Source organism: Paramormyrops kingsleyae, chromosome 4, assembly GCF_048594095.1.
Source record: "Paramormyrops kingsleyae isolate MSU_618 chromosome 4, PKINGS_0.4, whole genome shotgun sequence".
Lineage (NCBI taxonomy): Eukaryota > Metazoa > Chordata > Actinopteri > Osteoglossiformes > Mormyridae > Paramormyrops > Paramormyrops kingsleyae.
Window position 1 is genome coordinate 7,932,967 of NC_132800.1, and position 57,213 is coordinate 7,990,179.

General features: G+C 45.0%; 1 protein-coding gene and 1 long non-coding RNA gene across 2 annotated transcripts; both read left to right on the top strand.

Annotated features, from left to right (window-relative positions):
* The first annotated feature begins 22,656 nt into the window (after positions 1–22,656).
* LOC140588973 (polymeric immunoglobulin receptor-like) lies at positions 22,657–37,461 on the top strand. Its single transcript, XM_072711630.1, has 10 exons — positions 22,657–22,955; positions 25,773–26,096; positions 26,449–26,748; positions 35,280–35,313; positions 35,711–35,805; positions 36,453–36,499; positions 36,687–36,755; positions 36,993–37,061; positions 37,299–37,367; positions 37,444–37,461. Exons 1-10 carry the CDS (start codon positions 22,853–22,855, stop codon positions 37,459–37,461), a joined length of 1,128 nt encoding a protein of 375 aa, XP_072567731.1. The 5' UTR covers positions 22,657–22,852.
* A 144-nt stretch (positions 37,462–37,605) lies between these two features.
* Positions 37,606–39,649, top strand: LOC140589014 (uncharacterized). Its single transcript, XR_011990190.1, has 4 exons — positions 37,606–37,674; positions 37,912–37,980; positions 38,216–38,284; positions 38,905–39,649. It is a non-coding gene; the product is annotated as an uncharacterized lncRNA (long non-coding RNA).
* Positions 39,650–57,213: the final 17,564 nt, after the last annotated feature.

The following is a 57,213-nucleotide window of genomic DNA, read 5'->3' on the forward strand; positions in this document are numbered from 1 at the left end:
CATCATATTGGGATTACAGTTTTCCCCATAGAAATGAATGGAGAGTCCCCACAAAGATATAATTACAAACCTGTGTGTGTGTGAACAGACTCACATTGTATGAATTCTGCTCTGGGCACTAATACCGGTAAGATGGTGTTTCTAGTAACTAGGAGATAGAGAGAAACAGGGATGGACTTCATTCACTGTGGAGCCACCAGCAGGGGAGTATTATCATTATGAGGGACAATGACAGGAATTTGAACAAACTGCTAATTATTCTAAGTTCGGCATTCCAACTTGTATGGCTGAGAGATTTACACCCTATGAATAACAGCCTGGGCCTTGATTTAAGATCCAGACTAGAGCAAGTTGGTACCCCTAGTCTAGGAGGGGATGCACACTTATGATCTGATAGGAGTGAAACACAGTGCTGGTGTTTTAAGAATCCAACATGCACCCCCTCCTTCCTCACACACAGTACCTCAAAGAGAGAAGCCTGTTGTGTATCTTCTCTAAGTGTTTACCTTTTTGTCATTATAAATGTCTAAATGTTACACCTGTACAATCCTTCAAATGATCTTAATAATTTTGTTACCCTCACAAAGGTAACTCACATATTGTGATCTATTCTATCTTTCCCACATAAAGAATGAAATACATAAATATATATTCTTTAGTTTTTCTCAGAATCAAAAAAACAATGTAACTTTATTCCACTAATAAGCTGTCAAGTTGTTTCACTGCCAGCACTGCCGTTATTAGACTATATCTGTTATGGATTGGATTTTCCAGGTATACGGGAGGTTTGAACGCCTTAGCCCATCTGACTTTCGCTGACATTAGAGTACCACCTTTTCTTTGGTGCCGTGCTGGAGCTGTTTTTTTCTGGCCCAGTGCGATTTCTTTGTGGTGGAAACGAGGCTTTAGAAACTTGCTGTGCAGTGTAACCTGCCAGCAGAACCAGGATAAAGCCAGGATTTACAAATGCAGATTTTAATCTCAATTTTTTCCAGAGCTGTATACAGATGAGCCCAGATAAAACTTTTAAGTAGCAATTAACCAACCATTACAAAGACTACAAGTGTGAAGACAGGTGGTTTGTATAAATTTTACTGTGTTCAGACTTAAGAAAGCAGCACAAAGCCACTATTCTGGGCCAATGAACTGACTGCAGTCCCCTTTGTGTCCACTGTGTGGCAGCAGTATACTTTAACTATTCTGTCTCGGTGGCTGGCGTGTGTATAAGTCACATAGCATGGAATTCAGCCGTCAACTTTGTATCAGGGATCTGGGCAGGAGTGAATTACATACTAACAACGGTATGACAGAATTACATTATACATAATGTTTTGACCAGGAAGTTAGTCATAAAAAAAAAACTATCTCATCTCATCTGCACTGCCCTTTCGCACATTACATCTATCCATTATCTATTTTTTTATTTTTATTTTTTTATATTGTCCACATGCTTGACTCAGCATTGCACATCTCCTGTAAAAAAAATCCTTGTACCTTTACTTTTAGATGTTTATTCGTATGTGTGTTTTATTTATGTGATGAAACCACCGGCACCAAAAGAAATTCCTTGTACTTTTCTGTACTTGGCGAATAAAAAGATTCTGATAAATTAAGATTTGTGGATGTAGGTATGCATTGTTAAAGTAACAGGAAATCCAACACGGGTGGGTTCCTAAGACGAGGCTGAAGTTGACTCCTTGGACCTGGTCTGGGCTGACTTCCTGTCCTGAGAAGCTGGGGGGTCAGTGCTGGCAGTGGATCAGTGTTATCCTCACAGTCTTGTTGCAGCTTTTGGCAGTTTTCTTAGGAACAGCAGGCTGAAGTTGGGCTCTCATTCGCAGCTCCTTATTGGATTTTCTGGTTCTTCTTAAATGCTGTGCAATCGATTGCAATGACACGATCGCGCCTGTGGGGGGACTTATTTACCGAGGCTCACCTTTAGAACTTCATTTGGCTTTCAGTTGGTGTATCTTATTAAATGCTCGTGAAGTCGGCGGAAGTTGAGTGCAGAGGTCCGTTGTCCAAATATTTCACCCGATAACCGCCAAATACAGCATATATGGACAATCTCACTGTAACTACAAGATCAGTGCCCAGATGCAGGTGGCTTCTCCAAGGCCTTGGACGGCTCATTGCATGGGCAAGAATGAGCTTCAAGCCCGCAAAGTCCAGGTCCTAAGTCTTGAGTAAAGGAAAAGTGACTGATTCCATCAGTGTCAGAAAAGTCAGTGAAGAGCCTGGGCAAGCTCTTCACTGGCAATCTGAGGGACACCGCTGCACGCCAAGGTACCAGCGATGACCGTGAAACATGGCTCTTGGCTGTGGACAAATCTGGGCTTCCTGGAAAGCTTAAGGCCTGGATCTACCAACATAGCATCCTGCCTTGTCTCCTCTGGCCACTGCTAGTCTATGAAGTCCAAGCAGGGGACCTGGACCAAGTGGGAGCATTCAGCTGGCCGTAAGATCACCTGGGCAGAACTCTGGAAGGTGGAGCCACACCACTTCAAGTTCTTAGTCCAGTCAGTGTATGACGTCCTCCCGAGCCCTGCTAACCTGTTCACCTGGGGCCTGGTGGACTCACCTGCTTGCTAACTCTGCCAGAAAAGGGGATCTTTAGAACACATCCTCAGCTGCTGCTCAAAGTTCTTGGGAGATGATCAGTAACATTGGCGCCACGACCAGGTTCTGCGGGCAGTAGCAGACACCATCTGCACTGGCATCAACAACAGCAAGCGGTAACACCCCTCCAAGTGTACCATCACCTTCATTCAAGCAGGCGAGAAGCCCCAGCCCCCAAAGAAGACCCAGGGGGGCCTGCCTGCTACTGCATGGGACTGGCAACTACTGGTTGACCTGGGGAGACAGTTGAGATTCCCAGACATCATTGCAGTAACAACACTCCCGCCAGACAGCAAGCAAGCAGGTGGTGCTACTGGAGTTAACTGTCCCCTGGAAAGAGTGGATGGAGGAAGCTCAAGAACAGAAGAAGGCAAAGTATGCTGACCTGGTGGCTGAGTGGCAGAGGAATGGGTGGAAGGCCCGCTGTGAGCCCTTTGAAGTGGGTTGCAGGGGCTTCGCAAAAATCAGCAGTTGGAAATATCTGCGGGCCAAGTGCATTTTTAATTCTTCTTCTTAAGTTCGAATGTGTTATTAATAGTGTCTGCTGTGTGTGTGAGAGAGAGTTAGAGCAATCAGTATCAGCATGATAGAGGACACGCGACCAGGGAAACGCACACGTGCATTTCACTGAAAGCAGTTCAAATTCACATTGTGTGTGTGTGATCATGCAGTATTGTGAGGTAGGATGTACAGTCTGCATGTCATTTAGTAAGACAAAATGATGATTACTATCTGTAAAGATATTCCCAAAACAGTAACCTACTATAGTGTCTGTAGTAAAGATAACTGTAAGAAACATGTTAAATATAAGTGTAGGCTAGGCTACTCCGACCATGTTAAAGGTTGGGTTTCTTTCATGTTACGCCTATGGGCTAGATTAGGCTAACTAATGTTTCACATAATGTCATTAAAAAAATAATAATAAACTAGTTATGAAGGAGATGGTATCAGTAATTGTGTCCATAGAAACATATAAAAGCAAAATTTGGATATCAAAACAAGTTTATTTGATGTTAGCTTGTAATGGTGTGTTAATATCAGGCATTTTTCTTTCATTTTTATGTTTATATATGGTTACAAGTATCTTTAAATTACATGCTTCATACCCATATTATCTTACTGCTGTGTAATGTTGTTATGGCATAGACATAAATTTATTTAGTAAGGCACATGTGTTGTGACAAAGACTGGGGAAACGGGAGCAGGGAGTCAAGGAATCGGGGAACGAGGGGTTTATTTCGCCGCAGGTGGAAGCGAAGGCGACCGCCGAGCCGAAGCCAGGGGGACCGCAAGTGACCCCCAAACCGGAGCTGGATGACCAGCAGGCGACCGCTGTGCTGAAGCCACGGGGACTGAAGGCGAGCCAGGGGGCAGGGTGGGCGAGACCTGACCCCGGCGCAGGTCTCTTCTCCCTTTCCGGGACACCGAAAGGCGGGGACCTGGCTGGGATCTGCCATACTGGGGTGGTGGTGGAGTAGGAGTCACTGGGAAAATCGGGGTAATCCCAGAGGGGTCCCAATCGAGCTCCTCCTCCATCTCCACTAAGGAGGGAGGAGCGGTGGTCTGGCAATCAGGAACCTCTTTGGGGATGGGGGCCGGGGGCATGGGAGTCGGGTCCGGGGAATCAGGGGCAGGGACTGGAGCAAGATCCTCAGGGGGCGGAGCAGGAACTGGAGCTGGAACCTCGGGGGGCAGAGCAGGAACCAGAGCAGGGGGTTACGCCTCAGGGAAGGTGGCTGCAGCCAGGGGTTGCTCCTCGGTAGCGGGCGCCGCCTGTTTACAGAACTTGGGGACTCGCGGGATGGCATCCCCAATGGACCTAGCCCCTTTAACGGCCAGGCGCTTCTCCAGAAACGGGCGAGCTGCCAGCACTGGCAGTGAAGCGGCAGGCGGATGAGCTTCGGGCATCTACTCAGGCGAGGCGGCAGTGACGTCAGGCATCCAGAATCAGGATTCATCCCAACATGCAGCACTTCTGTCTGCGGCACTTCTGGTAGCTCAGACAGCGGACCATAGGGAAGTCCACTGTCTAGGGCTACCTGACGCACTTCAGCCACCTCACTCCTGAGCCGCCATCAGTTTACTTGCACCTCTTCCAGAGCAAGCGGCCAGGGCGTAGGGTCTTCCTGGACCTCGGGCTGTTACAGCCAGTAGATCACCTCATTAACTAATCCGAGGTATTCAGCCTCGGTTAGCTGAGGCATCTTCTCTTGGAGTCTGGTCATTCTGTTGTGGCAAAGACCAGGGAAGCAGGAGCAGGGAGTCAAGGAATCGGGGAACAAAGAGTTTATTGGAGGAAACAGTATGAAAACACAAGGCAAAGCAAAAGACAGACATCACACAACGTTAATGACTAGACTAGGGAAACATACTTAAACGCGGATTTAAATACATAGGACTAATGAAAGCAACAAGAAACTGCTGGTAAATGCGGGGATTCCACATGAGGTTAATGAGGGGGCGTGGTAGACGGCAGGATTGGATGAGTGGGGGATGACAACATGCATATAATATACCTATACCTCACTATTTTTTTCCTGTTTGAGGCCCTGAAGGGGTGCTGTGGGGAGCATGGTCACAGCACAGGGGGAGCACCAGTCCAGCAGGTAGACGTGGAGGGTGAGGACAGCTCACTTAATAATCAGTCACTGTATCTCAGTGCTGCTATACTTTATCTCTCTTGCAAAGTTTATTATCTTGCAGACGATTTCCTGCTGATGTAGAGCCCTGCCTATACATGCCACAGACAGCCATTACCGTAAGTGATGATGTTAATCAGGTGGGTTGTGCAAAAGCAGCATGACGATAAAGTTTGTGGTCAGTTGGTGAGAAGGGGCCGACACCCCATGCAAACCGAACAGGAGACTGCAGAACCTGTATAAACCAAGCAGAGGGGAGAAAGTGGGTTTTTATTGGACTCCAGGAGTCCTGGGTCACAGACAGAGACAGAGAAACAGCGACTATATGGAGAATCAGGAAGTGAGTGTCAGTCTCCACAGACCTGAGGTCAGGGAGACACATATAAGTTTATTTTATCTGTAAGAATCTCTGTAATGAAACAGGCTGTGAACTTGGGCGTCTGTGTCTGCGTGTGTCTGTCGGGGGCTGAGAGACACACAAACAGCACTCAGTCTGATAGGACTGCTGATAAGATCCAGGTGAAGTGAATCAATGTGCTCATCACCTGACTGTGCCCCCCCTGGGACACCCCCACCCCTGTCTTACAGAGACACCTTCCTAATAGGCCTCTTGTTTCCTACTGATCCACAGAGATTAAAAGGACCTACTGCAGTGTCACTATAGAAAACTGTATAACACAGCGGTCACTAACAGGCGGACCGCGGTCCGGGTCCGGCCCCAGAAACTGTCCCATACGGACCCGGACCGACAGCCAAAACATATTTAGTTATTATTTAAAACCTGACGGGGCGCTTTTATTATAACCGGCGCAGCGTTTGTAGTCTTTTCGGTAGAGGTTTAGCAGTAGAACCTGAAATCTTAAAGCTGAAAAGTTTTCAAATACAATATGTATTATATAACACGTTGGATAAATAGACGTAGTTTATTGTTGATTTCATGTTCGTTGAAGTTTCTGCATTTTAACATATGTATAAAGTAATGTTATCTGTTATATAAATAAACTCATGTGAAACAAAAAATGTACGTTTTCAGGGTTGCCAAATCTCAAGCATCTGGCATGACGCTTTCAGACTCATGCTGGAAATCTTACGGCAAATTATTCCAGTATAAAACCTAAAATTAGCTACATCAAAAGTGTATTTACACGGTTAAATACAAAAGCAGACTATTTATAAGGGTAAGAACTGTTATACGTGTGCAGACATCTCGAATTGAAAATCTCACTCCAGCCAGCTGGCCGAAGTTCTATGTCACGTGACAATAAATAATGTCAAAACGTTTTTGAATTGTACTGAATTAATTTGACAGTCAGGTACTGATTACATGCAATGTTGATGCAACTAATAGGCTACTTAAATATATATCACACTATTAAATAATTAGACATTATGATCTTCTGGACCTTTGCATCAAGATTTTTTCTCTAACTGGACCTCTTTTAATTTTAGTTGAATACCCCTGGTATAACACATAATAAAGGCTGAACCAAAGGCCTGAGGACAGACCCTCTGTATGCAGCACACAGTGTTTCTGCACAGTCTCACCCTCACATCCTGTATGATGACATTTCTGCTGAAAATATTTTCTGCATCATTTTAATGATTTAGCTGCTTTCTTCTCATGCACAAGAGAAAAAAATGAGGAAGTTATACAGTTCAGAAAGATATATTTACATATATTTACTTCACTTGCATGTCTTTTTAATCTCTGAGTTACAAGGATTCTTTATAAAGATCAATTATTAATTGTTTTATTTTGACGTTATGTTTCTAAAGTAAGATTCCAGATGTTATTAAACTGTTTATTCCTGTAATCAGCAGGACAAAATGATAAATGCACAGAAATACATCAGTACACAAACAAACTCTCTCAATGTAAAGGTTATATAACTTTTGACAGTATGTACTGACCCTCACTGTTTTCTACAGCGTTTCTCCCTCTGTTTATTCTTTAGTCATTTCAATTGTGAAGCTGAAGAAAATAGCCATGAGTCACATGTATAACACAGGAAAGCAGACAAGCTGAAGGGTTTTTTAAATGTTGCACTTTGGCTGCACTTGCAGTTCAGAGCAACTAGATATTGAAAGTAAACTGTTGGATTTTGAGGCCTTACTGTCAGGAGCCCATGTCTTCTGTTGGTCTTGCTGTGGTTCCTCAAAGCCCATCTCTGTCTTTAGCTCATCATGATGTTATATATCTGACTGATACACCTGCTATCTCAGCACTCCTGAGTGTTGGCTTTGAATGTGACCATGACTGTGTCTGTGTGCAGTTTGCAGGCTTCCTCTGATCACATGGCATTTCTCCAGGTTCCAGTGCCCTGCAATGGACTGACATGCTGTTGAAAGTTTACCTCCCTTTACTCTGCGTCATTCCAGCATTAAGATCCAGATTATTAGACTAATGATAAATGACTATGATAAAACAGAGATGAATCTTTGAGTCATCAGGGAGATCCAACTAAATTGTAGGTCTTATTAGAACATTATATAAATACAAACTAACTCTCACGAAGTCTTCTTTATTCATGCAGATGTTTTTTTTTGTTCATGGAGTCTATGCATCGATAGTTTATTTTATTCTCTACAGAAATTCACAATTCATTCTCTCTAATAATAATGGTTTGAATTTCTGAAGAGAAAACATTCAGCCTTGTGGTTTTGTCACTTGTTTAATGTGTCCACTCCTCCTTCATTCTGCCTGCTGTGTGTGAGAATAGAAACGACAGAGACAGTGAAGGTACAGAGGATGAGGAAGTGAGTATCAGTCTCCAAAGATCTGGGATCAGCAACAGACACACGTATGGATCCTCTGATGCTCCTGTTTCTTCTCATTGCTGGGCTCACAGGTGAGTGTCACTCATTATAGTGGAACTGAGTAGAGATCTCTCTCCTGCTCCTCCACACACTGTCAGGTACAGTTTGGAGATCAGGATGGAGATCTGGTCAGGAGAAATCGCAAAATGTCAGTTGTGAAAAGATTCAGCTGCTTTGTGAAACGTTGTCTTGAAAATTGTGAATATTTTTTGGATTCTTACGAGTGTTTGCATGGGCGTCGTTAGGCCAGATCAGTTGGGGCTGTAGCCCCAAGTATTTTACACCTGATGCCAATCTTCCTTCAAAAAAGAAAAAAGTCAAGTCCCTGGTAACTTGAATTAGTCCCTGATCTTTTCAATTTCTATAAACTCCCCTGGGTGTTTGTATCAAAGCATTTGTAATTGCTATGATAATATTTTAAACAATGTTGCATGTAACAGGTTATTGATAATATAGATTTAATATCTAAATACTCAGTGTAATACTGTCATGTCTTTCTTTAGTAATTGAACAGTACAAAGAGTGTTAGTGCAGATAAAATGCCCTTGTCTTTTACATCCTTTGATGTTCTCTGAGGTGTAGGATTATCTTCCTGGGGTCATTTCAGCAGCACATGTGGTTATGTGAGCAGACAGCCGGGATGCCATCAGTCATTTCTGTGTGTAAAGTCAGAGGGGTCTAAACACCCAGCTTCATGTGCTACTGGGGCAGGTCTCTGTTTATCAGGGTCAAGATCAGCCTCAAGCCCAGTTCATACTTCCCTTTCCTATGTGCACTTTCAGCCTGCAGACGGTCATGCGCACAGCAGCTTGTGTTCCTGCTGCATTTATTGCTGGATGCAGATTGTCATGGTCAGTGCCTGCATGCAGCAGTGATATCCCACCAGACCCAGAGAGAGCAGATATGTTGCAACAAACACAAAAGCAGTGTAGTGAAATGGGCAAACTTTTTATGAATAGTTTTAAAGTTTTTAGTAGAGACTTCGGCAGAATAGAATGCTTTTGAAAAGACCATATATAGCTGTATAATGTCTGGACAGTATAAATTATCTGGACAGTAAAAATGTAAAAATAGATACGCGGATACCTCCTCACCTCTTACAACAATTCTTCTTCCTCTGCTATTTTTTGTTTGCCCTGTGAAAGTCAGTGCTGCCACCTACTGGACAGACCTAGTCAGTTATCTTGCACAAGCGCAGTCGACGTGCACCAATGTGCATGATCTCCACCGAACAAAAAATCCGGGCTAAACATGCATCATCCACAGCCATCTGGCGTAAACCCTTGATGACGAAATTTATGTCACCTTACCCTGTTTGTTACTGAAAGTATGAATTGGCCTTCAGGGGTGGAGATTAGACCTGGTTGTCTTTCACTCTGCAGCAGGTTTGGATATCTAGTTAACCTCTAGCTGGTAGAGACTAGGGGCAGCGTGGGGGCCTCACACCTCCAGGCTTGTGGTTTTGCTATCTGGCCTAGCTCTCTGTGTAGAGTTTGCATGTTCTTCCTGTATCTATACTGGTTTCCTATGAGCTCTCTGGTTTCACAACTAAAGATACATGGTCCAGGTGAAGTGGTGCCTCTAAAAGTGCCCATAGTGACTGTGTGTGAGTGTTTGTTCTGTGACAGACTGGCATCCTGTCCTGGTTGTTCCCCTGCCTTGTGCCCTGTGACAGACTGGCATCCTGTCCTGGGTGTTCCCCTGCCTTGTGCCCTGTGACAGACTGGCATCCTGTCCTGGTTGTTCCCCTGCCTTGTGCACTGTGACAAACTGGCACCCTGTCCTGGTTGTTCCCCTGCCTTGTGCCTTGTGACAAACTGGCATCCTGTCCTGGCTGTTCCCCTGCCTTGTGCCCTGTGACAGACTGGCATCCTGTCCTGGCTGTTCCCCTGCCTTGTGCCCTGTGACAGACTGGCATCCTGTCCTGGCTGTTCCCCTGCCTTGTGCCCTGTGACAGACTGGCATCCTGTCCTGGCTGTTCCCCTGCCCTGTGCCCTGTGCTGCCTCAGATCAGCTCCACACTCCCTATATTATACTGACCCTGTACTGGATAAGCATGTGAAAGAAAGGACCTGCTTCCCTCTAAGACCCTAAAACAGGGCTGCCCAAAGGGCAAATTATGGACTGAAAGACAATTCAGTTCCCCCCCCCCATCCCTGGTCAGTAAATGATGTGGACCTTGGCTCTGTGCCCCTGATGGGAATGATAGCTGAGTGTCCTGGCCAGCCCCTAGAACACACCTGCTTTGTTTTCCTGTGTCTTTCCCTTGTTCATATGGCAAAATGACAGTCTTGCTGTTTTACCTCCTCACTGTCCTCTTAAACCCATCTCTCTGTGCCATGACTCCTGGTACAAGTGTTACACAAACTGGATAGAGATACTGTGATGCTGAAAATGTGAATTCAGTTGATTGTTTTCCCCACAGGTGCTACCAGTGTGTCCTCAATGTGATGGGTGTCTGTACAGAGAGGAGGATCTGTCACCATCCCATGTTCCTATGAAGACAGTTATAAAACACATGTGAAATATTGGTGCAGAGGGAGTAACTGTTTAGAGATACTGTGATGCCAAAAATTCAGTTGGTTGTTTTGCCCACAGGTGCTACCAGTGTGTCCTCAGTGGGACGGATGGCTGTACAGAGAGGAGGATCTGTCACCATCCCATGTTTCTATGAAGAGAGATATAAAACACATGTGAAATACTGGTGCAGAGGGAGTGACTGGAGTTCATGTACTGCCATAGTACGCACTGACTCTCCACAGAAGAAGGGTGAAGTGTCAATCAGAGATGATCCTGACCAGCGAGTCTTCACTGTGACCATGAACAATCTGGCAGCTGGGGACTCTGGTTACTACTGGTGTGGTGTGGAGATCAGCAGAGGTTCAGCTGTGGGAACACAGGTTTCCCTGTCAGTCACTTGGGGTAAGATGTCTGTACTGCAGACTGTAGCCAATGAGATGCACAGTATGTAACATGTCATTCAGGCAGAAAGGAAGGACATTAACACAGAAACAGGAGAAAATGTTTTAACCCCCTTTAGTAGCACATTAGGGTTTGGAGGAGTTTCATCCCTGATGAAGCTCCTGCAGAGCTGGTCAGCCAGCTCCTGGCTATGCCTCCATCTCCATCGGCTGAGTCCCTCTGATGTGGGTAGATCACCTGAGGAAGGGCTGAATCTGGCCGCCCCATCAGGAGAGTATTGGGTAGCACCTCCTCTGTTCTGCAAAACCATGCTCTGGCCCTCAAAGACGCAGCTATTCATCATAATAATTAATCAGCAGCAAGGTGCTCCTATGGATCGGATCTAGCACTAGTCCTCTCCCCGGACCCAGGCCTGGGGGCAGCAGGCAAATGAGCTCCTAGTGGTCGGGTCTCTATCCATGGGGCCTGGCCAGGTACAGCCCAAAAGAGTTACATGGGTCTGCCAGCCTGTGGGCCCTTTACCTGCAGGGGGGGCCATGGGGGTCCAGTGCTGTATGAGTCAGGCAGCAGTCAAAGGCAGGGGCCTCGGCGGACCAATCCTCAGTTACTGAATATTCATACATTTAACTTATAGTTAATTACACAAAACTAAAAACAATAAAAGAAAATACAAACATACACATCACATTTAAATGTTTAAATGCAGACAGATAATGTGGGGATGGGGGCAAAAAATATTGTCTATTGTCTCCCTAGAACACACCTGCTTTGTTTTCCTGTGTCTTTCCCTTGTTCTTATGGCAAAATGACAGTCTTGCTGTTTTACCTCCTCACTGTCCTCTTAAACCCATCTCTCTGTGCCATGACACCTGGTACAAGTGTTACACAATCTGATAATATATAATATTAACCAGAGATACTGTGATGCTGAAAATGTGAATTCAGTTGGTTGTTTTCCCCACAGGTGCTGACAGTGTGTCCTCAGTGGGACGAGTGTCTGTACAGAGTGGAGGATCTGTCACCATCCCATGTTTCTATGAAGAGAGATATAAAACACATGTGAAATTCTGGTGCAGAGGGAGTGACTGGAGTTCATGTACTGCCATAGTACGCACTGACTCTCCACAGAAGAAGGGTGAAGTGTCAATCAGAGATGATCCTGACCAGCGAGTCTTCACTGTGACCATGAACAATCTGGCAGCTGGGGACTCTGGTTACTACTGGTGTGGTGTGGAGATCAGCAGAGGTTCAGCTGTGGGAACACAGGTTTCCCTGTCAGTCACTTGGGGTAAGTTGTCTGTACTGCAGACTGTAGCCAATGAGATGCACAGTATGTAACATGTCATTCAGGCAGAAAGGAAGGACATTAACACAGAAACAGGAGAAAATGTTTTAACCCCCTTTAGTAGCACATTAGGGTTTGGAGGAGTTTCATCCCTGATGAAGCTCCTGCAGAGCTGGTCAGCCAGCTCCTGGCTATGCCTCCATCTCCTTTGGCTGAGTCCCTCTTATGTGGGTAGATCACCTGAGGAAGGGCTGAATCTGGCCGCCCCATCAGGAGAGTATTGGGTAGCACCTCCTCTGTTCCGCAAAAACATGCTCTGGCCCTCAAAGACGCAGCTATTCATCATAACACTTAATCAGCAGCAAGGTGCTCCTATGGATCGGATCTAGCACTAGTCCTCTCCCCGGACCCAGGCCTGGGGGCAGCAGGCAAATGAGCTCCTGGTGGTTGGGTCTCTGTCCATGGGGCCTGGCCAGGTACAGCCCAAAAGAGTTACATGGGTCTGCCAGCCTGTGGGCCCTTTACCTGCAGGGGGGGCCGTGGGGGTCCAGTGCTGTATGAGTCAGGCAGCAGTCGAAGGCAGGGGCCTCGGCAGACCGATCCTCAGTTACTGAATATTCATACATTTAACTTATAGTTAATTACACAAAACTAAAAACAATAAAAGAAAATACAAACATACACATCACATTTAAATGTTTATATGTAAACAGATAATGTGGGGATGGGGGCAAAAAATATTGTCTCCTTAGTGTTATTTGATGACTTAATCTGGCCCTGGGTATTACCAACAAGCACCAGGCTGAATAAAGTGATGCCACAGCAAAGACAAAGACTCTGAATTTAAATATTATTATGAGCCTTTTTAAATATCTCAATAAATCTCTTGTAAATTCTTTAAACTCCCCAATATTTCAGCTGTTGTTGAATAGGGTAATTCATTGAGACAATATTTTGTATGATGGTGGCCCAGTGGCCCAGTAGATGGTGCTGCTGCTTCACACCTCCATGTTTAGGGGTTTGAATCTCACTAATTCTCTGCCTTTATGGAGTTTGCATGTTCTCCATGTGCTGTGTGGGTTTCCTCCCTCAGTCCAAAGACATGCAGTCAGGCTAATTGGTGTCTCTAATAGAGAGTGTGTGTCTATGTGCCCCACTGGCGTGCACAGATAGAGACGAGGTGGTGCTGAAGCACTTGCCCTTTTGCCCTCAGTCCAAAAAAGTGCCCTTTTGAAAGACGTGATTTATTTTTTTTTTTAAAGCTGCGCGATTTAAAAAGGTGTGAAAATAATGGCTTGATTTGTGCCCCTTCTTCAAAGACACCCGAACCCTGTCGCTTTTTCACTGTCACCGTGTCACGTGAACACGCTTGCAGTTCATTTGTTGTGAGGCGTGTAGCAGCGGCATGACATAGGACTACTTGGAGTAGGCATAGTAGGCTAACTATAGCGACTGGGAGCCACGGCGGACAACACGGCAGCTCTTTCCCTTCCCAACCAGTCAGGTAACCCATGAATCGAGTGAAATTATTCTGTTTGCCCTCTACGACCAACCTGCAATTGTTTTGTTGTGAAGTAGCCTGTCAGAAACTGCACATGACAAACTTTGCCAGCTTGCCCCCTCCATCCATCCATATGGATAAACAAAAAAACGACACATTTAAAATGTAACCTAAACCATTTAGGCAACCCCACTCTCCATCAATTCCGACCTTTTTGCATACACTATTGAAAATATCACGTTATGCTATAGGCTACATGCTGTTAGGCAGAGGGCTCTTTTGAGCCCATTTTTCGTTACAAATTTTAGGATGATCTCACGGAAGTCTGTGAATAAATACAAAGTTTTCAAACTGAAGTCAGTGACGGGAAGACATCACACTTTTTAGAGATTTTTGATTTTTAGAGAATGTTTTGAAATAAAAGTCAAATTGCATTTAACCTGTGCGTTTTTTTTATTATAAAAAGAAAAGGTTTTCCACATATGCAAAAAGTGCCCTTTTTTCCCCCTGGAGCACTTGCCCCCCAAAATGTCTGTGCACGCCACTGATGTGCCCTGTGACTGACTGGCATCCTGTCCAGGATAAGACATAAGAACTATATAAAGAAGAGGAGGCCATTCGGCCCATCGAGCTCGCTTGGGGAGAACTTAACTAATAGCTCAGAGTTGTTAAAATCTTATCTAGCTCTGATTTAAAGGAACCCAAGGATTCAGCTTGCACTACTTTATCAGGAAGACTATTCCATACTCTGACTACACGCTGTGTGAAGAAGTGCTTCCTTAAGTCCAGTTTGAAATGTTCTCCCGCTGATTTCCACCTATGGCCACGAGTTCTTGTATTTGAACTACTGCTGAAGTAACTATTTGGTTGAACAGCATCCAAACCTGTTAGAATCTTATAGACCTGGATCATGTCCCCCCTCAGTCTCCTTTGCTTGAGGCTGAACAGATTTAGCTCAACTAACCTTTCCTCGTATGACATTCCTCTAAGACCAGGAATCATTCTTGTGGCCCTACGCTGCACCTTTTCTAAGGCTGCAATGTCCTTTTTAAGATATGGTGACCAAACCTGCACACAATATTCTAGGTGAGGTCTCACCAAGGAATTGTATAATCTTAGCATTACCTCCCTTGATTAAACTTCACAAACCTGGAGATATACCCCAACATCCTATTGGCCTTTTTTATTACTTCCCCACACTGGCGAGAATGAGACATGGAAGCATCAACATACACACCAAGGTCTTTCTCATAATCAGCTACCTTTATTTCAGTAGGTCCCATAAAATACCTGTACTTTATATTTCTGCTCCCTACATGGAGTACCTTACATTTGTCTATGTTAAATTTCATCTGCCAGGTGTCAGCCCCGTCACTAATTAAATCAAGATCCCGCTGTAGCTGCTGAGCCGCTAGTTCAGTATCTGCTACACCACCCACCTTGGTGTCATCTGCAAATTTCACCAGTTTACTGTATATATTGGTGTCTATATCATTTATGTAAATTAGGAACAATAGTGGTCCTAAAATTAAACCCCTGTGGTACCCCACTATGAACGCAGGCCCACTGTGACACAGGGATGTACTCCATCCCTATGCCTTGTCCTGCCTGGGATCGGCTCCAGGCCCCACATCCCTGACCAGGAGGAGCAGATAGAAGATAGATGGATGGATGGCTGTAGTTTTATGTATCTGTATGAATGTACTGAAAGATTAACTTACATATCAGCATTACCTCTAAGGTAGGTATTCCATAAATAGGCCTGATGACCTCATCAGTTACAGGTCCTGCTCTTTATACATGTTTCACCTGGGACCTGCACATACAGTAGGCCTCGGGATTCTCTTGCTTCTAGTCTATGATCTATCTTTGTAAAATAACAAATATCACAAGATTTTGCCACAGACAGACACCAATGTTACAGCCATGTGTTGTGTGTGTATATATAAGTCCATGTAGTTTGCAAAATGTAAAATGTGGGTTTTACTGTGAAATATTAAATACTATTTCAAGTTTTATTCTGCCATGTAGGGATTGTTAGTACAGGTGTGCAGAATGGGTGATTATAAATGGTTAATAATTACAGCAAATTCTTACAGATTTAGAAAGGACTTTGACAGGGAGGAGAAAGGCAGGGTATATTAAATATGGATACTCTATGTAAACGTAGAAAATGAAAATGTCTGCCTTCTCACTGTGAAACAATGCAAACCACTACTGCAGTCAGTCCATGAAAATGGAAATAGTGAAGATCATTGTATATGTGTGGTACGAAACGTAACATAAAATCATGACAAGAGACTATACTTGATGACTGGTGCCCTGACCAGAATAAGCAGCTGGAGGAAGGATGGATGGATGGATGGATGAAGAATGAATGAATGACCCAAACTGTAATATCAAATCTTCTTTATATTCATTATATTCATATACACTGATACCATGGAATTCTGCATCCAACTTTGTCTCCAGGACTTATGAAGGAGTGAATAACATACTAACAACAGTATGACAGAATTATATTATACACAATGTTTAGACCAGACAGTTAATCATAAAAATATTCAGATTTGCAGATATAGCCATGCATAGTTAAAGGAACTAGAATTTTGACAGGAATGGGTTCCTAAGAGAACTTTGTGACAGACTGGCATCCTGTCCTGGGTGTTCCCCTGCCTTGTGCCCTGTGCAGCCTCAGATCAAATTCTGGACTGAAACACAATTCACCCGCTCACACCCCCCCCCCCCCCCATCCCTGGTCAGTAAATGATGTGGACCTTGGCTCTGTGCCCCAGATGGGAATGATAGCTGAGTGCCCCTCCCCTAGAACACACCTGCTTTGCTTTCCTGTGTCTTTCCCTTGTTCTTATGGCAAAATGACAGTCTTGCTGTTTTACCTCCTCACTGTCCTCTTAAACCCATCTCTCTGTGCCATGACTCCTGGTACAAGTGTTACACAAACTGATAATATATAATATTAACCAGAGATACTGTGATGCTGAAAATGTGAATTCAGTTGGTTGTTTTCCCCACAGGTGCTACCAGTGTGTCCTCAATAGGATGGGTGTCTGTACAGAGAGGAGGATCTGTCACCATTCCATGTTTCTATGAAGAGAGATATAAAACACATGTGAAATACTGGTGCAGAGGGAGTGACTGGAGTTCATGTACTGCCATAGTACGCACTGACTCTCCCAAGATAACTGGTGAAGCATCAATCAGAGATGATCCTGACCAGCGAGTCTTCATTGTGACCATGAGCAATCTGACAGCTGGGGACTCTGGTTGCTACTGGTGTCGTGTGGAGAACAGCAGAGGTCCACCTGTGGTAACCTTGGTTTACCTGTCAGTCACTGACGGTAAGATGTCTGTACTGCAGACTGTAGCCAATGAGATGCACAGTATGTAACGTCTCATTCAGGCAGAACGGAAGGACATTAACACAGAAACAGGAGAAAATGCTTTAATATATAAGGACCAAATTTTATTTTTGATCAACACCTGTGTGAAAAAACAGTTAATGTGCTACTTCAGGGGGTTAAATATGTGAAGTAACATCCTTTGGTTTATTTTTAAGTGAATTTTAATAAATTCATAAAAGCATAAATATAATGATCAACACCATAAATTAGACTTGGGAGAAGTAACAGTGTCAGTTTTAATGGGCCACTGCAGGGGGTTAAATATGATAATATGTTAATAAATGTCCTTTGGTTTAACTTCATATGGGTATGAAATATATGTGTATAATTAACATAACTGGCTCATATTCATGACTATTTTATTGTAATGTAAATATCACAGTGTTTGTTCCTAAACTGTGTTCAGGTTCCCCATGGCTGTCTGTGGACAAACAGGAGGTGACGAATGTGGAAGGAGACAGTGTCAGTGTTCAGTGTCGCTATACAGACAGTGACAGTCAGAAGCGGTGGTGTAAGGTCAGGCGCTCCTGTGTATCAAGTTATTCAGGTTTGGATGGGAGGCCTGTCCTGATCAGGGATGACACAGTAAATAAAGTCTTCATTGTGACAATGAGGAGACTGGAGAGGAAGGACACAGGCTGGTATTGGTGTGATAATGGATACCAGCAGATCCCAGTTCATATTACTGTCAGTCTGAGAACTGCAAACACAACCAGCACTGAACGTAAGTATTGACCTAAAATCTGACTATAAATCATTTATGCTTAAATATGTTTAGATAAATACTAAATGAGCCCAACAGTTTTCTTCCAGGGTATTACCAGGGCAGATCCAACTACTGTTCGGCACCCAATCAGCACAAAGCTCTATATAATACAGCTCTGGAAAAAATTAAGATATCCCTCTATATTTTTAAACCAATCATCCATCCATCCATTATCTTCCGCTGGATCCGGGAGACCCCAGCCACCCTGCGGAGAAAACTCATTTCGGCTGCTTGTACTCGCGATCTCGTTCTTTCAGTCACTACCCATAGCTCATGACCATAGGTGAGGGTAGCCTTTTGGCTCAGCTCCTTCTTCACCACGACAGACCGATGCAGGGCCCGCATCACTGCTGACGCCGCACCGATCCGCCTGTCGATCTCCCCCTCCATCCTTCCCTCACTCGTGAACAAGACCCCGAGATACTTAAACTCCTCCACTTGGGGAAGGACCTCCTCCCTGACCCGGAGAGAGCACTCCACCATTTTCTGGTTGAGGACCATGGTCTTGGATTTGGAGGTGCTGATTTTCATCCCAGCCGCTTCACACTCGGCTGCGAACTGCTCCAGTGAGAGCCGAAGGTCACGGTCTGATGAGGCCAACAGAACCACATCATCTGCAAAAAGCAGAGACCTAATCCTGAGGTCACCAAACCAGACACCCTCAACGCCCTGGCTGCGCCTAGAAATTCTGTCCATAAAAGTTACAAAGGGCAGCCCTGGTGGAGACCAACACTCACCGGGAACGAGTCCGACTTACTGCCGACAATGCGGACCAAGCTCTGGCACCGGTTGTACAGGGACCGAACAGCCCTTATGAGGCAGCCCGGTACCCCATTCTCCCGGAGCAACCCCCACAGGACTCCTCGAGGGACGCGGTCGAATGCCTTCTCCAAGTCCACAAAACACATGTAGACTGGTTGGGCAAACTCCCACGCACCCTCCAGGACCCTGCTGAGAGTATAGAGCTGGTCCACTGTTCCACAGCCAGGGCGAAAACCACACTGCTCCTCCTGAATCTAAGGTTCGACAATCCGATGAACCCTCCTCTCTAGGACCCTCGAATAGACCTTACCAGGGTGGCTGAGGAGTGTGATCCCCCTATAGTTGGAACACACTCTCCGGTTCCCCTTCTTGAAGAGGGGGACCACCACCCCGGTCTGCCAATCCAGAGGCACTGCCCCCGATGTCCATGTGATGCCGCAGATGTGTGTCAACCAAGACAGCCCTGCAACATCCAGAGCCTTGAGGAACTCCGGGCGGATCTCAACCACCCCCGGGGCCCGGCCACCAAGGAGCTTTTTAACCACCTCAGCGACCTCTACCCCAGAGATAGGTGAGTCCACCCCCAAGTCCCCAGACTCTGCTTCCTCATTGTAAGGCGTGTCGGTGGGATTGAGGAGGTCTTCGAAGTACTCCATCCACCGACCCACAACATCCCGAGCTGAGGTCAGCAGCGCACCATCCCCACCATAAACAGTGTTGATGCTGCACTGCCTTCTCGCCCTGAGATGCCAGATGGTAGACCAGAATCTCCTCGAAGCTATCCGGAAGTCGTTCTCCATGGCCTCGCCAAACTCCTCCCATACCCGAGTTTTTGCCTCAGCGACCACCGAAGCCGCATTCCGCTTGGTCCGCCGGTACTTATCAGCTGCCTCCGGAGTCCCACAGGCTAAAACAGCCTGATAGGACTCCTTCTTCAGCTTGACGGCATCCCTCACTGCCGGTGTCCACCAGCGGGTTCGGGGATTGCCACCGTGACAGGCACCGACCACCTAACGGCCACAGCTCCGGTCAGCCGCCTCCACAATGGAGGCGCGGAACATGGCCCATTTGGACTCAATGTCCCCCACCTCCCCCGGAACATAGGCGAAGTTCTGCCGGAGGTAGGAGTTGAAGCTCCTCTTGACAGGGGATTCCGGCAGGCATTCCCAGCAGATCCTCACTATACGTTTAAGTCTGCTTCCTCCCCCACCATCGGAGTCAACCCACCACCAGGTGGTGATCGGTTGACAGCTCCGCCCCTCTCCTCACCCGAGTGTCTAATACATGCGACTGCAAGTCCGATGACACGACCACAAAGTCGATCATCGAACTGCGGCCTAGGGTGTCCTGGTGCCAAGTGCACATATGAACACCCTTATGCTTGAACATGGTGTTCATTATGGACAATCCATGACAAGCACAGAAGTCCAATAACAAAACATCACTCGGGTTCAGATCGGGGGGGCTGTTCCTCCCAATCACACCCCTCCAGGTTTCACTGTCATTGCCCATGTGAGCATTGAACAAGCAGAACAAGAGAGTCCCCAGGAGGAGCGCTCTCAAACAACCCTTCCACAGACTTCAAAAAGGGTGGGTATTCTGAACTGCTGTTTGGCGCATAAGTGCAAACAACAGTCAGGACCTGTCCCCCCACCCGAAGGCGAAGGGAGGCTACCCTCTCGTCCACCGCGGTAAACCCCAATGTACATGCGCCCAGCCAGGGGGCGGTAAGTATGCCCACCTCTGCCCGACGCCTCTCCCCGTGAGCAACTCCAGAGTGGAAGAATGTCCAACCTCCTTCGAGGAGACTGGTTCCAGAGCCCAAGCATGTGCGTCGAGGTGAGCCCGAGTACATCTAGTCAGAACCTCGCGGCCTCGCGCACCAGCTCAGGCTCCTTCCCCACCTGAGAGGTGACATTCCATGTCCCTAGAGCTAGCTTCTGTAGCCGGGGAACGGACCGCCAAGGTCCCCTCCTTCAGCCACTACCCAACTTGCACTGCACCCAACCCCTTTGGCCCCTCCTACAGGTGGTGAGCCCATTGGAGAGGGTCCCACGTGCCTTCTTCGGGCTATGCCCGACCAGGCCCCATGGATGTAGGCCTGGCCACCAGGCGTTCGCCATCGAGCCCCACCCCCAGGCCTGGCTCCGGGGGGGGGGCCCGGTGACCCGCATCCAGGCAAGGAAAAATGTAGATCAGTGTTTTTACTCGTCATAAGGGGTCTTTTTGAGCCGCACTTTGTCTGGTTCCTCTCCCAGGACCTGTTTGCCTTGGGTGACCCTACCAGGGGCATAAAGCCCCAGGCAACTTAGCTCCTGGGATTGTTGGAACACCCAAACCCCTCCACCACGATAAGGTCTTGGCTCCAGGATCATCTTTTGATCAATCATCTTTTTTTAAATCCTGGTTTAATCCTGGTTCTGCTGGCAGAAGGCTACACTGTGTGGCAGGCTGCTTCCAGGCTCAAAGTTTCTAAGACAGCAGTATACAAGAACAAAATAAAGCAGGAGACACTGGGAACATCCAGAAACAGCCATGTAGAGGGCAGAAGCAACTTTTTAATGCCAGAGATGACTGTCAATATGTATGTGTCACGCCCCGATCATCCAGTCCTCCTGTATGCCACGCCCCCTGGCTGTGCCTCATAAATCAGAGAATGACCTCATGTGACCTTAAAGAACATTAATCGGTGTGAAGTGCACTGCTAGAACAATTCGTAACACGGTCCTAGAAGCAGGACTGAAGCGAGGAATAAAGCAAGTAAGAAGCCTTTCATTAATGAGAAACAGGGAAGAGCCAGATTGGAGATTGCAAAAAAATATATTAAACACAGACACATTCCCATGAACTGAGAAATAAGTAAAGAGGGGAGAAGGATTTAGATATTGGAGATGCTAATTTATTCTCAGAGATGATCTCAGCAGAGCCCTGATTAGAGCACACAGGTGGATGTTAACCATGTTAACCACACTGACCTTGGTGCTTCAGGGTCCACAATCATGACCGCAGTCCTATTCGTCAGTTTAGCTGCGTCCATCTGCCACTTCTGCCTGGTCTGGAGGGTTAATGGATAATCCCTGATGAAGCTCCTCCAGAGCTGGTCAGCCAGGTCCTGGCTATGCCTCCATCTCCTTTGGCTGAGTCCCTCTGATGTGGGGTAGATCACCTGAGGAAGGGCTGAATCTGGTCGCCCCATCAGGAGAGTATTGGGTAGCACCTCCTCTGTTCCGCAAAAACATGCTCTGGCCCTCAAAGACGCAGCTATTCATCATAACACTTAATCAGCAGCAAGGTGCTCCTATGGTTCGGATCTAGCACTAGTCCTCTCCCCGGACCCAGGCCTGGGGGCAGCAGGCAAATGAGCTGGTGGTGGTCGGGTCTCTATCCATGGGGCCTGGCCAGGCACAGCCCAAAAGAGTTACATGGGTCTGCCAGCCTGTGGGCCCTTTACCTGCAGGGGGGGGCGTGGGGGTCCAGTGCTGTATGAGTCAGGCAGCAGTCGAAGGCAGGGGCCTCGGCGGACCGATCCTCAGTTACTGAATATTCATACATTTAACTTATAGTTAATTACACAAAACTAAAAACAATAAAAGAAAATACAAACATACACATCACATTTAAATGTTTATACAGTATGCAGACATATAATGTGGGGATGCGGGCAAAAAATATTGTCTATTGTCTCCCTAGAACACACCTGCTTTGTTTTCCTGTGTCTTTCCCTTGTTCTTATGGCAAAATGACAGTCTTGCTGTTTTACCTCCTCACTGTCCTCTTAAACCCATCTCTCTGTGCCATGACACCTGGTACAAGTGTTACACAATCTGATAATATATAATATTAACCAGAGATACTGTGATGCTGAAAATGTGAATTCAGTTGGTTGTTTTCCCCACAGGTGCTGACAGTGTGTCCTCAGTGGGACGAGTGTCTGTACAGAGAGGAGGGTCTGTCACCATCCCATGTTTCTATGCAGAGAGATATAAAACACATGTGAAATACTGGTGCAGAGGGAGTGACTGGAGTTCATGTACTGCCATAGTACGCACTGACTCTCCACAGAAGAAGGGTGAAGTGTCAATCAGAGATGATCCTGACCAGCGAGTCTTCACTGTGACCATGAACAATCTGGCAGCTGGGGACTCTGGTTACTACTGGTGTGGTGTGGAGATCAGCAGAGGTTCAGCTGTGGGAACACAGGTTTCCCTGTCAGTCACTTGGGGTAAGTTGTCTGTACTGCAGACTGTAGCCAATGAGATGCACAGTATGTAACATGTCATTCAGTCAGAAAGGAAGGACATTAACACAGAAACAGGAGAAAATGTTTTAACCCCCTTTAGTAGCACATTACGGTTTGGAGGAGTTTCATCCCTGATGAAGCTCCTGCAGAGCTGGTCAGCCAGCTCCTGGCTATGCCTCCATCTCCTTTGGCTGAGTCCCTCTTATGTGGGTAGATCACCTGAGGAAGGGCTGAATCTGGCCGCCCCATCAGGAGAGTATTGGGTAGCACCTCCTCTGTTCCGCAAAAACATGCTCTGGCCCTCAAAGACGCAGCTATTCATCATAACACTTAATCAGCAGCAAGGTGCTCCTATGGATCGGATCTAGCACTAGTCCTCTCCCCGGACCCAGGCCTGGGGGCAGCAGGCAAATGAGCTCCTGGTGGTTGGGTCTCTGTCCATGGGGCCTGGCCAGGTACAGCCCAAAAGAGTTACATGGGTCTGCCAGCCTGTGGGCCCTTTACCTGCAGGGGGGGCCATGGGGGTCCAGTGCTGTATGAGTCAGGCAGCAGTCGAAGGCAGGGGCCTCGGCAGACCGATCCTCAGTTACTGAATATTCATACATTTAACTTATAGTTAATTACACAAAACTAAAAACAATAAAAGAAAATACAAACATACACATCACATTTAAATGTTTATATGTAAACAGATAATGTGGGGATGGGGGCAAAAAATATTGTCTCCTTAGTGTTATTTGATGACTTAATCTGGCCCTGGGTATTACCAACAAGCACCAGGCTGAATAAAGTGATGCCACAGCAAAGACAAAGACTCTGAATTTAAATATTATTATGAGCCTTTTTAAATATCTCAATAAATCTCTTGTAAATTCTTTTAACTCGCCTATTTTTCAGCTGTTGTTGAATAGGGTAATTCATTGAGAAAATAGTTTCTATGTGGGTGGCCCAGTTGCCCAGTAGATGGTGCTGCTGCTTCACACCTCCATGTTTAGGGGTTTGAATCTCACTAATTCCCTGCCTTTATGGAGTTTGCATGTTCTCCATGTGCTGTGTGGGTTTCCTCCCTCAGTCCAAAGACATGCAGTCAGGCTAATTGGTGTCTCTAATAGAGAGAGTGTGTCTATGTGCCCTGTGACTGACTGGCATCCCGTCCAGGATGTCCTCCATCCCTGTGCCCTGTCCTGCCTGGGATCGGCACCAGGCCCCACATCCCTGATCAGGAGGAGCAGATAGAAGATAGATGGATGGATGGCTGTAGTTTTATGTATCTGTATGAATGTACTGAAAGATTAACTTACATATCAGCATTACCTCTAAGGGAGACATCCCATAATACAGGCCTGATGACCTCATCAGTTACAGGTCCTGTTCTTTATACATGTTACACCTGGGACCTGCACATACAGTAGGCCTCGGGATTCTCTTGCTTCTAGTCTATGATCTATCTTTGTAAAATAACAAATATCACAAGATTTTGCCACAGACAGACACCAATGTTACAGCCATGTGTTGTGTGTGTGTATATATAAGTCCATGTAGTTTGCAAAATGTAAAATGTGGGTTTTACTGTGAAATATTAAATACTATTTCAAGTTTTATTCTGCTATGTAGGAATTGTTAGTACAGGTGTGCAGAATGGGTGATTATAGACGGTTAATAATTACAGCAGAGGCCAGTGTTACAGTTGTATTCTGAATTAACTGATCCACTTCCATCATAAATTCATTATGATATATTAATAAAATAATTAATCTCAGCTTGACCCTGAGTGACCTGGTATACGAACACTTTTGTCATAACCCTAATTTATTATTATCTATTGAACCAGCTACTCTATTAAATATTTTCACAATTTTTATTACAGTTTTAGAATGGACTTTGACAGGGAGGAGAAAGGCAGGGTATATTAAATATGGATACTCTATGTAAACGTAGAAAATGAAAATGTCTGCCTTCTCACTGTGAAACAATGCAAACCACTACTGCAGTCAGTCCATGAAAATGGAAATAGTGAAGATCATTGTATATGTGTGTTACGAAATGTAACATAAAATCATGACAAGAGACTATACTTGATGACTGGTGCCCTGACCAGAATAAGCAGCTGGAGGAAGGATGGATGGATGGATGGATGAAGAACGAATGAATGACCCAAACTGTAATATCAAATCTTCTTTATATTCATTATATTCATATACACTGATACATGGAATTCTGCATCCAACTTTGTCTCCAGGACTTATGAAGGAGTGAATAACATACTAACAACAGTATGACAGAATTATATTATACACAATGTTTTGACCAGATAGTTAATCATAAAAATATTCAGATATGCAGATATAGCCATGCATAGTTAAAGGAACTAGAAATTTGACAGGAATGGGTTCCTACGAGAACTTTGTGACAGACTGGCATCCTGTCCTGGGTGTTCCCCTGCCTTGTGCCCTGTGTTGCCTTAGATCAAATTCTGGATTGAAACACAATTCACCCGCTCACCCCCCCCCCCCCCATCCCTGGTCAGTAAATGATGTGGACCTTGGCTCTGTGCCCCTGATGGGAATGATAGCTGAGTGCCCCTCCCCTAGAACACACCTGCTTTGCTTTCCTGTGTCTTTCCCTTGTTTTTATGGCAAAATGACAGTCTTGCTGTTTTACCTCCTCACTGTCCTCTTAAACCCATCTCTCTGTGCCATGACTCCTGGTACAAGTGTTACACAAACTGGTAATATATAATATTAACCAGAGATACTCTGATGCTGTAAAAGTGAATTCAGTTGGTTGTTTTCCCCACAGGTGCTGACAGTGTGTCCTCAGTGGGACGAGTGTCTGTACAGAGAGGAGGATCTGTCACCATCCCATGTTCCTATGAAGACAGTTATAAAACACATGTGAAATACTGGTGCAGATGGGATTATAGGGATTCATGTACTCCCATAGTACACAGTGACTCTCCAAATTTTAGCGATGAAGTGTCAATCAGAGATGATCCTGACCGACAAGTCTTCATTATGACAATTAACAATCTGACAGATGGGGGCTATGGCTACTACTGGTGTGGTGTGGAGATCAGTGGAGGTTCAGCTGTGGGAACATGGATTTTCCTGTCAGTCCCTGAGGGTAAGATGTTTGTACTGCAGACTGTAGCCAATGAGATGCACAGTATGTAACATGTCATTCAGTCAGAAAGGAAGGACATTAACACAAACACAGGAGACAATATTTTAGAACATATTCTATTTCAATATTTTAAAAGTTATTATTAAATGGACCAAGTTTTAGTTTTGTCAGTTTAAATGGGCAACTTCAGGGGGTTAAATATGATATATTAATATCTTAAGAAATGTCCTTTGGTTTAGCTTTATATATATAAAATACATGTATACTGTACGTGTATAATATTAACATGAATATTTATGAATAGTTTATTGTTATGTAAATATCACTAATTGTTCCTTATCTGTGTGTTCAGGTTCCACATGGCTGTCAGTGGACAAACAGGAGGTGACGGGCGTGGAAGGAGACAGCGTCAGTGTACAGTGTAGATATGAATACTATTACAGGGAATTGTCATGGTGTAGAATGGGGGGCTCCTGTATAAGAAGGTCTTCGGGTTTGGATGGGAGGCCTGTCCTGATCATTGATGACACAGTAAATAAAGTCTTCAGTGTGACAATGACGGGACTGGAGAGGAAGGACACAGGCTGGTATTGGTGTGATGATGGAAATCTGAAGATCCCAGTTCATGTTACTGTCACAACCAGCACTGAACGTAAGTATTGACCTAAAATCTGGCTGTGAATCATTTATGCTTCAATGCAATTAGACAAATGCTAAATGAGCCCAAGAGTTTCACTCATGAAGGGGTCTGTGTGTTTTTTTTTGGGGGGGGGTGCATTTTCTAGTGTATTACCAGGGTGGAACCAACAGCTATCTGGGGCCCGATCACAAATTTTCCTCCATTTTGTAATAAACTATTACATATTTTGGTGGTTATTACAAAATGCTGTGTTATTACAAAACACACCTGTGGAGTAAAACGCTAGACCAGGGTTATTCAACTCATGGTCCTCGAGGTCCGAGCACTGTTGGTTTTCCAGCCTTCCTTTACCTGTCAGTCAGGTGTGAAGCCTCTGACCAATCAGAATCAGTAATTATTAAACTAACTACCTGGGTGAACTGAAAACACGGCCTGGATTTGGAATCAAGGTCCAGAGTTGAAGAGCCCTGCGCTAGACAATGCAGTCTCTAACTAGTGGGGGGCAATTCAGCCATGTGAGGGAAGTCCGGCTGACCACACCATTCGCGACATGACACACATTCAAACTGTATCTTCTGGACTGCTGTCGTTCCCCGTAGAACCCAAAAACGCTTCCTCAGCTCCATACAGACGAGCTCTGGCCCTGGGTGATGCAGCTACTCATCATGCAGCATAATCAGTAGTGAGGAGACCCTATGGGTCAGAAGGAGCACTATAGGTTGGGCTGGATCCTGGGCTATGCCAAGGCACCTGCGCAGGTGACCTCCTATCCTGATTAGGCCGGTGTCTGCTTCAAACTCAGGTGCGAGTGACACCAACCTACTGCTGATAGGTGCAGCTTTCCCTGCTTTGAGACAAGCGTACTCTTCATGGAAACTGTTGATCTGCCCATGTCCGAGGAGTTTCAGTTCGGCTGCACTAAAATTATCAGGCATGTGGCTGCAGCCTGTGGGCGGCCAGTTTGACTGCTGAACAGCCAATTTCACTAGGTTGGGTGGGTGAGACTGGGCGGTCAGTGGGTGAGCTGCAGTGGTGTGCAGGCTCCTAGCTGGAGCGGTCAGTGGGTGTACTATGGTGGCGTGCAGGTTTCTGGCTGGAGCAATCAGTGGGTGAGCTACAGTGGTGTTTAGGCTCCCAGTGTGGTGGAAAAATTATAAATCAACCTCTCTGGTAACACAGAGAGTCACTTAGAATAAAAGTCTTAGACCTCTGAGTAAAGAAAATCTCTTTTATTCCAACAAGTTCAGCAAAGCGCTCCCATCACACTCTGGCACTTGGTACCATGTCACACCCAGCACATAGAGCAACCAGTAGATAAACCATAACTCCCAGGACTTCTAAGTCCTGATTGGTCAGAAAACATCAACAAACTAAGCTGAAATGTATAACAAACACAATTCTCCTGCTCCATTGGTTCACCTTGGTAGCAAGGTAAAGTCCACCCATTATACACAGCACGCGAAATCCGCGCTGTTCACACAGAATCAGAGTCCACAGCGTAGTAATACTCCGGATAAAAGCGCAGCAGGGCGATGGGCGCCGTCGGCGGTTGGATGGACCACGAGTCACCAGCAGAGTTGGCGTTGCTGGTCATATTGATGACAACCTGGGGCTGTGGTTCATAGAGCCAGGCAGGAAGGAGAGGACCGTTCCCGTATGGACAAGGGGGAACCTGCTGGAACATGAGGGAAGACAGAACACTAGAACAACACCTAAACAGCAACATGATTAGCAGCAACACCACGAGCAAAATCAAGATACTAAAAACCAATGGTTTAAACACCCTGGATAAACCCGGAATCAGTGAGGAGAACCAATTGTCCCAGCTGTACTCAAACAGGCCATGCTCCTTATGTATCGCGGACATCTGTTTGTGCACCACGTTTTCCAGATTCTGCACAGCCTGAGAGGAATCAGGGATGTACGTGCAACACTCTCTCCCCACTATAGCAGAAATACCACCTTTCTCAACCAATAGAATATCCAATGCCATACGGTTTTGCAGAGCCACCTGCTTAACCGCGGATAACTTACCCAGAACGTCCTCTACAGTATCAAGTGTCTGATTGGCCACTTTCTCCACTGCAGTCTGCAGGGCAGCCACCTCAGTGTGAAGGTCCGCCACTCCAAGGGATGGAATAAACACCCCAAACCACTGTTCAGTCCGACTAAGGGACCGTCTGCTGCGTGAATATGCACGCACAGCCAAAGACATCTGCTCCTTGGGCACCACGCGAATAGGAGGAACAAGATAAGCCAGATAACAATACCAATCAACCTTCACCGCTGAAAGAGACAAAACAGGGTCAGGGTCCTCAGCCTCCCATGCTCTATCAACAGTGGGGTAGTGAGATCTGGTTTTTGTGTGGAGATAATGTCGCTATTTTAAAAGGTAGGTTTGGAGGTCAAGTTTTGTATTTTGAAAAAGATAATGTAGGCAGATAGATTATATTAGTTGTTGAATCCCATAATACAACGTTTGTTCTTATTAATATATATACCACCAATAATAAATCATTAAGTAACCAATTATTTCACAGACTACAACAAAAAATTAATTCGTTGACATCTAGATATCCTTCACCAAAAATTATTTGGGGGGTGATTTCAACACAGTGATTGACAATTGTATAGATAGATGGCCACCAAAAGACCATAGATTAAACGGTGTTCTTCAAAACAACCAAAAACAATAAATAAAATGGACTCTCAGTCTCTGTTAACAAAAAATGCACTTGAATAAAAACCAAACACAACCAAAAACAGTAAATTAAATGGATTATGAAGTCTCTGTAAACAAAATCACCCTTAAAATATTAAACATTAGGCGCAGACAGGGAAAACAGGCAAAACTGCCATTTAGGACCTTTGTAAACAAAAAGTGCTAACTAACAACAGTCTATATAACACAAATCTGAATATTGAACAGCTTTAATTAGAACTCTGACAAATTACCAGTGCTGCCATACTTTTACACTATGATGTTTGTCGTGCTTCTTCATGGATCTGAAGCAGCAACCTCTCCTGTTCCTGTGTTTCTGTTTGACACTAAGAATAGCAAACACAGATTAACGCAATGTGTACTTAAACACATATAGAACATATATAGAATGACTGGGGATGTTCATAGTTACTTCGTTGCCACATGCATACACTATCACTGTCCGGGAGTCTATTAGCGTTAACGCCAGCCACAAAGTTGAACGAATAAGACTCCCCTTCGTATCTGTGGATGTAAGGCAAGGCAAACATCTTAAAACCCTTCTCTAATTTACTCGGTACTTTGGAGAAGGATTTACAGAAGCGATGTATGTCGTTGATCATAAGTTTGGGCAAGTCCTGTAAACGGCATGTAAAAGCCAATGCCACTTTTCACAGACCAGAAATGAGTGAGCCGCATTTCGATGAACGTGGAAGCTGACGTGCAAAGAGCCCACTGACACGAGAGTTCAAGCCTCATTACTAGTGATGTGTCGTTCACGAACAAGACGGCTTTTTGAGCCGACTCTTTTTAGTCAGCGATGGGAGCCGGCTCCTGTTCAACAGCCATTTTATTAATGTTTATAGAATTGTCCAGGTTTTTGAGCTGCCAGTGGCCGGAACACGTTGTCTTCCTAAAAAGCCCGCCCAAGAGACGGCGTCTTTATTTTTAACAAGCTCAAATCAGGTCACGCTAATCAGTATCAGGTTAAACGAAGAGAGGGGCCGATATTCCCATTTGGTAGAGAGAGACACGAGGAAAACAAACAAGCATGCAAATGAAAATTACCACGGGCAGAAAAATGATGAACCTCATTTTAATTATCGTGCAATTACCGTAATTGATTTATCGTTTATCGCAACAGGCTTACAAGAGTTTTCTTCAGCAACAGGTCTGAGGATGAATGCTACTAAATCAGCACTGTTTCTACTTAAAGATTGTAATGTTCATGAAATATGTGGGGTTCCAGTTAAAGATAATTTGGTCTACTTACGAATAGTTATCTGTAAAGATGTCAGACAGAGGTGTGAATTTTAGGCCTACTTTAGCCCTATAAAAAAAAACTAAAAGGAAACTAGATTCTTGGTTATTGAGAGATCTATCATTGTACGGACGCATATTGCTATCCAAAGCAGAAGGGATATCTAGATCGGTATATGTCTCGCTGTCTCTTGATGTGTTAATATTGTCAATAAATTGGATAAATTAATAAATAATTTTATTTGGAAGAATAAGCACCATTATCTAAAGAAAGAAGTTATTAGTAATGGAATAGAACATGGAGGATTAGAAGTTATAGATTTTGGTTTACTTAATAATTCATTTAAGGTTAAATGGATAAGAAAATATATAAAAAATCAGAATAGCCTCTGGAATGTTTTCCCAAACCATTTGTTTAATTCTATTGGTTGCATTGAATTTTTAACTTCTCAGTTGAAAAAGTACCTATTACATTAGGCCACTTAAAATTAATAAATTGTTTTACATGGCCGCCCGCCTCAATTTTTTAGTGCCGCCTCAATTTTTTTAATATTTTATATTTTTCAAAAAATCCGTTTTTTTCACCTCAAAGACTGTGGGTGAAAAATCTTGAATGTCAGCCTGGGATTTTTCAATTTGACGCTTCTCGGACAATGGATTTTATCGTTTGTCAGATTGTGTGTGGGCCCACGGTAGTGTTGTAGTTCTCGAGACCGGTCTTGGTCTCGAGACCGGTCTCGAGACCAATTTTTTGTGGTCTCGGTCTTGTCTTGGTCTCGACTCTATTTGGTCTCGGTCTTGTCTTGGTCTCGACTCTATTTGGTCTCGGTCTTGTCTTGGTCTCGGACATAGCGGTCTCGATGGGATGGGGAAAAAAAGAGAAAACTGCGCATCCTCACAGAACAGTATCATTATTTATTACGCACCTCAATTCAAATGCAACCAGTCAGATGCATCCATTTCAAAAACGTTACATTTTATACATTTTCTCCACGGACACTGCCAGTGCTTCATAGTCCACAAACATCATACACATCGTATCATACATCGGCAAAAAAATGTCCGCGAAGTCTATAGCATAGTTATAATTCAAATAAATTAGGTATTTTACATTGATTAGAAAGCACGGTCTTGGAGGTGCAAGTCAATCTGGAGGCTCATTCTCTTCAATTCAAGGCAAAGGATCATTACATAGCTGTATTCATAGCTTACCTGAGGTCTCTGTCCCTGGTATAAGAGACTTAATATGAACATCTTTCTGGTACATCCCATCTCTTTCCCTTGACGAGGTCTGATAAAATGGTTATAGGAGAGGATTGATGAGAATATTATTTTCCATCAGGTCTCGTAACTATGACAAATCTGGGAGATTTTAAATGAGAGACATATGGACATACGGACAATATAATTGAAAAGATAACATGAATTTGATTTAACGAGTAATGACACTTTACAGCAATGCCTTTTTCTCTACGGTTGATCTGGGTAATGTGATGTCGATTCTAGCCCTAGTCTGTTTTCGGTCTTGGTCTTGGTCTTGGTCTCGACCAGTCTTGGTCTTGGTCTCGCCTTAGTGTGTCTTGGTCTTGGTCTTGGACTTGGTCTTGGTCTTGGTACCCTCAAGTCTCGGCAGTGTCTTGGTCTTGATACCCTCCGGTCTCGGCAATGTCTTGGTCTCGGTTTAGGCGGTCTTGACTACAACACTAGCCCACGGTATTAAAATCTATATCAATATACCGAGTAATATTACCCTTCGCGAGCTGTTTGAGAACTTTTCTAGTTTTAGTATATCTCTGTTGCCGTTCGTCTTTTCGCTAAAAATATAAAATATAAAATCCCGTACTCACCAATATTTTAGAAGTTTGAATCATGTAAAACAATTTATTAATTTTAAGTGGCCTTAAGTAATTTTCACAGGCAGGCACTTCTGGCATGGTTGTTGGTGTATAAGCATAACTTTACACCCCGCAGGTATTTTTATGGAATAACAGAGATATACTAGCCTATATAAAAATAAGTTTTATAGATCATGGATCGACAATGGTATTTTGATTCTTAGGCAGCTGCTGAATGCCAGTGGGCTCTTAATGACATATGGAGAGTGTCACGCCCCACTCCGTCCGATCCTAATGTGTGCCACGCCCACCTCGTTGCCTTCTGTTTCTGCCTGATTGTTCCCACCTGTTGCTCGTTACCCTTAGCTTGTCTTTTGTATTTAGTCCGTGTCCCAGTTAGTTTCCCCAGATCCGTCATTGTATTGTTACCGTGTTTGTGAATGTCTGCCTTCTCGGTCCAATTAAACCCCGTTTGACCGTCAGTCCGGCTCCATTCGCCTGCTTCCCTGCTCGCTTGCCCCGTGATCGTGACAGTTTGTTGAGACATTTAAAATACCTATTAAACCTAAAGAATATGCTGTGGTCTTTGACGCACTGTCTAGAAGTGCAATACATTTTCTTAAGAATGCTTATATAGATTATAAATGCCCAGGCGTTGCCTGTAGAAATATATTAGGAATTCCCTTTGCCAGCCAACAATTCCCTCTGCAAAATTCTTTTGGACTTCCCTGTTTGATGACATACAGTAGCATGGAAATTGTTAAATCAATATTGCATCCAAAATAAGGTTAAAGAATTTTCATTTAAAATATTACATCACATATACCCTATCATGAAAGTCTTAGAAAGGTTCAAACTAGAGATGGATTACAATGGTGATTTTTGTGGGATGGAAACATAATCTATTATTCATTTCTTTTTTAAATGCATCCATACAAGAATGTTTTGGATAGATTTATCTAATCTTATTAGCAGGAAAGTTGCAAGGAAAGTGACAATTGAAATGTTTGACTTTTTTATTTATTTTAAAAATGAGGTGTTAAGAGCAGACATTATTTATGTGATTCAGTTTTTTATTGCATGTGGAAAATTACACATCCATAAGAAAAAACTTTTAAGATCTAAACCCAACTTTTTAAAATGAATTTCATTGTCATTTTTAAATGAAATTAAGCAGTATGGCACAACTTTAGTTAAGTGTAAAAACAAGAAGGCTATGAAAACTTGTAAAATTTGGTTTATTGGGTAATTTTTTTCCCTCTCTCTTCTCATTTCTGGCTTTGTTACTGTTTTATGTATTGCGTGACACTTCCTTCGTGGATATGTTGTAATATTGTTCAATATTTAAAAAAAAAAAAACAAAAAAACAAAAACAAAAGGAGAAGAGGAGAGCAGCTGAGCGTGAGACCTTACTGTGGATTGAAGGTAAAGCAGCTCATGTTTCCCAAGTAAAAACAATACAATCCTCCACACTGAAAACACCACATAGCTCTTGTGAGCTGTTTCCATAATGAAAGCCTTCTCGATTTCCCGGTTATAGCGCTGAAATGTCAGAATAACGGACCTTGTTCCAGTGATAATGTGAGCATGCAGTGGGATGTGCATGCATTGTTAGCACCTGTAATAACCAAGTGTTAACAATAGAATTACCAGGGCTAATGAAATTTTTCAAAATACTTGTCCACCCCTACTTTCACCAACACGCAAAAAATCTGGCTTATTCACCAGCTGCATACACACGAAACTAGGGGTATAACGATATTACAAATCGAACCGAAATATCGCGATACACCAACCACGATACGTATCGCGAAACTCTCGTGGCGTACCGCGATACTCTCACGCCCCCTGCTGCCCATTGTTGAGGTTGACGTCACTTGTCTCTAACTAATTTAACCAATTTAAACACATCTTTATTTTATAACATTTGATTAAATTGTATTAGTAATGATGAGCTTTTGTTCTAAATTTTGTTCTAAATATTATATTCTAAAGTTAGTATTAGAATTGTTTTTTTCTGACTAGTCTATATTGGAGGTATTTATTTAATTTTTGTTGTTTACTCAGGTATCCTGACTGTACTAAAAATGTGATGGCAAAGTTAATAAAGAAAAAGTTTAGTTGTTCTTGTTATTAAGTGAATCTATTGTTCCTTAGCATTGCTGTTAAGATGACAAGATGACATGGCCATAAGTGGAAATTTTAAATTGAATTTGAGAAAACACTTCTTTACACAGTGTGCAGTTAGAGTATGGAATAGTCTTCCTGCTAGTGTAGTGGAAGGTAAAACCCTGGGTTCCTTTAAATCAGAGCTAGATAAGATTTTAACAACTCTGAGCTATTAAGTTCTCCCCAAACGAGCTTGATGGGCCGAATGGCCTCCTCTCGTTTGTAAATTTCTTATGTTCTTAAAATGCTTTCAATATCAATATTTTGAGACTTAGTTTACTGTCAGTTACTGATGTTTGATGGCTATAATTTCAAGTGTTTGTATGAATGTACAGGAAGGTTAACTTACATATCAGCATTACCTCTAACGGAGACATCCCATAATAGGATGATTCCAAGGACCCCTAAGTGATGGGGCCTTAAGAAAATAGGAACATAATTGGATTGGTCTGGGCTGGGGGCCAAATCTGATTTGCTTTCATGGGGCCCAAAATCTCTAGTGGCCCCCAGGAACAGGGTTGTTTATTTTTTATTTAACAATCCTTTCTCTTGTTTCCACTGCTGTCCATTTTTGGCAGATGATGAAGAAGGAGGGAATAATGAAAAACAGAGGTAAGCATTCAGCAGCACTTACAGCAGTGTGGTGTCCAGCTATGAGCGTCTACCTGATCACACAGTGATGGGAAACTTCTGTTATTTTATGGGAACATTGTTTTTCTTTTGTTTCCTTAATTATAATTTCCCTGTGATGGCATCACATCCAGGGTGAGCCCCTGATTTGTGCCCTATATTGCTGGGGAAAGGCTGCAGGCCAGTTTGGAAGATGCATGGATGAATGGATGGATTGTACAAAATAATATAACATGTTTTGAATAACCAAAGTAATTCTCTGGCTCTTCTCATGCTCTCTGTTCCTCACATGTATCCTGTGTAATAATACAGATGTGGCTGTATTGTGTTGCTATAAAGTATGTGAGACTTTACTGTTCAAATCCACCCTCTTATTCAGCTCTGTGCTCCTGCTGTTTCTGTATGTTGGACTGGGCGTATTGGTGCTGCTGTTGATCAGCCTCATCATCACATGGAAAGTGTGTGACAAACACAGTGAGTATCTGCTGATGCAGACGGTGTATAAGTGACCTGACTGTCTGAGCAGTGATGCTTGTCCCTCTGCACTCCTGTAAGCAGCACCTACAACTTCATGCTTTTATCCTTTCCAAAGCCGGCTGGACAGAGACACAGACAGCAGCATTCAGACACACAGGATATACAGTAACATTAAAAAACAGAACATGGTCACAGTCCCTTTGGGAACACAGACTAAAAACAGTGCAGAGCTAAAAGTCGCTGTGGAGCAAACAGGACATCAGAGCACAGCAGCCCTGAAGGATCCTTCCTCCATGATCCTGCAGACTTTCCTCTGACCCTCTGAGTCTGTGTCCACCCAGCTGAGCTTATAAAACCCTAAACAAGTTAGTAGCTCAAACCAAGGTCACCTGGGCATCATTAACTGGGTTACCTGTAAGTGTAGGTTGGTAATCAGATTTCACCTGAGATGCCAATGGCTCATATACATTTGTGTAGTTTTATACAGTTATTAGACTGGATAACATTTTCACACGTATGTACATGATAATCAAGAGGAAATGACCATGTGTTTGTCATACAGCAAATTATCAGAATCAGTTGAAAGTGAGTGATGTGATCAGAATAAATTCCTTTGGCTTTATTTCTCATTTCTTTCCATGTAGAGAAAAACATGGCCATGAACCAAAATCCAGGATATACAGAATTAACAGTGAGTTCATGTTTAATATGGGGGGGAAAACTCTAGGAAATTCTGCAAGGTTTTGTCTTTTATAAAAGAACAAAAACAGAAACTAAAGTCTGTTAACAGTCAGTAACTCATTAAGAAGTTTATCTCTGTAAATAAAGCTGATGTGAGGAGTGATTGTTTTGAATGCTGAGTTGTGACTTTGTTCTAGTTGAACCCAGACCATGAATACGCCAACATAGACAGAACTGGCATCATCAAGGGAGACCCAGCAGAGCAGGTAAAGCACAGAAATAACATACATATGATGGTGTTTATTAGTGTAGCCCCTGTCTCTAAACATGTAATGTTATTAGCGTGTGAAGAAACTGTAGCAGATTCGGCAAGATTTTGACTTTTATAAAAGAACAGAAACAGAAACCAAACTCAGTTAACAGCCTTTGAGAAGTTTCTCTCTATAAATAAAGCTGATGTTCGGAGTGATTGTTTTGAATGCTGAGTTGTGACTTTGTTCTAGTTAAACCCAGACCATGAATACGCCAACATAGACAGAACTGGCATCATCAAGGGAGACCCGGCAGAGCAGGTAAAGCACAGAAATAACATACATATGATGGTATTTATGAGTGTAGCCCCTGTCTCTAAACATGTAATGTTACTAGTGTGTGAAGTAACTGTAGCAGATTGTGCAAGATTTTGACTTTTATAAAAGAACAGAAACAGAAACCAAACTCAGTTAACAGCATTTGAGAAGTTTATCTCTATAAATAAAGCTGATGTTAGGAGTGATTGTTTTGAATGCTGAGTTGTGACTTTGTTCTAGTTGAACCCAGACCATGAATACGCCGTCATAGACAGAACTGGCATCATCAAGGGAGACCCGGCAGAGCAGGTAAAGCACAGAAATAACATACATATGATGGTATTTATGAGTGTAGCCCCTGTCTCTAAACATGTAACATTATTAGTGTGTGAAGAAACTGTAGCAGATTGTGCAAGATTTTGACTTTTATAAAAGAACAGAAACAGAAACCAAACTCAGTTAACAGCATTTGAGAAGTTTATCTCTATAAATAAAGCTGATGTTAGGAGTGATTTGTTTTAAATGCTGAGTTGTGACTTTGTTATAGTTGAAACCAGACCATGAATACGCCAACATAGACAGAACTGGCATCATCAAGGGAGACCCGGCAGAGCAGGTAAAGCACAGAAATAACATACATATGATGGTGTTTATTAGTGTAGCCCCTGTCTCTAAACATGTAATGTTATTAGTGTGTGAAGAAACTGTAGCAGATTCGGCAAGATTTTGACTTTTATAAAAGAACAGAAACAGAAACCAAACTCCGTTAACAGCCATTAAGAAGCTAATTTCTATAAATTAAGCTGATGTTAGGAGTGATTGTTTTGAATGCTGAGTTGTGACTTTGTTCTAGTTGAACCCAGACCATGAATATGATGACATAGACAGAACTGGCATCATCAAGGGAGACCCGGCAGAGCAGGTAAAGCACAGAAATAACATACATATGATGGTATTTATGAGTGTAGCCCCTGTCTCTAAACATGTAACATTATTAGTGTGTGAAGAAACTAGCAGATTCTGCAAGATTTTGTCTTTTAAAAAAGAACAGAAACAGAAACCAAACTCCGTTAACAGGCATTAAGAAGTTTATTTCTGTAAATCAAGCTGATGTGAGGAGTGATTGTTTTGAATGCTGAGTTGTGACTTTGTTCTAGTTAAACCCAGACCATGAATATGACGACATAGACAGAACTGGCATCATCAAGGGAGACCCGGCAGAGCAGGTAAAGCACAGAAATAACATACATATGATGGTACAGTGGTTCCTCAGAACTCGAACTTCTTAGTTCTTATCGAATTTTCCCCATAAGAAATAATGGAAAACCAATTAATTGGTTCCCGGCCCCAAAAAATTACACCTAAATTGTTTTCCTTAGCATTTAAACACAAAATGAACTGGATAAAACAAGAAGAGCATATACTGTACTAAACATATCTAAGCACATTTTTCAAAAGAGTAATTTGTAAAGTAAGAAAATAAATGTATCCAAACAATGTGTAAAGTTAAAAAAAAACAATGTGTCCTGCCCTGATCGTCCGCTCCTTCCGTGTGCCACGCCCCCTCGTTAACCCCATGTGGAATCCCCGTGTGATCAGCTGTTTATGGTTGTTGTCATTAGTCCTCTGTATTTCGTCCGCGTTTCAGTTTGTTTCCCCAGTCCGGATATTGTATTGTCCGTCTACGTTTTGCCTCCCTTACCTGTTCCTGTTCTGATTTCCTGATCCTGTAGCAGTAACATTAACACACCAGACTGCCTGAAATGCTAAGGAAAGTGTTGGTGCCTCAGAAGCTGAAATGATGAATCCAGTAGCAGATGTTAATGCTTATCTGTTCCTTTTCCAGTAGGGGGCAGCAACACAGAGATGCTCCTCTACATGTGGGGAGCTGCTGCTCAGGATGAGAGCTGTGAGGGACACACAGATACTGCAGTGATGGGGAGGGATAATCACCAGAGAGGAGCATCTTACAGTGATGTCAGCTGTATTTAAATGGCATGCAGCTCTCTCACCTTACAGTGTGTATTTCAGCCATGATCACTGTGCTGTTTATCTCACTTGTACGTTGCTTTGGACAAGATGGAATAAATGTAAATGTAAGGTATTATCTTGGCGGTCTGTGAACTGCCGCTTTTCATTCATATAAATGGAAAAAAATATCATTAGCTATCCTGCATGATTAGTATAAAATAAAACGTTTGATATTTCAATATGCATCATTTTCAGGGTATTTGCCAATGTCTGTCTCTTGTGTATGTACTGTTGAGCATTTACTGAGGTCTATGGGCTCTGGCTTTAATTTTACTCTCTTCTTACTCACTTCACTGCCCCCTGCTGGAGCAGCTTCACTGTTTCACTGCCTCCCTGCTCTCCTCTGACTGTGGGATTAAAAGCTGCCCTGTTACCATCACATCACATTTCAGGATAAAAGCTTTACTTTTAGGTTTCCACAGAATGTTAGGCTTTTGTTTATTGATAAATGGAGTATTATCTAAAATGCAGACCACAGACTGTGTGACTCATCATACATAATGTTAATAAAGATGCTCTTCATTAAGCCTGCAGTGGTGTCTCATGGATGCCTCATGTAACATGGATGCCTCATACTTTCAGGGCTTTGGGTTTGAATTCTTCCCCTGGCTCTTCATCTGCCATTTGTAGGTTTTCTGGTTTCCTCTGTGCTGGAGAAACAGTCAAATACATGGTATGAAGGCAGCAAAGTTTTATTATTAGGTTATTTGATGGATCAAATAAGCTGGGACACTATGTCTGCATACAAGTGTCCACAATTCTTTTCTTACTTCAGTCTCATGTTTATCATTCGATGAGATAAGAACGAAGGTTCGCAGTTACTGTCTTCTCTGTGTCCAACCAAACAGAACCGGTCCGAACCAGCTCTGTAATTACCGGTGTGACCTTCCTCCTGGTCGGCTGCTAAGTGGCCCTCGCCTTTCACACAGACAGACGGTACTTTGTGATCATAGCAAATATTCTCTAAGTAAAAATGTCCAATATGTCTAAATGTATAATTTCCACTACACCTCCCACATACATACTAGCTGAAATATATGTCTGGTTATGATGTTAAACTGCATCCAGCCCTGCAAACAGTCCTCCAACTTGCAGGGTAAAACACCTGGGGGTTGGTGGCAGTACTGACACTCCAGCCACTGTAAAAACTCCGACCAGGCAGACAAGACACTGGGTTCAGGCCTGTTGGGGATTGGAACTGGTGTGGTGCTGAGTCATCGCCCGCTGAACGGCGACACTCGGGTCCTAACCTGAGGTGGCCCAGCTGGGTAGGCGTGTGGAATGTCTCGTCTCTCTGGCAGGACGATCCTCTTCCTCTGCTTTCGGGGAGCTTCGTAAACCCCGCGTTTCAGTCCCGGCGCCCTCTGAGGTACACGGACCGGTAGGTTCACTTATCACAGACTACAAGCCCGCGCCACAGAGCTGTGAGAGCGACACCTCTCTGCTCAATAACCTGAACAACTTCTTCACACGCTTTGAAGCACAAAACAACACTCGCCCACAGAAAACCCCACCGCCTCCGCACGACCAGACTATGTGCACGTCTGCCACCAGCGTGGGAAAGACATTCTCCACCATTAACACCCGGAAAGCAGCAGGACCAGGCAACATCCCTGGTAGAGTGCAGAAGGACTGTGCAGAGGAGCTGAAGGATGTCTTTACAGACATCTTTAACACCTCCCTGAAGCAAGCCATTGTACCATCATGCTTCAAAGCCTCCACCATCATACCTGTGCCAAAGAAATCATCACCATCCTGCTTCAAGGATTACCGTCCTGTTGCACTGACGCCCATCATCATGAAGTGCTTCGAACGGCTAGTCATGTCACACATCAAATCCATCCTCCCCCCCACCCTGGACCCCTTCCAGTTCGCTTACAGAGCTAAACGATCCACAGAGGATGTAATCTGCTCTGTCCTCCACCCAGCTCTCACTCACCTGGACAGAAAAGGCTCATATGTGAGAATGCTGTTCTTAGATTTCAGCTCAGCATTCAACACCATCATACCACAACAACTCATCTGCAAACTTGACAAACTGGGCCTCAGCACCTCCTTCTGCAACTGGCTGCTAGACTTTCTCAGCCAAAGGTCACAAGCAGTACGTGTCGGCAACAAAACCTCGAGCAGCATCACTCTGAGCACAGGGGTCCCACAAGGCTGTGTGCTCAGTCCTCTGCTCTTCACCCAGCTGACACACGACTGCACACCAACCTACAGCTCCAATCACCTTGTGAACTTTGTGGATGACACAACTCTGGTGGGGCTCATCACCAAGGGCGATGAGACTCACTACAGGAAAGAGGTTGACCTTCTGACCATGTGGTGCAAGAATAACAACCTACTGCTGAATGTCAGCAAGACTAAGGAGATTGTTGTCAACTTCCAGAGACATCACACCCAACATCTGCCACTGACCATCGACGGTGCTGCTGTGGAGCGAGTGAGGAGCACCAAATTCCTGGGGGTGTACATCAGTACACCCTAGGGCTGGGTGATATCATATCGATATGATATTGCCCAGCATTAGGCTAAATTATTAATAAGGCTTTGTATCAGAGCATTTGAGCGCAGTGGAGCATTAGAGAATTTCCGCTCCTCGCCACGAGGCTGTTGGCTCCGCCCGCTTCTCATATACCTCCCTCCCTGGACCAACACCAGTTTGCCTACTGGTCAAACAGGTCAGCTGAGGATGCCATTACACTGGCCCTCCACACTGCCCTATCACACCTGGAGCAGTGGGACAGCTATGTGCGGATGCTGTTTATTGACTACAGCTCCGCCTTTAACACCATCCCCCCCCCCATCAAGCTGGCCATCAAACTGCACAACCTTGGACTGAAGACATACCTGTGCAACTGGGTCTTGGATTTCTGACCAACAGACCACAGACACTGTGCATGGCTCACCACACCCTCAGGGCTGTGTGCTCAGCCCCCCCTCTACTCCCTCTTCACACACGACTGCAAACCCACCCATGATTCTAACATCATCATTAAGTTTGCAGATGATACAACCGTGATAGGTCTGATCTCGAACGACAACGAGTCAGCCTACAGGGAAGAGGTCGAGAACCTGGAGTGCTGGAGCCAGAACAACAACCTCGCCCTGAACTCCAAAAAGACAAAAGATCTGATCCTGGAAGCACGGGGGCCACCTCCCCCATCAGCATCGGTGGTGAGAAGGTGGAAGTGGTTCAGAGCTTCCGATTCCTCGGGGTTCAGATCAGCTGTGACCTGTCATGGACCACAAACACTTCAGTCATTGCCAAAAAAGGAAACTGAAGAAAGCACAACTCCCACAGCAGCTCCTGGTGAACTTCTACAGGTGCACCATCGAGTTAGTGATCACATACTGCATCACTGCCTGGTACTCTGGATGCACCTTGGAGAACAGGAAGACGCTGCAGCGCATCATCAGGACAGCCCAGTAGATCACTGGCACCCAGCTTACATCACTGGAAGAAATTGATCATACCCGGGGCACCCGCGGAGCTGAAAAAATATTCAAGGACCCATCCCACCCTGGACACAAACTCTTTACACCATCTGGTAGATGCTACAGAACCCAGTACGCTCTCACAACCAGGCTGAGGAACACTTTTTACCCCACATACATCACACTTCTGAACTCACAGAAGTAATCTTGAACATTCCACTCCACCTCACTTAAATGTCACGCAGTTGCAAATGAGAACAAGAGAACACGAGAACAAATAAAAGCGAAAGTGTTAGACAGCGCAGAAAATATGTCTGGTCAGGGAGTGAGTCTTTCCAAGAAAGAGGAGCTCTTCATTGTGGATGTAATACTACTTCTCAAACAGGGCATCCTTTGCTTTAATAATCTTTCAGTCATTGAATTTACTAATGAAGGCAACATAGACAATGAATATGATGAACTTCACCATTTAATTATAAAAATGAAGGATAACTTTATGCAAGCAAAGCAAAGAGCTTCTGGTGTTTTAGCAAGTATAGATAAAGAGTCTGAGGAATTAACAGAAAGGAAAACTGCAACTACAACTGGAAGCCAAGAAAACTGCCCGGATGAGTCACATTAGCTGCGTAGTGAGGAAGCGTCAGTTATGGTGTGGTAGTAAAAAAAACCTGTACTTACTTTATCCTTCTCTAAATTCTGTCTGGCTCCCGGAAAGAAGTAAGTTTACCTGACACAACTTCAGTAAAATATCTTCCTCTTCCTAATATTCTGGACAGATCAATTCTGAAGATTACTGTTTTCTTTAAGAATCAAACTTCACTTAATCTGACTGGAATGTGATTCCAGGAGTTTTCCTACACAGGGCCCCTAAACACAAACAAACGTATTTTCACACATTTTGTACCGTAAAACAGGACCAGGACAGAGGATTCCAAGCAATCAGGTTTATTTAGGGCGAGACAGAGAGAGGTCAGAAGCCGTTGCAGGGTCGTGATTAGAAGCTGTCCGTAGGAAGCACCAGAAGCCGAGACGTGTCCAAACGCCATAGTCGAGAAGAGGAGAGTCGAGGGTCAAAGAGCCGGGGAGTCAGTCTGATGACGCAGACACACAGAGAGGGAGAATCCATGAGGGGGAGTCACAGGGAGGGCGGAAAGGACGGAGGGCAGGCAGGAGGCGCAGGTAACTTGGGGAGGGCCAGACGGACGGAATGCAACTGTGGGAAGAACAGATTCATTCACTTGGTAGTGGCATGCCAGCAATACCTCACACCGTACTGCTGCCGGTGCGAGGCATTAGTAGGGAGTTCCACTGAAAGACTGGAGTTACTTTTCACAGTTTAAAGTCTGATACTCAACAGTTTATTTTTTAATCAATTAATTACTAAAATTTCAGCTTGGAGTCCATTCAGTTATTTGCCTTTTTAAATGTTTTAAATGTTTAAATCTGTTTAAGGGCAATACCAAGCTGCCAACATAATAGATGATGAATGGATGGGCTTTTAAATGATGAATGAGAAACCCCGCTGTAAATGATGATGTTGGCAAGGTGGGCCATGGACTGTCAGCTGGTGAAAAGTAGCTGGCAGCCCATGGAAACTGAACAGATGTGTATAGAACTTATATAAGCCAATCAGTTCACGAATTGGACATTACAGGTGACAACATAGGCTGGCCCCTCAGTGCCTGACCTTGCCTTATTTACATTTACATTAACAGCATTTGGCAGACGCCCTTAGCCAGAGCGACTTACATAAGTGCTTTAAGACTCCACAATGAATTTTTCCCGATACTAGCTCAATAAAACCAAGGCTATGAATACCATCGATCTAATACTCTGTTGGAAAAGTGCTTTTTTTTTTTCTTTTTTTTAAGGAATGCCAGAAAGTATAATGCCAGAAGTGCTAATTCAGGTATTTCTGGAAAAGGTGTGTTTTAAGTCGTCTTTTGAAGACATTCAGTGACTCAGCTGTTCGGACATCTAGGGGGAGTTCATTCCACCAACCTGGTGCCAGAACAGAGAAGAGCCGGGAGGTGTGTCTTCCTTGTGCCTTGAGGGGTGGTGGGACCAGTCGAGCAGTGCTGGAGGATCGGAGAGATCGTGGTGCAGTGCGGGGTGTGATGAGGTCTTTTAGGTAGGATGGAGCCAGATCATTTTTGGCTTTGTATGCGAGCATCAGTGTTTTGAATCTGATGCGGGCAGCCACAGGAAGCCAGTGTAGGGAGTGCAGCAAAGGAGTGGTGTGGGAGAACTTGGGAAGGTTGAAAACAAGTCGAGCAGCTGCATTCTGAATCAGTTGGAGGGGACGAATGACGCTCAGTGGTAAACCCGCTAGGAGCGAGTTGCAGTAGTCAAGGCGGGAGATGACGAGGGACTGAACGAGTATCTGGGTAGCCTGTGTGGAAAGAAATGGACGTATCCTTCTGATATTAAACAGGAGAAACCGACAAGAGCGGGAAATGTTGGCGATATGAGAGGAAAAGGACAGACGATTGTCCATGGTAACCCCAAGGTTGCGAGCAGAAACCGAAGGACAGATCAGGGAGTTGTCGAGAGAGATCGCAAGGTCCAGGAGGGGAGATGAGTCAGCGGGGATGTACAGCAATTCCGTTTTACTAGGGTTGAGTTTCAGTTGGTGAGCGGTCATCCAAGATGAGATATCAGCTAGACATGCAGACATCTTAGTGGAGACATGAGTGTTTGAAGGAGGGAAGGAGAGGATGAGTTGAGTGTCATCTGCATAGCAGTGGTAAGAGAAGCCATGAGAGGATATGACCTCACCAAGAGATTTGGTATAGAGGGAGAACAGGAGTGGGCCAAGAACCGAGCCCTGAGGGACGCCAGTGAAGAGACTACTAAGGATGGATAGGAGAGTCTTGTGGTTAACCGTGTCAAATGCTGCTGATAGGTCAAGAAGGATGAGGACAGATGACAGTTTAGCTGACCTAGCAGCATGCAGCTTCTCAGTTACTGCTAAGAGGGCAGTCTCTGTGGAGTGAGCTGCTTTGAAGCCAGACTGATTAGGATCCTGGAGATTGTTCTGAGAGAGGTAAAGAGAGAGCTGGTTGTAGACTGTGCGTTCGAGGTTTTTGAAAGGAAGGAAAGAAGCGATACTGGTCGGTAGTTGCAAGTGTCCGAGGGATTTAGAGTGGGTTTTTTCAAGATAGGAATGACCCTGGCTATTTTGAATGCTGTTGGTACATGACCGGAAGTTATGGAGCCATTAATGATAGTGGTGATGAAGGGGAGAAGGTCCAGAGAGATTGTCTGGAGCAATGTGGAAGGGATTGGATCCAGTGGGCAGGTGGTAGGGTTGGAAGATGAGATGACTTTCATGATCTCATCAACTGTAAGACTGGAAAACTGGGTCAGTAAGGGGGAAGGGAAATCCTGGGTGTGTAGTGTAGTGGATGGGGATGGAGAGAATGTCTGGCAGATTTCGCCAATCCTTTCGTCAAAGAAGTTGGCAAAGTCTTCAGCAGTCAGGGAGGATGGAGCAGGAGGAGTTGGAGGGTTGAGTAGTGATGAAAAGATATTATGGAGTTTACGGGGATTAGTTTTTCCTTATAAAAGGCAGTTTTAGCTGCAGTCACATCCGAAGAGAATTTGGATAGAAGAGTACGGTAGGAAGACAGATCTGCATCAAGTTTAGATTTCTTCCATGTCCTCTCTGCTACCCGCAATTTTCTTCAGTTGCTGCGTAATGCAGCTGAAAGCCAAGGAGCAGGGCGAGTTTTCCTGGGGTTAAGAGACAGTGGGCAGAGGTGATCCATAGATGTGGAAAGTGAGGAGAGGAGAGTATCAGTTGCAGGCTCCAGTGCAAGGGAGGAAAAGGAGTTAAGGTCAGGAAGGTAGGACAGGGTGCAGGAAGCAACAGATGAAGGAGAGACAGAGTGGAGGTTAGGTCTAGTGGGCGAGAAATGTTGAAAGCCAGGATTGGGTAAGACAGGAAGAGTGATGGTAAAGGATACTAAGTGGTGATCAGAAATGTAAAGAGGGGTATTGGTGATGTCGGTGGCTGGATAGGGGCGGCTGAAAACCAGGTCGAGAACATTACCTCCTTTGTATGTGGGAGAGCAGTTGTTGGATGTCAGAGAAAAGGAATAGAGAAAAGGGAGGAGACCAGAAGAAAGGAGCTTGTCATGGGGGAGATTGAAGTCACCAAGGAGAATGAGAGAGGAGCTGTCAGTGGGGAAGAGACTGAGGAGAGTATCCAGCTCCTCTAGAAAGTGGCCTAGGGGGCCAGGAGGGCGGTAGACAACAATGATAAGAATATTGAATGGAGAGGAAACTGCAACTCCATGGAATTCAAAGGATGAAATGTTGAGCTGGGGAGAGAGAGGGGTGTGAAGCACCAGTTCCAAGGTAGTAACAGACCTGTGCCACCGCCCCTGCCAGTCTGGCGTGGAGAGTGAGAGAAAGCATAAGCAGAGGAGAGAGCAGCTGGTGTAGCCGAGTTCTCTGGGGATATCCAGGTCTCAGTTAGAGCCAGAAAGTCAAAAGAATGGTGGGAAGCAAAGGCGGAAATGAAATCAGCCTTCTTTACAGCAGACTGGCAATTCCAGAGGCCGCCCAACACCCGACGTTGGGACTGGGATGACAGGGGAGGGTAGATAAGATTACTGGATGTGCGGCGCCTGGATGTTGGATGGGATCTTCTAGATCTAAGAGATAAGTGGACTGGGATAGGTCTGAGGCACATGTCTGTAGTGATGGTGTGAGTTCGCAAAATTGAGAATAGAATAGAAAAGAAAGGAAGGATAGAATGAGTAGTTAACAGTTTCAACTGAGTCCGACAGAAAGTAAACAAAGACAGAGTCCTACCTTACTAGCAGAGAAGAAATCCAAATCAGAGCCTGAAGCACCCCCCTTATGGGGACGGCCTGTCGCTGTGATCCTAAGCTGGGTCCTCAGTAAGAAGCAAAGATGAGGGTCAGACAGCTCTGCCAGCAGCAGATAAAGTGTGACCTTCTGAGCTGTGTCAGAGCAAAGGCTTATCTAAGCAATGGCGACATTACCAGGGCTGCAAAGGGGAAATTTACCCCCTACTGGTCAGATGAAAATGTTGAATCTATTGGTATGACTGTTACTGACATTTTTTTTCCCAAAACAAACTGAAATACTTTAATTTGATGTCAGTATTGCAGATGAATTTCTGTGTCTCTTGAGATGTCTGTCTTTTGACTGCTACTCTTCTGCTGTCATCAGGCACCACAGCGCCTCCTACTGACCTGCCATCTTCCACCCAGCCATAACACACCAGGAAGCAGCCCACCAAATACCTTCAGTTATTATTTTTCAATATATCTATTTAATTATTCTTTTTCAGGATGTCAGGGTGTTTCTGTACTGGGTACCTTTTAAGCTTATTTGCACTGCATGGTTAGTTTTGCATTTTGTCTTGTTTTACATTATATGTTTGACTGTCTGCAGTTTATGTATCTTGCTGCTGGATGCAATATTTTCCCCCAGGATCAGTTAAGTTCATCTGATCATATATTATTATATGATTCCCCAGATGATGTAGATTTACAGCAAAAGGGTCACGGGATTTGAAACTATCATGTGGTATCAGGTGCATCATGTGGGTCTGTGCAATATGGACTGTGTCAGATTTAGACAGAACTAACTTTTATAGTATAACTTTCATTAATCCACAGATTTGATTTTTGCATATTTTCTGCATAATCTGCTTAAAATTGAGGGATCTGGCATCACCCCTAACAACCTCCATCCATTGCATGGATATACATTGACCACTGCTGCAGCAAAGTGCATCACGGGACCCAAACCACAGCGACCACAAGCTGGTCTCAACCCTGGACTCTCATAGCATATTTCACAGCATCACAATTTTGGCTTTAGATTCAAGAACAGTTTCTTCCCCCAAACCATCCTCATCATCAACAGCTAAATCCAGGCTGCTGCAATACTAGTTGCATCTGTGGATAAGGAAGTGAGTGTCAATATGCACAGATCTGGGCTCAGCGACACATATTGATCATCTGATGCTCCTGTTTTTCTTATTGCTGGGCTCACAGGAGGGGCAGGTAGGCAGGGCGTCGCATATTGAATGTGGCAGATAATACATCTTGTTTTTTTATTTTCTATATAAATTGTATGGTTCCAATTTCAACAAAATTATGAATATATTATCATTTCTATAGCTCTAAGCATTCATGCATGTTATCACTATCAATGCATAAAAAGCCATCCTGAATTCGTAACTGACTTTATATAAATTTTTTTGGTCTGTCTGTTGTTTTTTGTGCATAGCCTACAGTTTACCAGGGAAATCACTTGGATTCATATATAATTTGACATTTTATGACTAATCAACATATTGCCAGTCTAAAGGATAAATACAGTAGCTTTTACTGTTTTGAAATATTAAGAAACACTCAGACTGAAATTACAAGTGACAGCCACATGAGGGTAGCATAGTTATGGACACTTTATGTAAATGAAGTATATGAAAATGAGAGCCCTCTGCTGGTGAAACAATATAAATTGCTTCCACAGCCAGTCTATAAAAATGAAAAGTACTGTAGATCATTGTATTTACAATATACAGTCATTGGGTGCGTTCGACTTGCTTACAGCGCTGGCTTAAAGAAACGCATTCCGATCCTGACGTAATGCATTACGGTTAGATGCATTGCGACCTCTCACCTGGCTGCACAAACTGGAACCGCCTCTGTGACGACACACCTTTGCCCTTATTGGCTGAAGAGTTTAGTTACATGCATGACGTTTGTATCCCAGGCAGTTCCGATGCGTAATCTGCTATTTGCCCTGACTCCTGCTCCTGTGTCCTCCGTTCCAACCAATCATGACAACTGGTGCCCTGACCAGAAAAAGCAGCTGGAGGATGGATGGCTGTAAAATCAAGTACTCTCAGTATTCTGTGTTTGTCTAATCACAAATAAGATAAACAGACAGACATTTATTGAATGTATCTCAGTCATTGTATCTCAGTGCTGCTGTACTGTATGCAAGTCAAGGCAAGTTTATTGTCTTGCACACAGTTTCCTGCTGATGTTGTGAGTGGGCCGACACCCCATGCAAGTCGAACAGACAAGTGCAGAACCTGTATAAACCAAGCGGAGGGGAGAAAGTGGGTTTTCATTGGACTCCAGGATTCCTGGGTCACAGACAGAGACAGAGAAACAATGGAGATATGGAGAATCAGGAAGTGAGTGTCAGTTTCCACAGACCGGAGGTAAGTGAGACACAAATAACTGTATTTTATCTACTGTATAAGAATCTGTGTAATGAAACGACAGGCTGTGACCTTGGGCGTCTGTGTCTGACTCCTTGTTTCCTACTGATCCACAGAAATTAAAAGTACCTACTGCACAAGACCTTCACATCCTGCGTGACAACACAATATAAATTTTCTGCATCATGCTAATGATTTAGCTGCTTTACGTCCATGCACAAGAGAAAAATGAGGAAGTTATACAGTTCAGAAACCAATTTGACATATCAGCTTCATTTGCATGTATTTTTAATCTCTGAGCTACAATGATTCTTTGTAAAGACCAGCTGTCAATTGATTTACTTTTATGTTATGTTTCTAAAATGATAAGATTTCAGATGCACAGAAATGCATCAGTACACAAACAAACTCTCTTAATGTAAAGTTTATAGCCTTAGACCGTATATACTGGCCTTCACTGTTTTCTACAGCACCTGTCTCTCTCAGTTCTTCATTTCAGTTTAGTTGTGAAGCTGTGAGTCACATGTATAACACAGGAAAGCAGGCAAGCTCAACCTTTTTTTTTTTAATGTTCCACTTTAGCTGCACTTGCAGTTCTGAGCAACTAGACACTGACAGCAAACTGCTGGATTTTGAGGCTTTATTGTCAGCCCAGCATGACCTCCACATGGGCAGGGCGACCCACATGCCAGGAGACTCCTCAGGGTCTTCGAGGTCACTCTTGCTCAGTCGGTTGATAAGGGGATTGTCCACGAACCATTGTTGCGAGCGAGGCTCAGACACCAGGAGGAGGTCAGATGTAGGGGAAAGTGTGCAGGTGGAGATGGGAAGCAAAAGAGGCTCTCAGGGATACCTGTTATCTTGCTCATTTGACTTCCTCTGCTGGCCCCTAGAGGATGGGCTTCCCCTTTGAGTCTGGTTCCTCAGAAGGTTTGTACCTTCTAGGGAATTTTTTTCCTTGCCACTGTCGCCTCTGGCTTGCTCACTGGGAGATTTGGGCAGGGATAATATGTTGTAAGGATCAGAAGATGGACACTGATGCAGATCAGCTTCGGCTTACCAAATTTATTATTGGACAGCACAAAACACTCGGGGGGGCCAGGGATCACGGAAGTGGGTAGGTGGATGGGAAAATGGCAAAGGTAACCAGGGGGCAGAGCCAAAGACCGTGGTCGGTAATCCAGGCAAGGGTTGGACAGTCGGCGTCGGTTCCAAGAGGGTTCAGGTGAGGCGAGGTCGGTGTTCCAGGCAAGGATCGTACGATTGGCGTCGGTACTGAGAGGGATGGGCAGAAACACGGAATCTAGGAGGCAAAGCAGGAGTCGATGCACAGGGAAACGGACATAAGGAAAATTGCTTGAACTCAGGGCACATCATGAAGTTCTCGCCTAGATCAGCAAGCTGGGTCACCATAAATAAAGCACAGATCAAGAGAGAACGTGAAACAGCTGGGAGAGGTGTGTATTAAATTGGAGTAACTGGCAAAACCAGAAAAACGGGGCGATAGGGCTCGTCATCTCAGGGAAGCCCTATCAGTCGGAATCCCCGGGGGGTGTGGCTGGGATGACGATAAGGATCCCCCAGAGCGATCCATGACATAATGTAAAGTCCCTTGAAAGACTGTAATGGGAAAATGCGCTATAGAAATAAAACTGAAAAGATTTGAATTGATCGGTAGAGTTCAGTCATTCTGTCACAACATGCGGAAATGACTCGAGGGCAGGTGTTTGGCGAAACAGAAAGGGGGTTTAATTAAACTAAACACACAGGGACTGCAAATTAAGAGGAGGGATCAGAACAAGAAGGCTATGACAAAGAGGGACACAGGCTGACAGGAGAAGTGATGTTAATCATCGCAATAGGAATGACGAAACAAACGGGCACTTGTATACATAGATTAATGAGGGGCAACAAGCATCAGGTGTAGCCCATTATGGCCATGTGAGGGAGGAGACAGGAGGGTCAGACAGACATGGCAGGCAGAGTGTGACATCACTGTTTTATACCTTCAGTTTACTTGTGAGGCCACAGAAAATAATTATGAGTCACATGTCTAACACAGGAAAGTAGGCAAGCTGAAGATTTTTATTCTTTGGCTGCAATTGCAACTAAGAGCAACTGGACTGCAGCAGTAAACTGATGGATTTTGAGGCCTTACTGTCAGTAGCCAATGTCTACTATTGGTCTTGCTGTGGTTCCTCTAAGAGCCTCTGTGACTAGTTTATCATGATATTAGATATCTGACTGATACACCTGCCATCTCAGCACTCCTGACTGTTGGCTTTGAATGTGACCATGACTGTGTCTGTGTGAAGTTTGCAGGCTTCCTCTGATCACATGGCATTTCTCCAGGTTCCAGTTCCCTGCAATGGGACTGACGTGCTGTTGAAGGTTTACCTCACTTTACATTGTGTGCTACCAGCATTAGGACCTAGATAATTATACTACTGATAAATCACTATGATAAACCAGAGATAAATCTTTGAGGCAACTGTTATGATCACGATAGACGGGCAGGCAGGAAGTGGGGAAGGACAAGGCAGGCAGACAAGAATCCAAAAATAAATGCGTTTATTAGCACGTACAGGGCTGACAGCAACGAACATCAGGAGAATCGGACGAGCAGCTCATGACAGAGGGATGAGGAGCAGAGACAGGAGGGACAAAGGGACGAGGAGCAGACAAGGGAGGCCAGACAGGAAAGGCCGGGGGACAAAGGGGAGCCCGAGAGAACCCCGGTGGGCGAGGGAAGGCAGCCGCAGGGGCCACAGGCGGACAGGAGGATGGAGCCGGAGGCGACCACACAGGGGACGAGGAGGCAGACGAAGGGACCGACGAAGGAGACGAGGAGGAAGCAGGAGGGGGCACTGGGAGAGGCAAAGAGGAAGGCGGAGGGGACCATGGTGTAGGCGAGGAGGAGGGGGAAGCCGCAGCAGGTGATGGTGCAGCCAAAGCCGGTGAAGGCGCCGTCTGATGCCGAGCTGCAGTGGGGGGACCCGCAGACAATTGAGGAGTCGAGACAGGGGAACCTGGAGGTGGCCGACGAGGCGTCGGAGGAGAGACCGGCAGCGGACGATGACGCCCCAGAGGGGGACCCGCAGGCGACAGCCAGACCGGAGCCGGAGGACCCGCAGGCAGCCGCCGAGCCACAGCCGGGGAGAGCAAGGGCAAACCAGGGGGCAGGGCGGGCAGGACCCGACCCCTGCGGAGGTGTCCCCTGCCCTTTTGGGAAACTGAAAGGTGGGGTTCAGGCCGGGATTGACCAGGGCGAGGGCTGAGGAGTCATTAGGGAGGTCCCCGAGGGGTCCCACTCGAGCTCCTCCTCCTCCAAGGGAAAAGGAGCGGTGGTCGAGAAGTCTGGGACCTCCTCGAGGACTTGGACCGGGGTCACGGGCCCCGGGGCAGGAGCTGCAGGCATGGGCGGAGCCGTAGGCGGCGCCGGGACCTTGGGCGCTGCAGGGGGCGGAGCAGCAGCCAGAGGCGGGGCCTCGGGCGGAGCAGCTGCAGGTGGTGCTGGGGCCTCGGGCGTGGGTGGAACCTCAGGTGGCACCTTGGGCACAGGCAGATCTGCAGGCAGCGCAGCAGGTGGAGGCGGAGCTGCAGCAGGAGCCTCGGGCACATCAGCTGCCGGAGGCTCAAGTGCAGCAGCAGGCGGAGGCGTAGCCAGGACCTCGGGTGTGGGTGGAGCTGCAGGCAGCACCAGGACCTCAGGCGGAGCAGCAGGTGGCGATGGGAGCCTGGGTGCCACAGAGACCGCCGACCCAGGACCAGCAGGGGGCGCCGCAGAGACGGCCGACCCGGGACCAGCAGGGGGTGCTGCAGCCACCAGGACAGGCAGATCAGGCAGGACAGGCACAGGCAAAACAGGTGGGATAGGTAGATCAGGCAGGACAGGCACCGGCAAGACAGGCGGGACAGGCAGATCAGGCAGGACAGGCATATCTATAATTGCCACCAGGGTTGGCGCCGTAAGAGTGGGCGTTGCCCCTTTAAGAGCCCCCGCGACCCGTGGGATAGCATCCCACATGGCCCTGGCCCCCCTATTAGCCAGGTGTGCCACCCGAAAGTGATAAGCCGCTAGCGGCGGCTGCTCTGCGGTGGCTAGGCAGGCTTTTAATACTTGCAGGGCTGACGTAGCGGGAATGTCCACGACAATCGGGGATTCCCCCATATCACCAGCATGGTGCGAAGCTGGGGAGAGAGAGGTGGCTCCCAGGAAGATGGTTGGTGGCTTCCTCTGGTTTCTCCTTTAGCTTCCACCTCTTCTTCTTCCGGCTGGTGATGATTAGTGGGGTATGCGCCGTCTCGGAGAAGACGGGAGGCGGTACAGTAGCCCCTGCACTGCACAGCACGACTAACTGGGCTCTCCGATCAGCAATCCGCTGCACCAGCTGCCGGAGATTTTCGCGTACCTCACGCAAGGGGTACGCGTTTCCGGGCGGGGTTGCCTCACTTAGGAGGTTCCCACTCCAGCTGGCCAAATCCCAGGCTATGGGGTCCTCCTGGACCTCCGGTTGATTTAGCCAGTATACTGTATGACCTCCTGTAGGAGACCGAGGCACTGATCCTCGGTCTGGGGAGGCGCTTTTCGGAGATCCGTAATTCTGTTATGATCATGGTAGACGGGCAGGCAAGAAGTGGGGAAGGACAAGGCAGGCAGACGAGAATCCAAAAGTAAACGGGTTTATTAGCACGAACTGGGCTGATGGCGACAAACATCAGTGACAGATCTGGGGAAAATAGACTCAGACGCGGATTAAATACACAGGACAAGCCGAAAATAACAGGCAACAGGTGATCACAATCGGGAATTAACATGAAGTAACGAGGGGGGCGTGGCACACAGGAGGATCGGACGAGCAGCTCATGACAGCAACAGAGAGATCCAACTAAATTTTATGTCTTATTAGAATATTTTATAAATACACAGTAACTCCAATTCATGAAGTCTTCTTTACCCATGCAGATTTTTTACTTTGTTTATGAAGGAGTCTGTGCATTGATAGTTTATTTTATTCTCTACAGTGATTCACATTTTTTCTCTCTCTAATAATAATGGTCTGACTTTCTGAAGTGCTAGACAGTCAGCCTTGAGGTTTTGTCACTTCCTCTTTAAAGTGTCCACTCCCCCTTCACTCTGCCTGCTGTGTGTGAGAATAGAAACCACAGAGACAGTGAAGGTACAGAGGATGAGGAAGTTAGTGACAGTCTCCACAGGTCTGGGCTCAGTGACACACACACGTATGGATCCTCTGATGCTCCTGTTTCTTCTCATTGCTGGGCTCACAGGTGAGTGTCACTCATTACAGTGGAACTGAGTAGAGATCTCTCTCCTGCTCCTCCACACACTGTCAGATACAGTATGGAGATCAGGATGGAAATCTGGTCAGAAGAAATCAGAAAATGTCAGTTGTGGAAAGATTCAGCTGCTTTATGTGATGTTGTCTTGGAAATTGTGAATATTTTTTGGATTCTTATGGGTGTTTATATCAAAACATTTGTAATCGCTATGCTAATATTTTTTGATGATCAATGTACCATGTATTAGGTTATTCATAATACAGATTAAATATCTAAGGGCGCTTTTCCACCGCACAAAGTACGGTACTTTCGGTTTTCCATTGACTTCCAGTCGAGTACCAATACCGAAATCTCGAGTACCGAAAGTGCCAAACCAGTTGGGGTACGTCTTTGGTACTTCGGTACTTTGTGGTGGGACTTGCAAACGTATTTGCTGTCGATTGGTTATGCAAATAGTGTGCCGCTGGAACACAAAATACAACCGCCATCTTTTGAAATCCACAGCGAGAAACAAAATAAAAAGCAGTAGAAACAAAAATATGAAAAAGTAACATGGAAGGATGTACAAACGAGGAAACACAGGCTTTAATCGCCATATGGTCGGATGAACAGATCCAGTGGGATTTGGATGGCACGACTCGAAATTTTTTTGCTGTTCCGAGCAGTTCAGTTTCCCTATGTTTCCCCTGTCGCGCGCTGATTTGTACACGGTTTTGCTGTTGTTTTCATGTCTTTTTACGAGGTAAACAAGCCATATATTAATTTTAAAACATCACATGCCTTTTTTATGTTTTTTGTTTTTACAGATAATAAATGAAATTACTTAATTCGTTGGATAGAGGTATTTCTTGATGAAAACAGTATAGTATTGCTTATAAGACTATATTATGCGTGACGATCTACTGTATTCACATGTAATATAAATGGTAAATGGACTGCATTTATATAGCGCTTTTTACCAAATCGCTTTACAATGTACGCCTCACATTCACCCATTCACACCACCCATTCACACACCGGTGGCGGAGGCTGCCATGCAAGGTGCCAACCAGCTCACCGGGAGCAATTTGGGGTTCAGTGTCTTGCTCAAGGACACTTCGATGGGGTCAAGAGGACCCGGGGCTCGAACCTGCAGCCCTCCGGTTGCCGAACGGTAGCACCACCATCCTACACCATGTAATAATGTACCTGAGTGATTTTCAGACATTTCACATAACTCTTTGCTTTAATATTAGGGGAAACATTATTTCCTGATAGACAGGAGAAATATAGGGAAACTGAATTGCCCGGAACACCGTAATACCAAGCCGCTTGGAAGAAATGGGGCACACGCGAAACACCGAATAATGCCGCTTCAAAATCAAAAAACATAATTCAATAATTTGTTTGCTTTCAAAAGACTGAATTATCAGTAAGCTAATTCTTACTGCTTTGATCGGCTTAGCCAAAGTAAGTGTACCTACGTAAACGTAATTGATGGCAGCATGATTTGGATTTTACTGAATCTTATACTGTGATAGAAGCTGACATAACAATAAACTGCATTTTCCAGCCTCAACCACTGTTGCCAACTCCTCAGCAAGGAAAGTCGCTGTTTGTTGTCCCAAAAGTCGCTAGAAATCGCTAAATGACGCCATCGCCTAATTTGCATAATGTGCATATAATTATAATGGACGCTGTAGGAGAGAGGAATAATGTCGTGGGAGAGACAAAAGGTGGTTAAAAAACACCCAAAATACGTTTAGAACTACAAATGAACTTTCTTCTGTCGATTCTTTTTTTTTTATATCACAATTCCAACCCTCCTCCTTTATCCGAGCTATGGACCGGTGTTCTGACGAGTTGACCTACCTATCGAGATGTGCTATCGAGCCTTTCTGCGCATGTGCAGTTCCACCGTTTTAGGGGTTAGGGTTAGGGTTAAGGTAAGGGATTTAGGGGTTTTTGGGGGGTTAAGATTAGGGTTAGGGCTATCGATTAGCACTATGGTAGCCTAACTCGACAAAGTAGCTCAACTAGTCAGAACACTGGCAAAAGTCACCCCAAAGAGACACTCTGGCAGAGTTACTTATTCTTGAAAACTGTCATTTAACTGTTTACTTGGCGGAGTTTTTGGCAATAAGCCAGGGCAGGATCAGCCAGTGGTGGCTTCGCGCATGCGCGATT

What these genes read in the sequence shown, in the direction of transcription:
- LOC140588973 (XM_072711630.1), top strand. Translation starts at nt 22,853, where the DNA reads ATGAACAATCTGGCAGCTGGGGACTCTGGTTACTACTGGTGTGGTGTG. An exon ending in AGGGAGACCCAGCAGAGCAG is followed by an intron (nt 36,756 to 36,992) that starts GTAAAGCACAGA and finishes ACTTTGTTCTAG; the next exon opens with TTAAACCCAGACCATGAATA. An exon ending in AGGGAGACCCGGCAGAGCAG is followed by an intron (nt 37,062 to 37,298) that starts GTAAAGCACAGA and finishes ACTTTGTTCTAG; the next exon opens with TTGAACCCAGACCATGAATA.